The following is a 72,089-nucleotide window of genomic DNA, read 5'->3' as shown; positions in this document are numbered from 1 at the left end:
TAGAAGTCAGACGTTCTGAGGATGATGCTGATAAAACAATTGTGCGTTGTGCAGTGAAAAAAGCAGCATTCAGTGGTCATGTTGCTATCGTTTTTACTTACTTACTCTTACTCCTTAGAGGATATAAATTTGCTGGTCTTGCTGATTGCATTAGCTTCACTTGAGCAAGAAATTTTCTTCTTCGAACAAAAAAATGTAGCCTAAAGTTAAAGTTATTCCTACGTTGGATTACAGAAATGTGACGATGAATTGAATGAAACTTTGCATTTGCCAGAATCATATTCTTCATTCACGGGTTTAGTGGGTGTGATACCTTCTCGTCCTTTTACAGAAAAGGCAAGTCATTATTTTGAAAATAGTCTCGATACCATCACCAACGTATTTTACCAACTTCGGCCCAAAAGGAAGTCTCGATAGCCAGCGAGTGGATGATCCTAGTGATGTTCAAAACCCGAGCAAAATATCTGGGCAGACACCGATACATCGCATTCATCAAATCCACCACTAGGCTGAAGCACAGAAAACGTACTACTATAAGTTATAAAACGGTTACTATAATGGCATTTTTTTGTTTTATTTGACTGGGCTTTTGCATCATGATATAAAACGAATTACTATAACAACGATATAATAACTAGGGTTGGCAATTGCATGCTGTCGGTTGTTCGTTAAACAATACATTCCAGCATGAGACTTTAGAGGCAGAGTTGCACGTGTAATTCGCTAATAACCGGAACAATTTGCTCGTGCACAAACTCAAATCTGACCCTCCGTTACGACAAACAGCCTTGGGACGGAGGAGCTTATTTAGCCAGTTACGATTAATAATCAGTTTTCCAATATTAGTCACAGACCACGAGCCAGGGGCAAGCCGTTGTCTCAACTTAAATAGCTTCCGGAACTGTTCAACTCCTAACCGCTTAATAAACCAACCTCGTCCGAATCAATAGTAATATCTTCTTTTATGTATTGATTTCTGTTCCAAAGTTGAAACTTGTTGAGAAGTCGTGTAATCGCTGCCAAATCCCCTATACCCTGCGGTGATTTAGAGGCCAAACGCAACATAATTATGATTTGGACATAGAAAAATATAAGGATTGAATTAAAGAAACGTATATAATATGAAAGGAGCTATAAACCTTTCGGAAACTACAACTATAATGATGTGTGGTGTGGAACAGTTGTTCTATAATGATGTTCTGTAATGGACAATGAATATTTTTCTGCTGTCAAATTCTTAACACGCGATGGAGTCGTAAATCATTGTTTTCGTTTTTATTAGAGATATAATATATTATATAACAATAATATATTATTTATATTAAGGGATCGAGAAAGATTTCTTCCAACTCTGTACATGGTATATATACAATACGGTTAAATATTTGTTTATGCCTTGTATACATTCCAGTCAGATAAGAAAAAACACATAAATTAATGTTATATTGTTTCACAAATATGTAATAAAACGCTTCTGATATTTACGAATTGCACACATTGAAAATTGCAGTTTTACTGGCGTGAAGTTCCAATATTTATTTCGCTACAAAGAGAAAAATACATTTTGATCAGAATGAACCAGTCATTATTTGTAATTTTATAATAATTAATTGGTACTCGGAATTTATATTTTTGAGACTCGTGTCTGAAGCGGACTATGCTAGTTAGTTGTTCCATACTTTGAAGTTAAATACTAAAGTATTGTTTATAATTAGCTTGACATTCAAAAGTGGAAATAATTGGTTTCAGTTGCGAAAAGGATGTTGTTTGGGACATAGAGACAAAACAGACTTTTAATTGCATAAACATTCGGGCTTATTGTTTGCATAACAGTTTTATTAATTTATGAATTAATTCATTTTTAGTTTTTACCCTATTTTGGTCTTATAAAATCTATCGTTAAATTCTATAAATCCCGTTACTTTTAAGCTTGACATGATCTTTATTAAACCTTTTGGTTAGTCTATAGAACGAGTTCCTTAAATGTTATACAATTCTTTTATTTATTATTACCATATTATACCTTTTAAAACAGCTTAAACGAATGTCCTCTTACGAAAGGACATCATATAATATTTGGCTATAAGAGAATGACGATGCATTTATCTGTAATCTCTTTACGTTTATGTGGTTATAAGTTATAAACATGATTTGATTTTATTATATCCCACCTTTTAGTGTGATCACAGAAATGCTATTTAATGCATAGTGGATATTTCCAAAGCGATAATATGTTAATAAAATAATTTAGAGAAAACTTTATTAGCAGCAAGTACGTTGTTGACTAGGCCTAGCTACAATCAATTGTTAAATATTCAAGTAAGTATTTTTATTTAATATTAAAATAAAGTTATAATGTAGGGTAAAAAATTAGATTATTATATCACTGAGTAAAAGCTTACTATTGGCGATTATAATTAGTATTGAAGGAATAAACACTCGCAATGTAAAACCCCCACTTGATTCAATCCAAGCTTTTAACAGATGGATAAGATTCTTTTGAGCCAAAGCCAGACTTGGTAAGGTCCAAGCTCTGAAAAACTAATTAGAAATTTAAATTAACCCTCTTTCTCACTCTCTAATTAAATTTGGGCTATAGATAAAATCTTTAGAGATTACAAAAATTGTTATCTTTTCAACATATTATCCGTAGATTTAGCCCATGATAAAAGCCTCTCTTTTTAACAGTATGTGTCGCAATTTCGCAAAGCTCCCAGTTCAATAATGAAGATGGAACATGTCAGCAATAATCCTTTAAACAACCCTAACTGTCGTTTTTACATATTATTATATGAAAATCTAATTTATTTGTAATGAAATGGTTTTTGTAGGAATATTTTTTAATCTGTTGTGTTGAACTTTTCATAGAAATGAAATAGTTCTAATTTGATTTTATGTCGGACAAAAATACTATGCAATTATAAATATGTGTTTCCAATTAAATTGGATTCACAATAAGACTTATAAAGCTTTGAATATCCTTAAAGCCTGTATCCTTTAGACTTGTAACTGTTTAGTGTGTGTTTAAACTAAAAAAAATACATTATTAATTAAATTACTACTTGATAATCAATAACATTTACATAGTGGTTGGGAAGGCAAATGCGTTTGATAAACTAAAGTAATCGTATTTATAACAGTTCCGCCCTTGTTAAATCAGGGTATACAATAAATAAATAGCATTCATTTCCTTACCGCCAATGTATACTAACTAACTGGATACATCCCATTCATATTTATAGACTCGAGTTGTATCTATGTAAATGAACTTAATCACAGCCTTTGCTAAGATACCAGCAGTTGCCAGTATCTTATCGACCCTAATCAGCTTACCAATATTGACCAAGGATCCCTTTGCTTCACAGACAGCTTTTGACTAACTTAAATAGCGTACAAGGCTATCGATATCCGTGTACAAATACAGTTTATTGGAGACCAATATAGAATACCTACCAATTTAGAAAATAAATCTTAAGAAAATGAATTTATACTTGTCTTTTGAAGAGTTCAAACCGATTTTAAAAGCGATTCATACTGTGACATAGCATTGCTTGATATACACAACAAACGTAAACACTTAGTATTAAACATAAGTAACATAATGACACGGTGAAGTCATTCTCGCTGTGGTTAATCGTTATAGTATATTTAAAATTACCGAAAACACCCGGTTTTGCTAACAATAAGTTTATTATTTCTCACCAAAATTATTTAAAATCTTTACTACTATTATGTGTGCATATTCGCCATCAGCATTCCAGTAACGATATAGCTTGTAATTGAACCAGCGACCTTCATATCTCAAGGCTAGAACTATTACCACTAGGCTAACCAGACAGTTTTATAATGTTTGTTACATAGCTATTGTAGACATAATATGTATCGCTATTACAATTTATTATTCACCAAACAAAACGATTCAGCTCAACACCTCAAGTAACATGAGGAGCAGAGTTAAGGGCGATTAACAAGTGAAAACCACTTAATGGAGTTTGCTACAGCTCGGGGCTCTGTGGCTTGTGTCTACTGCTGCTCGCAACCTCCGACCACTTCCTATCTAGTTTTACTGTAGGTTCGGTTTGGCGGACTCATTGTCTCTTGCTGTGCAGTATTGTGTCTGCATTGTCCGGTCGTCTCAAACAATCGACTAATCTAAAACAATTGGGCATCTCATAATTGCTGAGAACCATTTCATTATGTTGAAGAAGATTGATTTATATTAGATGTATTTACATCTGAATCATTAGCTGGGTATTTACATCATTAGCTGAAGTGAGGTCTATGTAGTCTATTGTTTTTGGAAATGAAACTTATTATTATGTCCTGATATGTACAGTAGTTTAAAAATATTTTAATGCTTTAGTAATAAAAAAAAACAATTATCACCAGGGAAATAATATATCTAGTATTTTAATCGTAAAAGATGGGTTTTATAATAATTATCTATAGAATCAAATTGTATTGTTTAGTATAAAAAATTTTAGAAATGTAATTTTGTTTTAATATCAAACGGACACCCATATAATTATTTCCCAGTAGTATTTCACCTTAATTGTTTCAAGACTCGAGCGATCAATGCCGATTATTTTATTTGGGTGCATTATTATCTAAAATAACACGACTGTTTTAAAAAGTAACTAAGGTATATATTATTACTAGCAGAGTACCTGTCCTTTGACGGGGGTGGGCGCATAATTATAGAAGGCTTATTGCAGTTATGCTCGTGTCCTGCGTTTAATAGGGGTGGACATGGTTTGAGAAAATTTTTGTCTTTAAATTTAAGGTATGCTGATATTTATAACCCATCCAATATAGCAACAATGTTTTATCACTGCACCTGAACAATGGAAAAAAGTAAATGATCAAACATTAGCACAATATCATAAATTATTTATTACATTAAAAATGTAAAAACTACACACACACACACACACAAACATACTACTATAAACTACATACACATACATACTACTACTATAAGCATAAACACTTGGATGAACATAACTGTAAACAATCCTCCCTTTGGCGGTCTCATTGTGTATTACAGCTTTTTGATGCTGCTTAGTTTTAATTTAAATTAGCTGTTGTCATAAATGAAAAAAAATAATAGTGCTGCAACCTGTTGGTAAACCTTGTAACTTTTTAATACCATTAAATATCATAGAACCAACTTGTTTAGTTGAAACAGCTGACAAAATGCTTTAATTCCTTTTAAACTTAGTTTAATACTCATAAGAATGACTTGGGAAATTTAAAACCCTGTGGGGCATAGCCCTATAGGATTTTCACAACTTAAAAATGCCTATACGTTTCTCAAGACTGCCAAGTACCTCTCTGCAAAATGTCAGCTCAATCGGTCCAGTAATTTTCACGTGATGGAACTTTAGAGTTACACACAAGCATACATAGGTAATTTCACATTTATAATATTAGTACGATTTATATATATCGATCCAAATCGCCGAACTATCATTTAATATCTGCAATAATACCATGGTTCAACTAGCTGCACAGCCATATATTAAATGATTCGTTACAATAAAGTTATAAATGTTGCCTACGCAACTTTTTGTTAGTTCTGTTTAGCATAGCTATGTGCAGCAATATGGTACAAGTGACGTTATGGATTCGCCACATCGGCTTTTCTTGTTGTGTAGCGAGAACATAGTGTATGTATATAAGAGCACACCACCACGCTGACAACATGGTCGGTTGTATGTACAGTATATGTGAGCACACACACACCACACCACCACACTGACAACACGGTCGGTTGTATGTACAGTATATGTGAGCACACACACACCACACCACCACACTGACAACACGGTCGGGTTTACTTCAGCACGGTTGTCTCACCAGCTGCTGATTCAGCCCAGCTTTTATTGTCCATTGATAAGACGTACGGCTTGCCTTACAATACCCATGTTATATTTATATGCCTACCCTTCCTTTTGTTCGGAAGGGTGTGTTAGAAATTTGTGCAACCCGTTTTACGAAAACGCTTCCAGTTAGTTGTTTAAATTTCGTAGAACATTGGTTGGATATATCATCAATTTTACCACCGATTTTTGGTTTTATCTTTTATATTTCGCACTAAGAAACTGGGTAAATAAAGATTTAACAGTGTAAACAAAAATAAACACGACCGGCTCACGTAACTACAATCCACAGTCATACAGTGTAAACAAAACAGAGACACCACTAGATCACGTAACTACAATCCACAGTCATACAGTGTAAACAAAACGTAAACACCACTACGTCACGTAACTACAATCCACAGTCATACAGTGTAAACAAAACATAAACACCGCTAGGTCACGTAACTAAAAGTCATATTGTTAAATAGCGTTAATGTCTAATCCAAATTGGAAACTAGGTAACGTGAATGATGTCACCCAGAAACTAACATCAAAAATAAAATGGATCATATATTAACTAACGTTAACATAATTAATAATAATAACATTTCTAAATTTAGATTTATCGATCTTGTAATTTTTAATAAAAATAAAGTATTGTTAAGTAAATTAACCTAATCACATATTTTGATAAAACATATGAAGTCAAATCATAATAATTTTACTGAAACAAACTTGCACTCACATTTGTATACGTGTTAACTAGTTTTAGATTTGACACGGAACAATTTAGAGAGTTCGTTATTGATGATTATTTCGAATTTGTAAAATAAATTACCATAATTATTTAATGGGGGCATAATCATTATTTTTAAAAGCGTTGTCAGTCAGTCTCGATAAAAGGCCGAACTTCAAGTTTTATTATTCATGAATTCCTCTGCTAAAAACTAATGAGATATTTTAATTAATTTTGCTCAAATTCAATTAATTTTGGAAACAATAAACTCTTGAAGCAAACACGGTTATTTATTATTTCTCTAATCGAATAACCTTATTTTCTTTTAGATTCTAGCCTTTGTGTAGAATAGATTTTGTTACGTTATCGATAACGAGTTTGTCTACCAACATAAAGTTCATTGTGTTGAGTGTAATTTAATGGTAAAATAATTAATGTATTTATTTTTTGTGAATATGTACCTATATGAACTGCACACGACTTTCGGAATTTGTTTCCAAAAAGGTCCAAGAATTTAGAACACCTGTAAATTGGTTTTGGGACAAAATTCTTGCCGTGTTCTGTTTACCATTATAGTTAAATTAAATGAATAAACCTTATTACCACGGAATAAATTTCTGACATAATTTTGCTTCTTGTAGCCAACTTAACTTAACATTAATATTTATAATCATTATAACACAGATACGAAGACATTATCAAATTAATTTGATAAAAAAGGATTTTACAACTGAACGTATGCATTTATGTGACCAACAGAGTTATGATGTATAACAAATAAGTATCGTAAAAGAACGTTTACGGATTGATAACCATAAACAATTGTTTTAAAATAAAAAATATTGGTTTTACAATTTTAATAACGAAATTGAAGATTTTGTTCAAGGCATGACAAGACAATCACTCGTTTGTTGGTTATTATAAGTGCTATGAGCAATGGGAAACAGCAATTAAAAGTATATCTAATAAAAATTTCTAATATAAACAAAAACAAATTCACTATTTCGTAAAATAAATTTTATCTTAAGTAGCTTTGCTTTTTATGCACACATTTTTATAATACTAGCAAACTTAATTGACTGTTTACAATTAACCTATGCTCTTCTTCTCACTTTTGATTTCTGACAACAGCTGGAGTTTCATAACAATTTTTGTTTCCCATGTTAATCTTATGGAGAAATAAGAAACTTTAAAGGGCTCCAGGGCCTCACTCTCTCATTATTTCCCTAAAAAGAAAGTTTCCTGCACAACTTCACGCTACGCTCTTTCCAATGACACCAAAAACCCAATCGGTTCAGTAGTTTCGGAGGAGTAATTGTCACAAAAGATCTGCTTGCGTATTAAATAAGTATAGAATTAGTTTACTGTAGTAGGCTGTTGATGGGTTCTTGATGTTTTAGAAACTGTTCATTCAGAGTGTATTCACCGGTAATACTAAGTTTTACTTCATGACTAGAGCACGTAATCCCTAGCTGTTTATGTGGAGATAAGCGCGAGCCCAAGATACATAGGGTGTTAGGCTACGTCAGCGGTATACATGTTAGTAAATCCCTTCAATACACATCACTACAATCTCACTGACTTTGACAGAATGGTACAACACTGTACACCACTGTTCTTTTACACTATAAACAACATAATTATTTTCCTCGCATTCACACAACAGTAGGAAACTACACTACTTTCTTGCTAGTTTTCACAAAATGGTAAAACACCACACTATACTTTTGTTTGTTTTTACACAATGGTAAATCACCACACTGCACTTTTGCTTGTTTTTTAACAATAGTAAAACACGCCACCATACTTTTACTTGTTTTAAACATTGGTTAACACCACATTATTGAGCGGAGCGAAGCGAAGCTCTTATACTAAACTCCTGCTTTAGTTTTACAAATACTCCTCCTGAACGGCTGAAGCGAACTGCACGAAATTAAGTTCAGTCATAGTAAACAACCATGGGAATGTATAAATATGAAATGGTACAAATCGGACCACAGGGCTTTTCACTACATGAAATTAAAACTTTTGGGAATTTAACATTGGCCTTATGGGTTAATTGGTTGCCATGGCATTATTTACGAGATAATAAAAAGTTAAACAAGAGTCGCAACATATGTTAATCAACGAATATTAGCCTACATTACAAATTCCGTACCGAGAAAAAGGGAAGAACAATCGGATTAGTATCATAGAGCATAATTTACTACAAAATGAATTACCAATAACTTAATTAGTGTCGCCGGAATACGGGGCTGATGCACCATTGACTTTAATCCGAATAGCCATTCCATTTACGTGAACCAAATATAGGCCTACAATTGAGTTTGTATACTGCAAGTAGACTTTCCATTTATGCGAACTAGACGTACCATTCAGTAATGCTGGCTTTGAATAGATACTGCAATTAGGAATTCCATTAATGTAAACCAAGGATGACACTGAGTTTGGATACTGCAAGTAGACATTCCATTGTCGTGAATCAGACGTGCCATTGACTTTGGATATAGCTTTAGACTTTTGATATATTAGGCTCTCAATTTATGTGAATCAAATGAACCATTGCTTTGGATCCTGCAAGTAGAGATTTCATTTAAGTGAACCAAAAGTACCATTGATTTTGGATACTGTAAATGCAGCTGTAAATGGGCATTTTATTTATGCTTATCAAATGTCCAAATTGTGCTGAACCAAATGGACTATTGACTTTGAATACTTCAAGTAGATTTCTCATATATGTGAAGCAGGTACCATTGATTTTGGATACTGGAAGATGACAATTTACGTGAAACAAATTTACCACTAAGTTTAGATACTGCTAGTACACTATTCGTTTACGTGAACCAGACGTACCATTTGCTTTAGAGCCTGCAAATACTAAATAAGCATTTTATTTATGCGAACCAAATGTATCATTGACATTGGATACTGCAAGTATACATGTAATATATGAGAACCAGATGAAACATAGACTTAAGTTCCTGCAAGTAGTCATTTACGTGAACCAGACTTATAATTGACTTTAAATACTGCAAATAGTCATTCCATTTATGTGAACCAAATATACCATTGACATTAGATACTGCAAGTATTCAATATCATGTACGAGGAACAGATATACCATTGACTTTAGAAAAGTATTGGATTAATATGCTAGCTCCGCTCAATAATGCAAGCAAGCAGACAAATGCATTGTACACCTACTAGTACTTTTGCTTGTTTTCATACAATGGCAAAACACCACACTGCAGTTTTGGTTAGTTTTACTTAATGGTAAAACACCAAACTGGACTTTTGCTTGTTTTTACTCAATGGTAAAACACTACACTGCACTTTTGCTTGTTTTTACACAATGGTAAAACACCCCACTACACATTTGCTTGTTTTTACACAATAATAAAACACCACACTATAATTTTGCTTGTTTTACACAATGGTAAAACACCACACTATACTTTGGCTTGATTTTACACAGGGGTAAAACACCCCACTACACTTTTGCTTATTTTTACACAATGGTAAAACACCCCACTACACATTTGCTTGTTTTTACACAATAATAAAACACCACACTATAATTTTGCTTGTTTTACACAATGGTAAAACACCACACTATACTTTGGCTTGATTTTACACAGGGGTAAAACACCCCACTACACTTTTGCTTATTTTTACACAGTGCTAAAACACCACACTATACTTTTGCTTGTTTTTACACAATGGTAAAACACCACACTATACTTTTGCTTGTTTTTACACAATGGTAAAACACCACACTACTTTTGCTTGATTTTACACAATGGTAAAACACTTTTGCTTGTTTTAGACAATGGTAAAACACTTTTGCTTGTTTTAGACAATGGTAAAACACCATACTGCACATTTGCTGACGCACTTAACTGTCTCCACATCTCTACACCATACTCTAGCCTCACTAATAATACCAGAACACTACATCGCTGACTATGCATCACTTTTATTGTCAATTGTCAAGAGACACGGTCCTCCTCTTACTTTCTGCTGATTCTTGACTTTTGCTGAAGTAATCGGTTGGACCTGCATTATTTTCAACAGTCGTTTATTTCTTCTCTTTGTGAATCCTGTTTTCTTTATGATTTAGTGTACTGGGTTTTCTAATATTCAAATGGATATCATATTTTTAGATTTTGATGTGATATAGTTATCAAGATTTTAATAATACTTGCATTTTAAACCTTTTTAAAAGGAGAATATATATATTGTAAAATATTGAACAATAACACTTTTTGTATTATTTATATTCATTTTTTAATTATTAAATACAAATTATTATTTACATTTTGAATGGTAACGTTTTTGTATAGTTTATAATACTCATCGATAACATTTTTCGTTCTTTAATCGCATATTTATATTCTAATATACTCTCACTAGAAGCTAAGTTTAATTAATGACTTTAACAGGCCTTTAATTGATAGAAAACAATAACTCTACGATTACGGAAAGATGGGTACAATTTAAGGTTTGTTGTTTTCGAAACAAATTCCGTGTTAAATTTATTTAACAAAGAAAATGTATTAATCTATAATATTGTTTTTGCTTTGTGTGCTAAAGGCATAGAGCTGTCATTAGTATTGTACAATATTATTTAATATTATTTTTAAATGATTATTTAGATGATAACGTTAAATTTTTAAATCATGATTAAAGTCTTCGGTCGCATTTTTTCAACAAAAAAACTCTGCATATATTATAACAGTATATGTATTTGATGAGAAGAAATAGTGCAAACAAGCAAGAAATAGAGTGGTACCATCTTGTAATTTGATGCGCAGTGGAAATATATTAGATAAATAATAGTGTAGTGACAAACAGGAGGATTTGTTATTGAAAGATTGAACACTTGGTATACTATTTTTAATGAGGTTAGAATGGCTGATTATCGTTGAGAGATACTGTAGCTGTCCACGTGCACGTGACATGTGTGCAGAGTATCTTCGTCGAGTAAGGTTTCCATTCATGTATTGATACGTATGATTGCACTGCGTTATAATGTTTCCCAACTCAATAGGCTGAGATTGGATCCACGCGAGTGTAATGGAGAAGTACGATCCTGTAAAACCTGCAATTTGACTTTGCCGACGTGTCACAGATTATAACACGTTCTTTAGAAAATTATAAATGATTTTCAAAATCTGGTAGCGATTTTTTATGATGAAAATGTCAATGTGTATTTTAATAAAAGTCTGCTGACATCTGATGATACACTTTGAAATCAAATGAGAAATAAACTCTTTAAATTTTCTGTAAAAAGTATTTTTTATATAAACCACTGGTTACCCATAGTGTAATGTCAAGAAAACCTAGCAGGTTACCATCAACATTTTTTCTTTACAGAAACCTCACGAATCTTTTATAATATTAGTATGTTAGTCCCAAACCGGCTTCAACCATAAATAACTAAACTTGTCTTGCAAGTCATGCAATGTAATAATCGGAAGGAAATAAGCTGTATTGTACATACTTTGTTATATCAGTGTATTCCACTGTTTCTTTTTAGTAACCTTATTTTTTATTTGTGATTTGATTTGTGTTATGGAAATCAATTATCAAAATGGTGTTAGTTGAAAATATAACTTATTTGGATGAAATGTGTTTTTGCGAAAGCACACTATTTTCTGACTATGTTTAGGAGATTTAGGAGTATTGTATATTTACTAACTAAAAACGCCGGCCGCGTACTGAGAAGTATATCCATAGTAATTATACAAGTTTACACGATAACGCGATAACGATTTGCCAAACTAAGTTATTTTGAATCAACTACTGTACTACAATCGAATAAACATTTCAGAGCCTCATTAGCATGCTGGTGCTAAAACAACAAAACACTGATCCGGGCGAATGCATTGTTATCACTTAAAGCTGTGACAATTTTTAGATACTTTTTTTTCTATTGTTAAGGCACTTCGTTCGACTATAGAGCAACAATGATAAGGGATGATCAATATTTGGAATAATTATACATTAAATATTTCTTTTTAAATTAGTAACTGAATACTATCCATATAATATACTTGCACATTTTTAATTACGGAAAAAACATCAATTTACAAAACTTAGTATACTAAAAATATTTAAAGAGAAACACAAGCATTTGATGGAATTCAATTTAAAACATCTAGCAAAATGATACATAATAATATGTTATATTAGTGTGACTCTGATAAATATATTATCCTTTTTGTGCGTATAATGTATAAGGTTATATATATATATATGCTATATATGTATATAAGTCTAATGATAATGAGAATCTGGATTTTGTAAACAGCTCATATAAAAAAAAATATTGCTAAGGATTTGTTCAACTCTTCCGTTTTATACGTAGCGACCAAACTAAAACTAATCTTATTTAATAATTATCGTTAATTTATCTCTTATTATATTAACAATAATAACATGGTAACAATAATTAATTAGGAGTTAATCCTTTCCGTAAATGTACACTTTTTGGAAATTGCGTACATAAAGGATTCATTGTGTAGCGCTCTGGAAATGAAACGATTATAATGACTATTGCAACGTAAAATCAATTCATTACGTATTGACTTTAAACAATTATACAGCAATATTTCAGAGTGTTGTACCAAATAAATTATCCATAGCTCACTGAGTACATGGAAAGGCTACAAAATGTTGCTTCCAACCTTGTTAGTTACAGTACTATTTTTATTAACTAGTATATTTTTATCAAAGTAATTTTTTATGTAATAAATTAACTTTTTAAAATTGTTCGATACATTGTTATTTAATATTCTGCTTGATTTTAAAATTATAAATAACTTTACATTATCATCTAAGTAAAAAAAAAAATCTACCATATCATCCTGAGAAAGGTTTTCATGTTAGGTTAGGGTAGTACCCTAGATGATTATAAAGATTTACCAAAATATGAAACATCTTTTCTTAATGTTTGACTACTACTACGTTTGGCATACAAGCAGTGTTAATTAACGTAGACTGATTGGCATCTAAATTAACCAAACTTAAATACATATAAGTAAAATTTGTATACATTAGTTCAAATAACTTTTTTCTTATGTGTTATACAATTAATACCAGTAAATGAAAATTATTAAAGGATAATTTCAAATGGCACGCTATGGAACAGGTCAGGCATTGACTTTTAAAGTCACAGACAAGAAGTGTAAGGGATGAATCACGATTAGGTTGTGATGTGAAATGAGGTCAAGTAGCTTATCTGAGATCGTGCTGCAGGTACAGGTCAGGTATAGACTTTAAAGTCACAGACTTAAGGTGTAAGGGATGAATCACGATTAGGTTGTGATGTGAAATGAGGTCAAGTAGCTTATCTGAGATCGTGCTGCAGGTACAGGTCAGGTATAGACTGTAAAGTCACAGACTTAAGGTGTAAGGGATGAATCACGATTAGGTTGTGATGTGAAATGAGGTCAAGTAGCTTATCTGAGATCGTGCTGCAGGTACAGGTCAGGTATAGACTGTAAAGTCACAGACTTAAGGTGTAAGGGATGAATCACGATTAGGTTGTGATGTGAAATGAGGTCAAGTAGCTTATCTGAGATCGTGCTGCAGGTACAGGTCAGGTATAGACTGTAAAGTCACAGACTTAAGGTGTAAGGGATGAATCATGATTAGGTTGTGATGTGAAATGAGGTCAAGTAGCTTGATCGTGCTGCAGGAACAGGTCAGGCATTGACTTTTAAAGTCACAGACAAGAAGTGTAAGGGATGAATCACGATTAGGTTGTGATGTGAAATGAGGTCAAGTAGCTTATCTGAGATCGTGCTGCAGGTACAGGTCAGGTATAGACTTTAAAGTCACAGACTTAAGGTGTAAGGGATGAATCACGATTAGGTTGTGATGTGAAATGAGGTCAAGTAGCTTATCTGAGATCGTGCTGCAGGTACAGGTCAGGTATAGACTGTAAAGTCACAGACTTAAGGTGTAAGGGATGAATCACGATTAGGTTGTGATGTGAAATGAGGTCAAGTAGCTTATCTGAGATCGTGCTGCAGGTACAGGTCAGGTATAGACTGTAAAGTCACAGACTTAAGGTGTAAGGGATGAATCACGATTAGGTTGTGATGTGAAATGAGGTCAAGTAGCTTATCTGAGATCGTGCTGCAGGTACAGGTCAGGTATAGACTGTAAAGTCACAGACTTAAGGTGTAAGGGATGAATCATGATTAGGTTGTGATGTGAAATGAGGTCAAGTAGCTTGATCGTGCTGCAGGAACAGGTCAGGCATTGACTTTTAAAGTCACAGACAAGAAGTGTAAGGGATGAATCACGATTAGGTTGTGATGTGAAATGAGGTCAAGTAGCTTATCTGAGATCGTGCTGCAGGTACAGGTCAGGTATAGACTGTAAAGTCACAGACTTAAGGTGTAAGGGATGAATCACGATTAGGTTGTGATGTGAAATGAGGTCAAGTAGCTTATCTGAGATCGTGCTGCAGGTACAGGTCAGGTATAGACTGTAAAGTCACAGACTTAAGGTGTAAGGGATGAATCACGATTAGGTTGTGATGTGAAATGAGGTCAAGTAGCTTATCTGAGATCGTGCTGCAGGTACAGGTCAGGTATAGACTGTAAAGTCACAGACTTAAGGTGTAAGGGATGAATCACGATTAGGTTGTGATGTGAAATGAGGTCAAGTAGCTTATCTGAGATCGTGCTGCAGGTACAGGTCAGGTATAGACTGTAAAGTCACAGACTTAAGGTGTAAGGGATGAATCATGATTAGGTTGTGATGTGAAATGAGGTCAAGTAGCTTGATCGTGCTGCAGGTACAGGTCAGGTATAGACTTTAAAGTCACAGACTTAAGGTGTAAGGGATGAATCATGATTAGGTTGTGATGTGAAATGAGGTCAAGTAGCTTATCTGAGATCGTGCTGCAGGTACAGGTCAGGTATAGACTTTAAAGTCACAGACTTAAGGTGTAAGGGATGAATCATGATTAGGTTGTGATGTGAAATGAGGTCAAGTAGCTTATCTGAGATCGTGCTGCAGGTACAGGTCAGGTATAGACTTTAAAGTCACAGACTTAAGGTGTAAGGGATGAATCATGATTAGGTTGTGATGTGAAATGAGGTCAAGTAGCTTGATCGTGCTGCAGGTACAGGTCAGGTATAGACTGTAAAGTCACAGACTTAAGGTGTAAGGGATGAATCACGATTAGGTTGTGATGTGAAATGAGGTCAAGTAGCTTATCTGAGATCGTGCTGCAGGTACAGGTCAGGTATAGACTGTAAAGTCACAGACTTAAGGTGTAAGGGATGAATCATGATTAGGTTGTGATGTGAAATGAGGTCAAGTAGCTTGATCGTGCTGCAGGTACAGGTCAGGTATAGACTTTAAAGTCACAGACTTAAGGTGTAAGGGATGAATCATGATTAGGTTGTGATGTGAAATGAGGTCAAGTAGCTTATCTGAGATCGTGCTGCAGGTACAGGTCAGGTATAGACTTTAAAGTCACAGACTTAAGGTGTAAGGGATGAATCATGATTAGGTTGTGATGTGAAATGAGGTCAAGTAGCTTATCTGAGATCGTGCTGCAGGTACAGGTCAGGTATAGACTTTAAAGTCACAGACTTAAGGTGTAAGGGATGAATCATGATTAGGTTGTGATGTGAAATGAGGTCAAGTAGCTTGATCGTGCTGCAGGTACAGGTCAGGTATAGACTGTAAAGTCACAGACTTAAGGTGTAAGGGATGAATCACGATTAGGTTGTGATGTGAAATGAGGTCAAGTAGCTTATCTGAGATCGTGCTGCAGGTACAGGTCAGGTATAGACTTTAAAGTCACAGACTTAAGGTGTAAGGGATGAATCATGATTAGGTTGTGATGTGAAATGAGGTCAAGTAGCTTGATCGTGCTGCAGGTACAGCTCAGGTATAGACTTTAAAGTCACAGACTTAAGGTGTAAGGGATGAATCATGATTAGGTTGTGATGTGAAATGAGGTCAAGTAGCTTATCTGAGATCGTGCTGCAGGTACAGGTCAGGTATAGACTGTAAAGTCACAGACTTAAGGTGTAAGGGATGAATCATGATTAGGTTGTGAGATGAAATAAGGTCAACGAGCTTATCTGAGGTCGTGCTGCAGAACAGGTCTGATACGGACTATAAAGTCACAGACTTGAAGTGTAAGGGATGAATCATGCTGAGGTTGTAAGGTGAAATCGTGCTGCAGGATGAGGCCAGGTATTAACTGTATGGCCACAGACTTGAGGGTACTATTTGGGTTTTTAAACCCTTGATTAGCCTACTTAAATATTAAATTACAATTTCTATATTTTACGCATCATTTGCACTAAAATCACTGAAAAATTCTTCTTCTACACCCATCTTCTTTTGTTTTACACTACAGTTTAGATGAGACAACCCAAGACTCAACAAACCCTCATAATAAAAAATGTATTACAAAAATACATTAACTTCCTGGAGCACGTAGAGCCAGTTATATAGTCAGTTATAAAGCGTACTTGCAGAGGTAGAACGAACTGAACGTCCCAAGACAATCGCACAACACTCGATCGCCAAAACTGCCCAAACTTTGTTACTTGTAGCCCTCGGGGCCTCCCTCCTGTTCCGGTGATACGATTTTCTGGAAGCATTTAATCTCGTCTTCTATATCTCATCAGAACTCCTATTCCTCTATCGTCATCACTTTTATTTTTCAGTTCAATAAAAAAAGTAAGAGTACATATCTTAAAGAGTATTTTATCTTAAGGCTATAAACAGATGGCGTGTACAGATATAATAATTAATAATGGATTTATTTGCACAATTTAAAAAGCTAAGCAATTATTGATGTCTTCTTTTTGAAAGTTGCCTTCTACAAGGTGCCATATTTTCCTTTAGTACGTTATGAAACATAGTTAGGCCCTAGTGTAAGGAATAGCTTTTGGCCATACACCAAGCCATCCACCTAACTCAACTACTCTTTTTAAACATGATTTAATTGAACAGTGTCCTAAATAATTCGTTGCCACTATACTATGTTTTGTAGCCAGGAAAAAACTATACTTGCAATAACCATGTTCTAATTTCACACAGTGAGCCATATTACAGTTGTATTTGCTAGGTAAAGGTCTATGTTATCATATCCTACATCTAAATATTGTCATTGTCACTTTTTATAGACCAGCTAGTTCTAAGAAAGCAGGGTCTATTTTGTTATTACCCTGTTTGTGTGACAAATCTTGGCTGTGTGCCATGTCAAGCTATTCCATCTATCATATAAATATTGTCATCATCATTAAGTGCGGAATAGCTTCGCCAAAAAAGAAAAGGTCTTTACTGCGGTAAAGTTATTTTGTGTAACAACGTTTGGCTGTGTGCCACGTCGAGCTATTCCATCTATCATCTAAATATTGTCATCATCATTGTTTACGGAATAGCTTCGCCTTAGAAGAAAAGGTCTGTACTGCGGTGAAGCTATTTATATAACAACTCTTGGCTGTGTGCCACGTCGAGCTATTCCATCTATCATCTAAATTTTGTCATCATCATTGTTTACGGAATAGCTTCGCCTTAGAAGAAAAGGTCTGTACTGCGGTGAAGCTATTTATATAACAACTCTTGGCTGTGTGCCACGTCGAGCTATTCCATCTATCATCTAAATTTTGTCATCATCATTGTTTACGGAATAGCTTCGCCTTAGAAGAAAAGGTCTGTACTGCGGTGAAGCTATTTATATAACAACTCTTGGCTGTGTGCCACGTCGAGCTATTCCATCTATCATCTAAATTTTGTCATCATCATTGTTTACGGAATAGCTTCGCCTTAGAAGAAAAGGTCTGTACTGCGGTGAAGCTATTTATATAACAACTCTTGGCTGTGTGCCACGTCGAGCTATTCCATCTATCATCTAAATTTTGTCATCATCATTGTGTGCGGAATAGCTTGTCCCTAGAAGGTGCAGATTATGTTGTGGCAAAACTAGTAGTATGGATGTGTGCCAGGTCAAAGAATTGTATCAGCTACGCAAAATATTGTCACATTTTACTAAACATTGATGTTACTTATTTTTATAATTTAATTAATGATTAGTTCTAATTATCGTGAGTGTTGTTACATAAGCTTCACAACTCGTTTATTTTCTAATATCTGATAATGCTTTAAAACATAGGCATGTTTTACCGTTTCTCTTTATGGTACCATTACTTTCAGATTACCTTCCCTCGAAGTGTCTCTTGTTAATTCAAAAGCATAATTAATCCCATGTTCTCGGTTTAATTGCACCCCTCGTCGAGAAATTAAAAGGCGGAATAGCCTCAAAGTAAAGTGGTTTACCGGGGTTGAATATATTTACATAAGAAACAGTTTCTTTCTGACGAGGGTTGACGTTTTTCACAAAGACTGGTTGGTCTCCCTTTATTCAAATAGCGACCGTGTCACCGGCAGTCAAGGGATCATATATAACCAAGAATGTTCACTCCGATACAGATTGTGGCCAAATCATCCCCGCATATCGGTGGACGCCGACTAGTGGCGTGCTGTCCCTCTATACACCCCTGGGTGGCGCACCACCCCCGTGAGCCACCCTCTCTGTCGGTGGCAGTGGCGCGCCGACAGCACGGCCGGGCACCTACCGTGTAGTGCGACACACGCTCTCTGCTAACGGGCCCAGTGTTTGGTGCGCTGTTATTGCTGTGAACCATATAACAATCTAAATACTCAAGTGTACTATTGTGCCGGTCAACTTTCTGGACTACCTACGGCTTAGTGATGCATGCCATGTACAGATGTTAGGTTAATATGCCCGCTTGACGGTATAAGCAAACAGCTTGATACGTTTAGTTAATAATATGGTTTGATTGTTATTCGTCCAGTCCTAATTTTGTGTAGATTCAGGCCATTTATATGATGCCTTACTTGTTTACCTGTTGACGTTTTTTTGGCGTAGGATGTCAATAATATTCACACCTTTAGGCCCTACTTTTAGAAAGTAAATAAAACTCTACATATGTAAAGATATATCTTTTCGCTATCCACGTAAAAAAATATAAAAAACTATAAAATTATAAAGTTAAATTGGTAAATATTCAAAAAATTATCGACGTAAAGTATTGGATTAAATTAATTTATCAATGGTACTAGCGCTACGAGGAGGTCATACATGACTTTTCCTAATTGTCTGTAGTTCCTCTAAAATGACAAAAATTAGTTCAATCTGAATCCATTTGTGTATACATTTTGTACATGTAATGAATCTTGACTTAGTGATCATGATTACATTGTAACATTGTACTTATCGATTTCTTAACACCATGCGACTTTGTTAAGAATTTTCATCAATCTGTGATAGTGAAAATCTATATATTCATCATGTTTCAGGTAAAACATCGTAATTATTAAATTCAGCATTATTTACGTAAACCTATAAAAAACTAACAGCATATAAATTACAAATCTGGTATGTTTTTAGACTATCGTTTATGTTATTAACCAAAGAAAATAGTACAGCATATGTCAGAATCTTGACTTTTCGCCCAAACAAACATAAAAACTATTATTTATATAATCTTACCTGAAATGAACCTCCTTTTTGTCGAGCTGTTTTTTACGAATTTTAATTCATTCTTATATGTGTCTCTTAGTAGTAAATGCTCATGCGTCCAGGCTATTTTTTACAAAATTCTATGAGATTTCGTACTAATTAAGTTGCAACATAACCTGCTTATATTTTGCTACATTTTCAAACAATAATTTAAATTAATTCTCTATTTAATTTTTTATTGAGAAACAAGATTATGTGATGAAAAATACATTAGAAGCTGAAATATGCATTGACGATATTCAGTTTAAATTTAAGTTTAGCTAGGCAAAAGTAAAAGATGCCTTTTAAAACTTATATAGCTTTTATTCAGTGCATTGCAATCATAACATACGGACCAGATAAGTTTTCAATGGTATCTAGGGAGTTAAACACGGGCGTTCACTCTAAAAAATATAATAAAGTTATACATTGTATAATCAATTATAAACCTTAAAATTAGTTTAAAAATAATTTATAAATAAAAAGGTTTTTTAAAACAAAACGTTTTTAAACGCACTAAAAAGTAGAAAATAATTTATAAATATGTGGAGATTATAAATACTTGTAAGATTTAAAACGAAAAACGTGCATGCAATAGATAATTTACAATTACCTTCACCTATGTATTATTATCAATTGCATGCACCCCACGTTTTTCGTTTTAAATCTTACAAGTACTTATAATCTCCACATATTTATAAATTATTTTCTACTTTTTAGTGCGTTTAAAAACGTTTTGTTTTAAAAAAACTTTTTTATTTATAAATTATTTTCTACTTTTTAGTTTTTAATGTGTGTGGATGTTAAAACTATTTCAAGCATCTATATCAGATTAAGACAGAGGCATGTGGGAAATCTAAGGTTTATTTGAGTTTCTTTTCATATAAATTTATGTATTAGATTGAATTTATGGCCTACCTACTAACTATAAATATATCAATCTATTTAATGTATTGTTTACTTTATAGAATACTAAATAAATAACAATTGCCATTATTAACAAACACATTTATATATACAATTAGATTGTTTATATTTATTTTGAAATGTTTGTTTGTATAAAGAATCTCTTGGGAGCATAACCTGTACCTCTTAACCTCTGCTCTTCGAACTGTCAAATTTAAGTATTTACAGCTGACTTAAATTAATTGATATATTTACATTTTTTCAAAATGTAAACATGGAAAATATCTATGCCCATGGGGCGTAGCCCAAGGGAAATATGAAAATTGAATGATATAACATTGCATTGTCATCCATTTGTGAGCTATATTTCAAATTTCAAGTCTCTAGCTCATCGGGAACTTCGTTTAGAATTTATATCAAAATTTGTAGGAAAGCGAGCTAATAAAAAACAAGCCATGGGGCGTAGCCCAAGGGAAATATGAAAATAAAAATTATATAATATGGCATGGTCATCCATTTGTGAGCTATGTTTCAAGTTTCAAGTCTCTAGCTCATCGGGAAGTATCAAAATTTGCAAGAAAGCGAATTAATAAAACAAGCCCATGGGGCGTAGCCCAAGGGAAATTTGAAAATTAAATTATATAATATTGCATTGTCTTCCATTTGTGAGCTATGTTTCAAGTTTCAAGTTTCTAGCTCATCGGGAAGTTAGTATAAAATTGATTGCAAAATTTGTATCGGACAAGAAAGCGAGCTAATAAAAACGTTTTAAAAAGTAACCATTGCCTTTTACATAAATAATTATATCAATGGCATCCCATAATAGATATACCTATCTTGGAAATGGTGCTAACAACACGTGTTTTTACAAGGAACTGTTATAAAACGTGACAAACGCAAATGCAAAAACATAAACACATACAGGGTGTTTTTTTAAAAACTTGCATCTTTATTTATGTAAAAACCGCAATAGATAGAAATATGCAGTTTGCGGGAATCATCTATTGACGTAAGGGGCCCAATTGTTTTGAATTCACCGTTACATTCACATTCCCCCCCTTTCACCCCCTGCCCCCAACTTATTTTTTTTAATAGCAAGGTACCCCTTGTGACATATCAAATGAAAGACCATGAAAAAAAAAATTGTTTGATGAAAAAAAATTGAAAATCGGTTCATAAATTTGCTATATATTTCCCCTCCCCCTCCCCGGAACTTAATTTTTTTTAATAGCAAGGTACCCCTTGTGACATATCAAATGAAAGAGCATGACAAAAGAACATGTTTGGTGAAATTTATTTTCATTTGATATGTCACAAGGGCGGGTACCTTGCTATTAAAAAACAAGTTATGGGTAGGGGGAAAGGGGGGGATTATCTCACAAATTCATGAGCCGATTTTAATTTTTTTTTTACCAAATATTTTCTTTTTTCATGCTCTTTCATTTGATATGTCACAAGGGGTACCTTGCTATTAAAAAAAATTAAGTTCCGGGGGGGAGGGGGGGAATATCTCTCACATTTATGAACCGATTTTCAATTTTTTTTCATCAAACATTTTCTTTTTTTATGCTCTTTTATTTGATATGTCACAAGGGGTACCTTGCTATTTAAAAAAATTAAGTTGGGGGCAGGGGGGGAAAGGGGGGAATGTGAATGTAACGTTGAATTCAAAAATATTGTGCCCCCTACGTCAATAGATGATTACCGCCAACTGCATATTTCTATCTATTGCGGTTTTTACATAAATAAAGATGCAAGTTTTTAAAAAAACACCCTGTATATATTTTAGTGTTGTAATGGTACAATACCTAGATAAGGTTTCATTCATGAATTTCAATATGTTTATTGATAATTTTCTGTACCATCCTTTCACTTAATTCTTCCCAAATAATTTGGCAAAAAACATCCTAATTGATTAAATTTGGTGAATACGTTTGAATGAATGAATGAATGAATATAGTTTATTCCAAAAAAACATTGGCTACAAACAGTGATTATAAACTAAATAAAGAATATTAGACACATACGTCTATACGTTTAGAATATTGAACATACGGTTATTCGAACTAGTTCGCAAACCAGCACGATCTGTCTATGAGAACGGGGTTTTATGGGTGGGGGGGTTATGGGATAACAAATTGGTGTTTCCCATTCCTTACCCCTCAAAGCATAGTTAAGTACCTAGCCTAACATGCCTAGGTCTACTACAGATTTCTCACAGAAACACGTTAGACGCATGAACACGCAAGGTTTTCTTAAAACTAATTCACAATGCTCCGTGCTGTATTAAATATTTTCAGTTAAGAACTAGTAGTAAAGTAAAAATTTCTGGAGGATTAAAATCAAACAAGTATTGATAACATAATGGTTAACTGTACAATGAGAATATACTTAAGGCTAAATGTAACAGATGATGTCCCTAATTTATTTCGGTGTACATATTATATACCTACTACCTACATTTACCTAAAAGGTAGTCCAGAAAATGACAGATTGCATAAAGATTTAGGTCGAGTATTTAGGTGTGTTGCAATCAAACAAGGTTTAATACTAAACACGGCACCTCAGTGATGTCGTCTTGACCTGATATGCCAAATATTGCTGGTTCCAGATTGGTGTTGTTTGTTCTATCATATCACTAAGCTCATCATATCACTGGCGTACCTACTTATTTGTAACTATATTTTAATGTTTTTAGACTACCTCACAGACTATCAGGTTCATAGTACTGGATAAACTTTAGCTAACTACCTAGCCCCATAGAAATTTTAACAGTATTAAATGAAGTTTGTTGCAAACTTGTTTTACATGTTAAGTTGTAGCCACGTTAGTTTTCAAGAATTTTCTTATTTGAAACACCTAATTACCTCCAAAATAAAAGAAAGAAGGAACTTTTAAAGTAGAGAAGTTGGTAGTAACGCTAACTACTTCCCTTGTTTCTTAACTGGAAAGCTACAATGGCTTGATTACAAAGAAAAAAGTATGTTACGAATAAAGTTACGGATAGAGTTCTTTTGAATCTATTTTACTTTATTTTTTAAAACATTTTACCAGAAATTAGACAATATACCGATTTGCGAAAAAACTTTGGCTGATTAGAGTTGTTGTGTTTCAGAGTTTATAAACTCTACAGTGTAAAATATTTAACCTCTGTATTTGAAGATAAATCGTAATTTTTGTTCCCTTAACTCGGTTGTCCACATCTGGCGAGCGACGCAAATCATAATATGTCAATTTTGAAATTTGTGTGTCATGCTCTTTTCAAAGAGGTCTTTTGATATAGAATGTCAAAATACAATTTCATCTGTTCATTGCATAGAATCGTGAAATTTTAGTGAATTTCCCATATAGGAAATGAGCTATTACCTCAGATCTGAACCTTCGCCCGGGACCGAATTACTTTCGTTTTGATGCTCATAGATGCCAAAAACTCCAGCGTGTTGACTTTGTACCAAACACAATACTGTATATGTAGTAGTATTAAAAGTCTCTCCTTGACTGCGTCACACATTTCAGACTGACATAATTGACATGGTTTGTTTTTCAAAATATGTTTGTTGGAAGTTAATATTTCACGAAGTAACCAATAATCCAATCAAACTTGATGAGTATGTTTAATTTTTCATTTGTGACGAAACGTAACACTATGGTAATACGTGTATAATTACAGTGATCTAGTATTCCAAGGCTTGCGTACAATATCCAGGCAATTAATTGCGACTCGACAGTAAAGTTGTCGATCCGTGCCGTTTGGACGCCGGTAATGGAGCTGTTAACTAATCAAACACATGATAAAGGCATAGATCAACATCATCTCTCTCTCTATCTGTCACAGCAACGAACAGTCATTGCCAAACCGCGTATCGAACTGCCACACGGTTTCCCCTCCTTTCTCACACTTATAGTTCTACACCACAACATATCTATCACACAATAAACGACAAACATTCCCCACAACCGTGCGTGAGACTACCACAAGATTTTACCATACCCCCCCATCATCTACACATATATAGTTCTAAACCACAATACACATATAGTTCTACACCACAACATATCTATCACAATAAACGACAAACATTCCCCACAACCGTGCGTCAGACTACCACAATATTTTACCATACCCCCCCCCCTCATCTACACATATATAGTTCTACTCCACAATACACATATAGTTCTACACCACAACATATCTATCACAATAAACGACAAACATTCCCCACAACCGTGCGTCAGACTACCACAATATTTTACCATACCCCCCCCCCTCATCTACACATATATAGTTCTACTCCACAATACACATATCGTTTTAAACCACAACATATCTTTCACAATAAACTACAAACATTCCCCACAACCGTGCGTCAGACTGCCACACGGTTACACCAAACCCCCCTCCCCTCCTCAACATCCACACTCATTTACGTCTGTCGTCTACACCACAATATATATACTGTATTGTTATTAGTAAGCCGATCTTTATTTTCTTTATGCCAATCGGTTTCGTCAAGACCTTTAAAGTGATACCAAACTTGTCTATAGGCCTTCTTCCCATTTAAAAATGTTGAGCCAACCCATGCTCCCACTACCACAGAGCAAAATTTTCAAAATCAACCATCATCATTGTGGCCTCGTCATATCTAAGAAGGTCGCTGCACACTAATTACAAATATCTCAAATGGTTAAAAGTTAAGGCGGAGGGGGTTATTGAAGATTGGAGCCGTTTTATTCGAAAACTATGAGAGATATCAAAAAAAGTTAAATGGTAAGTGCCTTGGATTGTTTATTAAAAAATTTTAATCAAGTCAAAAAAAATTATTTTAGCCGCAATTTTTCCAATATGGCCGCCAACATTGATTTTTCTTATGGAACCTCCTGTATTTTATGATGTATTTTGGTAGGAAATGTAATTTTAAGACGATTTTATTCTTGTGATTTTTTCATAAACCTAACCGTTTCAAAGATAATAATGTTTGAAGTTTTGAAATTTTGGCATGAGAAAGAGTTTCGATAAAGGCCTAAGCAAGCATTCCAGCTGTTTTATTTGAAGACTATTCGAAATTTCACAACTTAAACCATTATTATCTTTGAAACGGTTAGGTTTATGAAAATAATTACAAGAATAAAATCGTCTTAAAATTACATTTTCTACCGGAATACATCATAAAATATATGGTGTTCCATAAGAAAAATCAAAGGTGGCGGCCATATTGGAAAAATGGTGGCCAAAATATTTTTTTCGTCTTTACTAAATTTTTTAAAATAAAAAATCCAAGGCACTTACCTTTTAACTTTTTTTTTATATCACTTATGGTTTTCGAATAAAACGGCTGGCACACTTATATCAATCACCCTGTATAAGATAATTTTTACAGGAAGTTTTATTGCTTGGTTGTTGTTTATTTTTGTTTGTAGTTTGTAAACACATTTATGTAAATACTGATGAGGGTTATACGTCTATGTTCAAAGGAAAGTAATAACTACTTCAGTACTGCTAATACACAGTTAACATAGTTATCCCACTGTGTATGCAAAATGACTACATTGGTGATAACTATACTTACGATTGGAAATCATAAAAACATAATTAAATTTATTTAAGATCAAATGGGATTTTCGCAGTATAATTAAAACCCTGTTATCTGCCAAACCAATACCTTTTAATTGGCCAGTAACACTATCTCCGTAATTTGCAACGGATTAAAACACCGCTGGATGTGATTTGTCAATAGCACATTGTTGGGAAATTGTTAAATCGAGCTCGTTTATTAAACTTGTCCGTGCGTAATGCTGTATTAAACAGATTAATATTCAAAGTTTATTACGGACAAACTTTGTTTATTGATGAAGATTAATTATTCGCTCACCGGTTTTTTATGACATTTTATGTTATGATTTATCTTATTAATTACGTTATTATTTTACTAACCTTATTATTTGAAAAGTGGAATATATTATAGGTTACTGTTAATACTGGAACATTATTCTTTACAGCTTCGTTTGTAAGGATTCAATCGTCTAGTATTAAAAATATCTCAGAAGAATAAAAGTTTTGTAAAAACCCTGATATGTGATACATAACATTTGAGTCGTCAAAGTAGCACAGAGACAAGGAAACCTCTTTCCCTTCAAGATTCCTGTCTCTTCAGGCAATATATCAGAGAAGATCTTGTTACATTCACACATTCTTTTTGAAGCCGCTAAATTACAGCATTTGTCGACGTGAAAACATGTTCGGTATAATATACGACGGCTATCACATACATTTATAACCAAAGTCCTCCCCTCACGCCCTAGGACACTAGGTTCTACCCGGAACCGTCGTATCCATATAGTTGGACTAACTTTAGATGTTCGGCATTACTAAATAGTTAGGACCACTATTGATTGGTGGGATTCAAACCAGGGTCCTCGGAGACCGAAGCTCCCACCACTACCTCTAGACCAGCTTGCTTCTCGCATTTTTACTATATTTAATATCTAGGTATTTCATGTAGATGGTACTTTTGTACTGAAGCCCTAATGCACCCCCATATCCCTATTTGAATCCTGGCAAGGATACCTGAACAGTTTTAATACATTACCAATCCCTGAAGTACAGGGGGTCGGGGTTAGAGCCAAGCTAATCTTGTCCACGTAAAATACTCGGTTATTTATTCAAGCTAACACTCACTTTGAAGGAATCGATTGCAACTGGATCCGCGATACCGAATAGCTTTGTCTCGTTATTCGAATGAGGATTATTTTGTTTCGTGATGTTTTGAGAGAATTTTCATATTTTACAGTTGTATGATTTCATTTTTGGGTAATCATAATTAGAAGCCAAATTAACTATGAACGGAGTGATACCTAGTTCATAACATGTTCTACCAAAATACACGACGATGCAATTATTGTTTCAAAATTAGTTTTTATAACTAATATTGTACATTGCATTTTGACCCTGACAACGCCGGGTTTCACTGCTATCCTACGTTTATACAAGTATATCTATCTGTTTAATAATGAAATTCAAGGAAATGAAAAAGTGTGTTTATCTTCCATTAATATTGACGACGCATATAATAAAAAAAAAAATAAGGACGATATAAAACATTTTAGTATTTTTCTGGGTTTTCAAATTAGATCCGTATTTTGTATACTTTTAAAACATAATAATATACTAACACTCACTCCGGTCTAGTTATAGCAAGTCAGAAATTATCGTTATACTAAAGTTCCAAGGAAGGAAACGTTGTAGAAATGAAACTCGATCATTCCTCAATCTTTGCAAAACGAAATGAGTAAGAAGTGTGAAAACAAGTTGGTGTCGAAGGTAATCTACAACAGTTAGCAGTACAGCAGTTGCCGCTACCGACTTGGCAATCGATAGACTAGTGTATCTCTTCCCACATGTCTGACTTAATTAATTTAACTGGAGGCTCTTCTCTGCTCTCACTCCCTTGTCTTTTGTAACATCTTGCAATTAATTATCTCTCTCAAATAGGACCGCTTTACTTTGTAACTTCCCAGTACTTCAGTAATAGTTTCTATACGACTCAGATTATCATTACATTAGTTATGTTATAACAGATGGATGGTTAGTAATCATGAATTTGTGTGGTAATTATTTATTCGTTTAAATTACCATATTATTATACATCCCTTATTCTTAAACTAGTTTGTTTAATCACTTTGTCGAGCCGGCAAACGTTCAATTACGTTCTTTATTGCTACATATTTTGAAACATTATTTAGAATTATAAAATTATACACCATGGCCTAAGGGTAGGATTAATCGTACTTATAAATTGAAGAGATATTGAAGCTTAGAATTTGAGTTTTAAACGTATTTTATTACTATTAAATGGATAAACACTGAGCATACGTATTATTTTATTAATTCGTGGTAACGTATGTACTCAGTGGAAGTGCCAATAACACAAATGCTTCATAAGTTAAACTAATGAACCAATAACCTCTCCAACAATAACTACGAAGAATAAACCGACCCAATATCTGGAGAAATCGGAGGGCGAACGACTAAGTAATTCGGCAACACCATTCCAATGTTATTGCAGAAACGTATTTTACCTTAATAATGTCTCTCTCGAGGAAAATAAGGCAGCAAATAAAGACTGAGGGCAGAGTTTTTATATCCTCAGCGTTCTGTAATCATTGTGTCGTAATTGGACGTTGTATAACGAGATCTCGGCGTCGTAAAAGGTACATTTGTTTGTCAGCCTCTTCTTTCTATTGACTTATACTTTTTGTCTACCGAGAAACGCATTTTTGGTTCACCACCCTCATTAAATTTGAATAAAACATATGACTTAAAAACACGGTCAAATGAAATTAATATTTTTTCCCTACAGTTACCTGACAATGCAGGACCCCTTGAACTAATTAAAGCACGCAAAGTAACTAATACTGTTGCTGCATTTACTTATTTTGCTGCACTCCAGTATTCCAACCAAACCACACAAAACAGTGTGCTAAACGTAATACGTGAACTCTTGGAAATAATTTGACAACACTTAGAGATATCTAACTATTTTTTACGTTAATTTACAATCGACTGGTGCAGTGTTTCGCAGAATTTTGAATTTTGATACTAAGCTACTACTTATTGTTCCGTCTTAACATTATATTTTCGTTCAACGGTAGGATTTAACCTAGCCTGAAACGCGATGTTTAGAGTTTGAATGACTAATTGCTTATTTGCTTTATAGTAACTGTCGGAAAAATATAATGTGTAATGCGAGCACGAAGTGCCACTTCGCACACTAGCTTCATAAATAATTATTGTCTTAAGAACCAGTTAATCTTACTACATACATATTTTCGGGAATTTCCAACTACTAGCTAAATACAACACAATTTCATCGAGTATTTTAAAACTTTTTTTATATAAAAAGTCCTTTTATCATTGATGTTTGATTTCATTAAAAAATGTATGTCAATTTTAAAAATGTATGCCTATATTTGTTTAGCCCGCTTTATACAAACCGTTAAATGTATTGCGTAAAATCAATCATTTTAAATTATACTTATTTTAAATGAGAACGCAAGTTATTACTTATTTATTACCGTTCCAGAAATGAATTGTGCCACTGACATTAATGTTCTCTGCCTATGAGGACTCCTTGTTCCTGTGTGCGATTGTGATTGTTGAGGCGTGTCTTAGTGAACCAGTGATCATGTCCATTAGTAGTGTGAGTGTGACCCGTTGACACTTGTATTGTATTGTAGAGGAGACTGTGTATGGCGGTCAGCTAGCTAGCCACTGGCATGTCGTTTCTCCCGCGCCGCCTAGAACAGCTGTTTAAATGTACGCATGGCGATGTACTTCTTCGCCAGTCGGCTCTCGTCGGCTGTCTGTTACCGGTGGGAGGAGAAGGACTCGCCTCGGTCCTCCCTGGAGTGCGTCCATCGTCGACAGCCCCAGGAGCCTCTCAGACCGCCAGTCCCGTCGTCGTCCTCTCCAGTGCCTTCCACGTCAACGTCCACGGCCGTCTGTATCGTCGAGCCCGCCCCCTACTCCACCATCCGTGCCGGGGTGGGATCCTGCTGTCGTCGTCCACAGCCGGTGCCGCCTCCTAGAGTGCCGACCCTGCAGACCGTCTCCCAAGTCGTCTCCGACGCCACCTCCACCTCCGCCTCCGTCGTCGCCGCCGCCGTGCCTTCAGCGCCCGATGCGTCTCGACATCGTGTTAGGTTCGCCAATACCTTCCCTAGGGCCGCCAGAAAGAAGGTGGGTAAGTGTTACTTTTTTACTGACGCGTTTAGATGTTGTCATCTCTTCTGAACCCACAGCATAACAAACCCTTCAACGATGTCCTGAGCAAAGTTTTCACCGCAAAGTGTATGTAAGTACCTAGAATATTAAGCATATTAGTCTTCGGAATGAAAACAATTGGCGAGATATTGCACGTTTTTGGTTTGCAAAACAACGGGTGAACACCGCCTGGCTCCATTCCAGGCCATAACTCCTGTCGGAAAATACTGCCTCTTCCGGTGACTATTTATGTCATGTACTTCTTGGCTTGTAAACACGTCCCATCGCATTGTTTCCACCATACTACAATAACGCTTGTATATATACATTTGGTTTTGCCAATTTCATAGGGTCATAATAGAGCGTCAGGGTACATTTTACAAAAAAGGGGGTTTTTTTGGGGGAGTTTATGGTATTTTGTAATAATTTTATTTTTGTTTTTCATTTATTGAGGGCAGTTTACACCATTTTACAAGTAATAAAACTACATTGTTACTTGTTGTAAATGGTGGTGGATGTATATTTATATTACGATAGTATGAAATTTATCTGATTAAATAATGAATGTGGTTTAAGTTCAACGTTGAAGTATTGTTATGAACTGAGGTGTTATAACATCGGTAATTGACATTTTATTAGTTTTTTAGAGATTCAAAATACATTATAGTAAAATGTTATCATCAAGTACTATAGTTGTATTCAGTATGATTAGTGAGGAGTGGTGTGTATGTTACATTGTTCTTTGTATGCTCATCCTCAAAATATTAAAAGTGGCGAGATAAATCCATGCGAGATTTTTATCTTTTGAATACTTAAAATGTGTTCATGTTACCCAGTATTTAATTAATACGATCTTCGTTATTTTGTTACATGCATTATATGTATAACGGTTTAAGAACGGATTGAAACATTTTCCCTCCAAACGACGCAAGTAAAATAATATAGAGTGAATACAAGAGAACTATTGTCTGGAAGAAGGACGATGCCGTTCATCAAGCAGATAAGATCATTTGCAACATCGGCTGTTAAGCGCTCACCTGTCATATTGTACCATTGTAGCAGCTTTATTGCGTTGCTGATGGCTGCTTTTGGAACCCATTCATTCCTCGACACATTAAATCACTCATTCTTCCCTTACTATTCTTACAGTTCTTCCCAAACACTTGATATGAATCCAAATAAAATAAGCTCTTTACTCTTTCAAAATATTGTTCAACCTAACAAGTCATTATTGTTTGCTTTTACTTTTTCAATTTCGTAAAATATCAAATAAATTAGGATAGATACACACGAGATATGAAGAGACAACTGAAATAAGGATCATCTTTAAAATTAAATCTTAGGCCTACAAAATAACAGAGCAATCAATATTGGTTAAGTTTTGGCGTTTATCCGCGTTGAAATTAGTCAAGATTAGTTATTACAGAATAACATAAGTATGAAAATCAATACTGTCTGGCTAAAATCTACTTTCATACATCAGCCACGATAAGAGTGAATTTTACCTATTGTCTATAAGAATAAAAATTAATTTTTAATCGTCGATTTCCAATTTGAAAGAAAATTATTCAATAGGTCAGGGCTACTTTTTTTTAATACACATTACTACAATTTTGAATATTGGTGCCAAATATTTTTTTTGTTACACCACAGCAATTGGAATCAACTCAACATGAACGAAGACATGGTATAAATGTCGCCAATCAAACCCAACCACAGTCGGACGTAAGACGCAGACGCCCCGTGGCTCGATGAGCTATGGACCCATTTATCATGAAGATAGCATCATTTGCAATAGCAGCGCTACCTGCCATATCACTGCCATTGTTACCCTTATCTCGACGATTTAGTTTACATTTACTGAAATAAGCTCTCAGTTGTTTTATGTGTTTAAAATATGATATAAACGAAATCAAATATGTCAACGCCACAGCACATAGAGTGGACAAATAAAAAAATGTTTTTATTAAAAATGCTAGTTCTGTGGGCTGTGTGTTCTTTGCATTAAATTGTGTATTAGCTATTGGATGCTCAATCCTTTGATATTTTTGTTTGTGTTGCAGCATTTACCCCGGACAACGGGGCCATGCAGTAACTTATATCTGTATTGTGTGATGTTCAATTATGTAACATCATTTGTGTGGTATTCCCAGTTTCAACACTGATTAATTGATCTAATTGTTTGTTTCACAGAGTTTGCCCCAGACAACAGTGCAGGGCTGTATATAGTCTTTATTGTAGGATCTTCAATGTCGTGATATCACTGTTTGTGTTGTAGAGTTTGTCCCAGACAACAGTGCAGGGCTGTATATAGTCTTTATTGTGTGATGTTCAATGTCGTGATATCACTGTTTGTGTTGTAGAGTTTGCCCCATACGACGGTGCAGGGCTGTATTTAGTCTTTATTGTGTGATGTTCAATGTCGTGATATCACTGTTTGTGCTGCAGAGTTTGTCCCAGACGACGATGGAGGGCAGTATATAGTCTTTATTGTGTGATGTTCAATGTCATGATATCACTGTTTGTGCTGCAGTGTTTGTCCCAGACGACGATGGAGGGCAGTATATAGTCTTTATTGTGTTATGTTCAATGTCGTGATATCACTGTTTGTGTTGCAGAGTTGGTCCCAAACGACGATGGAGGGCAGTATATAGTCTTTATTGTGTTATGTTCAATGTCGTGATATCACTGTTTGTGTTGCAGAGTTTGTCCCAAACGACGATGGAGGGCAGTATATAGTCTTTATTGTGTTATGTTCAATGTCGTGATATCACTGTTTGTGCTGCAGAGTTTGTCCCAGACAACGGTGCAGGGCAGTATATAGTCTTTATTGTGTTATGTTCAATGTCGTGATATCACTGTTTGTGTTGCAGAGTTTGTCCCAAACGACGATGGAGGGCAGTATATAGTCTTTATTGTGTTATGTTCAATGTCGTGATATTACTGTTTGTGTTGCAGAGTTTGCCCCAGACAACAGTGCAGGGCGGCGTGACGAACGGAGGGTCCGCGGACCTCGACCCCAACCCTGAGCCCGCGGCCGATCCTGACAATGTGAGTATTCTACTAAAAACTACTGTTGTATAAGATTCCTACGGTTGTTTGTATTCATTACAGCATTTTGGGGGGACCCTCTTCATGCTTTGGAATTTATTTAAATTACGCTTTATTTGTAGTTTCTTAAAAAATAATAGTTGTCCACAATAGGTCGTACTGTACAACGTTTATGTTTAAAAGAATTTCCGATGTTTTAAACCATTTAATCTGTTTTGTGAATCGAAATAACTATTATATTATAGTGGTAGCAAAACGGGAGTGCCGATGGAGACCTGTAGGGATGCGTGCGTTTGAAGGGATTTGACCTGGTCTCCATCGGCACTCCCGTTTTGCTAACACTGTAATTAATACCATCTTATTAACTTTATTATGCTCAAGAGATGGCGGGTGCATTTTTCTTTGTTGGAACTACATAATAGTATCCCTTTGTTTTATCAGTCAAATACAGTACATCATGATAGTTAAATCTTTAAGGGAAGGAGGTGATAAAGTTCAGCCATGTTTACTTGTATTACGACCTAAAATTGCTGTGTAAAAAATCAACGGCCACTAAGCCAGGGTTGGTAGGCTACTGTTCAATCCTTATTGCATATTATAAAACTTCCCCCAAAAGTCGGATTTTGTCTTTTTTCATGTTAGCAAATATACCATCGTACTGAGGACTCTTATTCTGCCTACATAATCGTAATCAATTAATAATCTAAATCATAGGTTGACTGACGTCATTTAAATATAAGCATGTTCATAATAAAATGAAGTCAAGAAAATTAAAACTGCTTTAGATTTTCGTAATTATTTATGTATTGCAACAAGTTATAAAAGTAAATTGTATATATTAAAACAAAACTCTCCAAACAAATAATATAACCATTCTAGACAACTTTGTTGGTTTTTTAATATCTTTGTTTTAATATAAGTTAGGTGACATTATTTAGCCAGTGTTATAGTGGTTGTGATATTGTCGTGTTTGGTAGCATTAGGGCGATGTAGCCACTGGTGGTAATGTGTGCTCCTGCTGAGCTGCACACTGTGTGATCATAGATTTTACTCATACGAGCCCCAGATCCTAGCTCTCGGCCTTCTGCTCATAGAAGAAAACCACTTATTTTATAGACTTCCTCTACTTAAAGTCTTCCGGATGTAACAAATTATAATTATTTCCTATTGTAAGACTATTGAATTTACCACCGAATTAAGTATATATTATTTAGTTACCTAAATAATGTTACGCTAACCAAATGTCCTATTCCAATAGATTGTCTCTGCCTTTGCCTACAATCCCTCGGTGCTTTGGTGTATGACTGTTGTCTAAGATTAGAGTAAACTTTCCATTTCCTCGTTAAAGTTGGAGACATTATAAGAACAGAAATTGAAGTGGTAAAATTGAGCTTACCTCGTATTATGCTGACTATACAGATTATTAACAACTTTGAACTACTCCAAACTAAAAGGCAAATTGATGTGGGACCTCTTGTGTTATAAGTCTCACTATCCATCTCATTAAACCTGTAGTTTGGGCTTCAGCATACTCTGTGCGAGGCCTTTATTTTTATTTTGACCAATGATTTGTTATATCAAGTTTATATGGAATGTTTATTCATGTACCGTATTCAAAAGTGGATGGTGTAACTATACAATTGTTTACAGGCCCTGGTATATCGTGATGGCAACCTAGTCTCCGGCTCTCTAGATGCCCTCATCCAACACATGGTTCCCACCACAGACTATTACCCTGACAGAGCCTACCTCTTCGCCTTCCTTCTCAGCTCCCGTCTCTTCATCAAACCCCATGAGCTGCTTGGCAGAGTCATTGCCTTGTGTGACTCCCAGCAGAAACTCTCCGATAAACCCTGCCCTTCCAAGGTAATACATAGTGTTGGTATTCATAGCTATCCATTGCTATGTTACAAGTTTATAGGTTTGGCAAATCGTCACTGGCAAACACGAACTACAAACCGAATAGGTGTTTTCTTATTTATGATTTACAACAAGTACAAATCTACCACAAAGAACTTAACTTGTTTTGGAAATGTGGTTCCAATGTATTTTGTTGTATCTAAAAATCCACATTAAGCTTTAAGTAAGACTTTTTGTTCTTATACTGCAAAATTTAGCTTACTGTTGTCTTTGCATGGTAGTTTTCACGTACATCGTTGTGAGGTCAGTCAGAGGTAGTAATCTTGTATATGAAATAGCAAGGCCAATATGGAAAACAGGGAATACAAACTTTAAACCATCCAACTAAACTTGCCATTGAGGTTGGCACGTATGATAAAATTGTTGGTTGTTAATTTAAATAAATGAAAATACCTATTTAAAAAAAATATAGAAGTTTAAGTAACTAATCAACATTTTTTCTTCTTTAAAACTTTATCTTTCATTAGGAGTTCATTTGTATCTGATATTTTTGTGTAATTAATTTTTCCTAGTTTTTAATTAATACCAATCAATGATTGAATGTAAATGCTTATCGTTTTACAAAGAGTTTTATAATCAGTATAATGTATTTATATGCCATGCCAGTGAAGTATTACAATGTATCAACCAGCACTACACAGAGGTCAAAGCAGGCCCTGCGGTTAATTACCATTCTCCTCGCATCTGTTTAATTTGATCTGCCCGTTTTATTGCCAACTCTTGATTAACACGGCTTTCATCAGACAGCAAGTTTGTCAGCTGCTGTTACTGCTCTTTGCATCAATCCCGTTGACTTTTTACCGCATTATTGAGTAAACAAGAACACCAAAACACTAGCTGAACTATTGGGGCGGAAAGTTTGGCATTGCTGTATTTTTATCGGAGTTTCCTAAGCGAGTATTCAGCCAACCGCAGTTTTATAGGAGTTCATACAGTATTACTCCAGTTTATGGTAACCTAAATCAGGTTAATGCATTGCTTTTTAAGTTTTATTTCAAAATAAGTTGTATATAGGTCCATAAAATTCAACTCACTGAAAACATATTGTACAAATAACTTGCTGTATTTCTGCATCGTTAAACATAAAATGTACTCATAAAACCGTTGATTTTAGCATATTTAAACGGTTAAAAAACTAATAATTCATAGTTTCACTAAATAATGAAGTGTATCTCTAGATAAGTACACTTAATCTAAATATTAAATTAATATAGTTTCAGCCATTGTGTATTTGTATAATATGCAGACCGTTATCAGACTAAAATGTAATTATTCTTATTATTCTTGTTTCCCGTGGAGGAGTGGATAATGATCTTGAACCTGCAAAGTATTTAGAAACTTACTCTGATATACAGTATAGCATTATCTACCAATATAATGATAAATACCAATTATCTCACAAATACTCCGTCTCGTTTTTCAATTTTTATTACCGACACTGAACTAACTGAGTTTTCATTAGACACGCAGTTTGTCAGCCCGTATAATGTTCCACTCCACAAATTGTTCTCCATTACTCTGTTTTGTTCCTCGGCGCGCAGCTGCAGTTGGAATTTCATTTTAAAGCTGTTTTACTGACAGAGAAAAATAGAGGGAGATTTTACAACACTTGGATACTTTGCAGAAGAGATTTAAAGTATTACAGAAAAAAAATCAACAAGTATTACAACGTTAGATAAATTATTCTGCTCCTACATTCATTTACACCAGACAATCTTATAAATAACTCATCTCTGTTTCTCAATGTTATTTTACATTCTTGATGAAAGGGTTTTGTATGTGGAATTGCTCTGTTTCTTTTGAGTATGTAAAGAGCTGCAAACCCAGAGAGACGGTAATAGCTAATAACAAATACTGTACCTATATACAGGGATGGTTTATATTAAAATAAAAGGAAAACAAGAAGAGTTTTATGTTAAAACCAACATACTAAAAAACTTAAGATATAATCCGGGTGAAGGCATATTTTGCCTAAGTTTAAGTTTTCAGGTGCCATTATAGATCCTTAGTATCAAAAGTTATATAAGCTTATATAACTATTTTAAGAGTGCCTAAAATTTAAGCTATTTCAAAATATACTTTATTTTGATCAACAATTATGAAGTCCAAAGTTTGTGTACAAGGAAGTATTGGAAAGTTTATGGTAAACCCAACCTGTTAAAGCTGTTATATATGCACAACCTTACTTCTTACACTGAGTACCTGTTGTGGTGCGTCTGTTGCAGGATCGACTGAGCAGGTTCATCCCTCGCCTTGTCCAGCTGATGGCTGAGTGGAGTGAGACGTTTCCCTATGACTTCCGTGATGAACGTGTGATGGCACATGTCCGCAGCATCACGCAGAGCTGTGTGAGTGTAGCAGGAGCTGCGGGGGAGGCCAGGGTCCGTCATGAAGTCTCCACACTCCTCCAGAACTTACTGCATAGGTTAGTTAGTCAAGCATGCACTCGTTTTAATTTAATAATAAATCAATAAATAGCTTGAGTTTTCCTATTTTGCCAATAACAACACTATGTAATAATCTCAAATGCAAGTAATCTTTGAAAGGCTGCTATTTTAGGATCAGTTGACTGTTGCAGTATGGGTTTGCAACATTGAATTATACTTCTAAATACAATTTAAAGAGAACAGAATTTAATAATAAATAAACACATCTGCCTAAAAAAATAATGTTGCATATGTAACAGAAATGCACTTGAATACCGCATTGAATAATTACAGCTAAAAAACTGATTAAATTTTATGTTTACTATATCGATGATCTCATTATAGTTAATGAACCTCTCGATGTTTCACGTACCTCTATGATAATTTTCAAAAAGAACCTGCTCAAATCATTTTGTGTCCAAAAGTAATAAAACATTATTACCCTCCTCTTTATTAGTATGGTTATGTCCCTCTAGAACCAATAAGCAATGACTAAATGGTACAAATACCATTTTCTTAAAAATTACTGTTCAAACGTTATTGAAACTTATATTATTTTACCATTAAAAAACCATAAAGTAACAAAAAATCTGATTAAAAAAACCTGTTTTAAATTAAAATTAGTATGTTATGCTCCTTTATTCTGAGCAAAATGGTACAAATACATTTTTTTTTTTATTCGGCCCAAAAGTCATTGTAACTTATGTTATTTTCCCATAAAATATTTTAAAAATCAGATTTTAAGAAAAAAGCCGGTTTTGATTAAAATAATTGTGTTGTGGTCCTCATAATTCTAAACAAAATAGTTCAACCGTCCATTGACGAAACAGTTACGGTTCAAAAGTTGTTGCAACTTTTGTGATTTTCCTTATAAAATAGCATAGTTACTCTCAATGCTTGCCCATGATAAAGGTTTTTTACAAGCCAATGGGAGAAAGTATGTGTCAGATTGCTGATTCCGTTTATTTTAAATATGTAACAATCCCAGGGCATTTTTGTCACTCTTTTTTGTTACAAAGATTATGATAAGTTATTAAGTTTTAGATTTTCAATGGGTATTTTATTCACCACTGCTATATTCTATAGTAGTATATAAGATGTACTGCAACCATAACTAATGCTGAGATTACAATATTTACTATTACTTTTTGTCATATAAATACTTTGGTTATTTTTTCCTGTTTATTGTAGGAAAGCTATCATATAATTTTGTCATCAGACAGAAACAATTCAATTTGCTTGTGTCTAAAAAATGTATGTTGTAGATAGTGGTATAATTGAGCTCCTTTGATAAAAAAAAAATATAAATGTTCGTTTATTTCAATTATATCTTTACTTTTGTTTAATATGATTTGTATACTTTTCAGGCTCACAGCTCTGGAGAAGTATGAAGAGTTCCTGCAGAGGGTAAATGCTGAGAGTACAACAAGTAACGCGGAGGCTCTGAATATGGTCAGTTGTGGCTCCATTAAATTCCTGTCCAACATATAGAGAAAAATAATTCCATTTTGAGTTTTTTTCACAAATTTACATTCTAATAAAAACCTATTTTTAATATTAACCCCTATCAACCTAATAATAATTCAGAAGCCGTTAGACTGTATTTGACCATAGAAAATCTTATCCAGTTTAACTCATTGTTACATTATTTTTCTCTAGCAGAGCTGTTGTTTAATGCTTTATTTATTTGTTGCTCTGACTTATAACTATAGGTTGGTTCTAAGTCATGAGTGTTCTGGAATTTGTTTGTAGATAAAGGTTGTTGCATTTTTAGAGAATGATAGAGGATATTATTCTTCCTTAGATGCTTGTTAAAAAGGTATTCTAAAAGGATCGTATTTTAAAAAATTGAATGTATTTTTTATTTATTTGGCATCTGTTTAAAACTCTTCTCCTTTCATAGACGGACGTGATAGACGTTTGTCCGGCTGCTGCACTGTTAGCTCAACATCTGACCCACATAGAACTGGAGCGTCTCTCCTTCATTGGACCAGAGGAGTTTGTTCAGGCATTCGCCAAAGACAACCCACACGTCGAGACCTCCTTCAAAGACATGAAGAAGACCCGCAACCTGGAGTCCTACGTGTCATGGTTCAACAGGCTCAGCTATTTTGTTGCTACAGAGGTTGTTAAGGTGAGTAGTCAAGTAACTAGTCTACCTTTTGGGCTTATAATCCTTCTAAGTGAAGTTTTAATTAATATTCAACTTTATAAACATATAAAAATGTTCCACGCCATACAATTTAATATCCAAATTTAAATAAAAATTATTTATTAAGGGTCCAAGTGGTATATGTTTGTCAGTTTTGTTTTCATGCATATATATTTTTACCTTCGAGTTAAAATAACCTGTGCCCGGTGGTTTTCATGGTTAAACATTCAGATAAAAGTTCCCAACACAGTACCCATTTGGGATTTGTCATAATGTAAACGCACCTTGAAACATTAAAGTTCACTTTTGTTTTTGTTGTTACGTGGTCTGCATTATCTAAAAAGCTCTATTAACAATTAATTGTACTTACTGTATTTCTGCCGAAGTTTTGCTGTTTACTTACACCATTGGACATGTATTGAGTCCTATTCACTAACTAAGAAGATGTTATTATATTTATCTATATAATACCTATATTTATCATCTATAAAATTAGAAACAATACTAGGCAGTTATTGTTTTCCCATAGCACGCTAAGAAAAAGCAAAGGGTCCGAGTTGTGGAGTTCTGGATTGAGACAGCAAGAGAGTGCTTCAACATTGGAAACTTCAATTCCCTGATGGCAATCATTGCTGGTCTGAACATGTCCCCCATCTCAAGGCTCAAGAAGACGGTTAGTATGACACATTTAATTAATTATATAAACTAATACAACCTACACAAATCAAATACACAACTTATCAATACAAAGGATAAATGTGATTTAGCCTGATATTAACATAATAACCATTGAGTGTTAATCCTAAAACTGTGTTCTTTAACTTACATTAGTTAATACTGTATTTAATATCAAACTAACTAAATCTATTTAAGGCTACAAACATTATAACTAATGGATATTTATCACCAAATTATATACCTCACACTCTCAACAACTGAGTAATCCTCCCAACAAGTAATCTAGATGATAAGCTTTCACAGTCACAGCAGAGGCTGACGGCTGAACAGCATTACAGCTATCCATCTTCAGGGTTAACTACACTATTCAACTCTAGTGAGTTGAACGGTAGTTTGCTCCGAAGGTGGATAGCTGTAACGTATCTGAAACGTCGCCTCAGGTCTTAATCATTCAACAACACGGTCGTCACCCGAAGACCTTAATTTGACAATCTCCCAACAAGTAGTATCAACTCACACTTCCAGCGGTAGTCAAGTAGTCCTCTCTTTAAGTCTCGCCTCCAGCTTCTAACTAGCAAGTAATCTTCCATCTAAGTATCACCTCTCACTTCTAACCATCTAGTATCACATTACACTCCCAAACACGCAATCACCTGCACTCCCAAACCCCATAGAATCTTTCCAACAAGTCCCAGTCTCTGTTTCATGAGTTATTTGTATCTTTACAGTGGAACAAAGTGCAGAGTGCCAAGTTCTCTGTGTTGGAACACCAGATGGACCCTTCATCCAACTTCTGCAACTACAGGTCCACCCTGAAGGCTGCCATGTGGAGGTCAGCAGGAGCCACGGACCAGAGCCAGCGCATTGTCATACCCTTCTTCTCCCTCCTGGTCAAGGATCTTTACTTCCTTAACGAGGGCTGCTCTAACAAGTAAATATCGCTTACATCAATATTCTAGATTAGAAGCAACAGAAAGGAATTTGTAGTCAATGCTGTTTGGGGACCGAAGAATCTATGAAAATGAAATTGTTTGGTAGTTGCTGTAAATAATGTAATAAATAGAGAAAATTATTACTTAGGTCACATAAAATATAAAAACTCAAAACAACAGCATGCATCGTCATAACATTTTTTTAATTGCATTTACATACAAAGTGGAAATATATTTTTATAGTGGTATACATATAAAGACCAGACAATGTCATGTATCTGTGATAGTAAGCTTTGCTTTAGTTGAAATCTATATTTCAATTGACTCATGATAGTAGTGTATTGATTTTTAAGTTGTAAATTTGTAAACAATTCAGACTAGATGTTGACACTGTTATAGACGTAATAATTCATCTACGCTATGTAAAATGTACATGTAAACAAGTTCACAACTGTCTTGAATTTTATTTAATCCCAATTATATTTTAGGAAAACAGTTTTTTTTTGTGGATTTGCGAAAAGTAATCTTTAACCCTAAACAAACTTCTGTTTAGGTTAAAAATGAACACATAAATACAAGTGGTGTAATTTTTCAGGTTACCAAATGGCCACATAAACTTTGAGAAGTTCTGGCAGTTAGCAAAACAGGTGACAGAGTTCATAACATGGAAACAAGTCACTTGTCCATTCGAGAAGAACCCCAAAGTCATTACATTCCTGCAAGCAAGCCCTGTACTTACAGAAAATGGTAAATACTTAATTAGTTACATTTTTAAATAGATATAATTTTTTAAGTATCACTTTTAAAATTTAAATAGGATAAAATGACTGGGTAAAATAGTATACATTAAGATTTAAGAGTAACTGCATTGCTTAAGTTGTCTGACTACATAAAAAATATTATTGTTACTCTAAGATTTTCAAAGAAGGACCTTTGCTAGAAATACATCAAATGGAATATTTTAAAAACAAGTTTAAGAGGATTTTTAGTGCAAAAACTGGCATTTATTTTATCCATTTAAGTTATAGAAAGTAAATAAAGAAACGTCTTATAACACTTAAAAGACGGTAAATATACAAAAAAGATGGTAAGTGGTGATCAATTTCAATTGGACACTCCAATCATCATCAGACCCAATATTGGGGTGTGACTTGTAGTTTTCTCAAAAGTTCATTACTTCAGTACTTCAATACTTCAGTACTTCAGTACTTTCAGTACGTTTAGTACTTTGGTATTTATATGGACTAGCAGATACTCGACGCGCATTGCTACACAAACAACTATTATTTTAAATAGTAATTCGTTCTTTACAATAAATAATAAAAATGTATACTAAAATCAAACAAAAATAGAATATTTATTTTACTTTGTTGCCAGTGGATAAGGTTTTTTTTTTCAGGTGTATAAATATATAAGTTTTTAGGTGTACCTACCACCACATGGACACGCAATATACAGCTGTCCGTGTGAAAACCATGTATTTTCAAATTTTAAACCAGTCATAGTCAGGGATTGCCCTTGTGCATTATAAAGGTGATTGTGAAAGCATGACGCAAAGGAAATTGTAGTCGCTTGAATTCAAAGGGTAATTCAGATTAAATCATCGGTATTTTTGGGATTAAGACTATATCGTCCTTTAAACTGATGATTGTTGCTTCGATCAAGTTTGGTGTCATTTTTTTAATCTTCAGTCTGGTTTGGTTGCACAGCTTTGTGGATTTGAGTTTCACATTAGTATTATTGGAGTTCCTTCTTTTAATGACAGTAATGTGGTGGGTTAATGACAAATTGGGAGGCATTTGAATACCTGAGATAGCATACACGATTGATTATTATTAACTTAATAATTTATGTTAGATTGTGTGGGTATAGAACAAAAGATAAAAATATTAAGGCATTGCCATCCCTTTTTAATCCTACTAATATTATAAATGAGAAAGTTTGGATGTATGGATGTATGGATGGATGTATGGATGTATGGATGTATGTTTGTGACAAGTGAACGCGAAAAATACTGGACGGATTGGGCTGAAATTTGGCATGATGATAGCTCACATTCCCGATTAACATATTCTTATTTCAAAAATCCTTTCGGGCTCCGCCCCAGTGGCTCTGGAGTTTCCCATGTTAACCTTATGAGAAATGGAATTATTGAATCTTAACAGCTGTTTCAATTAAACAAGTTGGTTCTGTTCTATGATGTTCAATAGCATTAAAGTTACAAGGATTACTAAATCGGTGCAGCACTATTATTTCTTTTACATTTATGAAAACAGCTAATTCGCAACCAAAAGGTGAGTGAGCGTAGCGAACGAACTTCAACCTGGAGGGGAGTTAGCGTAGCGAACGAGATAACCTGAAGGCAAGTGAGCGCAGCGAACGAGCTCCAACCTAAAGGTGAGTGAGCGTAGCGAACGAGCTCCAACCTAAAGGTGAGTGAGCGTAGCGAACAAACTTCAACCAGGACGTGATTGAGCCATAAAACGAGATAATCTTGAAAATTAAGAAGTTAAACGGGGCAAAGCCCGCGGGTTACAGCTAGTTGTTTATAATACTTTGATAAAGGTTTTCATTATTTATGTTTACATTTAGTAGTGGAGAATTTAAACGTTGTTGAGTGCACAGGTGTGCTGTGATTGGGGTTTGATATATTTGGACTTAACCAAAAGTAAAATTGTTTTCTGTGCTGCATTCTGTGGAAATAGTGTGGCACTATTTCAAATCATGACTGATACAGAATGTTTTGATTATTCAAACCTCCAAGAGATTTGGTGAAAGTAAGCATCTGCTTTTAAATTATGTTTATTTGTAAACATTGTAGTTCCAAAAGTCTGACATTGGACCACTTAAAATTCTCTGGGGCGGAGCCCTTTTGACGGATCTGCACCAAACTTCAGACGAACAGTCCTTGAATAATGCCCTAAAGTTTCATTACAATTTGTCGAGCGGTTTCAGAGTCCATAGGGTACATACATACATACTTCCTCAAGCTTCCTCTTTTAAGATATAGATTGTCTCTGTTGAAATCTCAAGTTAGTTTTCATGTGAACCTTTGGCAGTCAGGGAAACTTTGACATTATTTTAAATTTTTTTTCATTTGTTGCAATTACATTTTACATTATTTTTTCCAGCACTGGCACTAGCATCATTCGAGTGTGAACCACCTGAAAATAGTGTTGAAAAAGAGAGGTGCAAAGCACTCAAGTAAGTGGAACCACAGTTAACATGTTTCTTATATTAAAAATTGGCGGAAACTTATCAGTTTTCAAATTTAATTAGTCAATAAATTAAATATGAATCCTGTACAAAATAGCTAATATATGTAAAATATTTTATACTTCTAATTGTGTGCTTCGCTTAAAAACATCTGCATGAGGTGTGCTTGTTATTTTATCTGTACTTTTCAACTGTATTTAAATTATTCATGTTTTATATTAACCGGAACGGTATAATCCTTTATCGGATTTGTTTGAGTGATAATATTTATAACTGTTAATTGAAGTAATTTCAGTATAAAAATTATTTACATCTTTGCTACCTTCATTATTTATATTGTTTTATTTATTCATAATCATTACATTTTCATGTTAATTTTCTTTCTGCCTTAGTTTTGAAGTTAGTCTTAAGACATTTTCTTATATAAGTCAAAAACTACTTTTACCTCAAGCTGTAACCAATAATATTTTTTTTTTATTTCAATAAATTGGCTGACTATTTGTCATCTTAACATGCATGACAAAGGGAAAAAAGCAAGCTTACAAAGAATACTTTTTTAAATGTGACATACGAGAATATTCTATACCAGACAATTATGTTTCCTGTCTGCATTTCTTTTTTTAATTTTGCTTTAATAATTCAAGCATGGTTAAGTCAGTGGCTGTTGGTGCTGTAAGTTAAAAATATCATGTACATGTTTTACCCAATCTCTTTCTTTATGTTTTTCTGCTATTGGTTGTTTCTGCTTCTGTTATAAATGGATTAAAAATTCTTGTGATGCATTAAATTTTATTTTAAATATTGAAATGTTTAGCAATACTTTATTGCTTTGTTACTTTATGTTGTAGTGTAGGCCTACTTATGGAATAGAGATACAAATATTTTATTAGCTCTTAAACAACATGCTATAAACTTGTTTTCTTTTTTAATTTTTAGTTGGGCATACGTGAGCACGTATAATTGTTTTAACTATGTTGAGGCTTTTGAAATAAATATACCCCTAAATCTTCCCATACACAAACATAAAGATACTTTTTAAGTAATGAAGATAAAGTTTCTCCCCAAAATAGCCAATTTTACCACTAAAAAAAACTTAAGATCTTCATTGTATATTATGTAAACAGTTTTACGCATACTTTTAACAATACAAATTTTAGTTTTAATCACTCTTGCATCTGAGATCATAAAAATCTTATTTTACTTTGTCTCTTGACAGGGACATTAACTAAAAACATAACCCTCATGCTCAAAATGATACATTTAGCTATGTAAATTTAGAATATATATAATATGCTAAGCAAAAATAAGAGACATGTTTATAAGAGTGCACCCAAAGCAAGTCTTACTCATTAAAGTCTTTTACTGAAAATAGTGACACTATTCATCTTGTATCTACTACGTAAGATTTCATTTACATCCTACTTTTAATTTCTTTTCTGATTTCCACATATCATCATTTATTTCATTATCTCTTCTAATTTATCGCCACTACCCTTTCCATCGCTGACTGCTACATTCAACTGCATTGAAGCAATACCATCTTGAAAATGTAGATAGTAAAAAAATGGAAACCGTTCCGGTTAGTGGAGCTGTGGAGATGGAGACTTACTTGTTTCTGTTTGGTCGAGAACTTGGTACGCAGAGACGAACTGCCGGTTCTGTCAGCTCGAGGCGTACAAGCGTCGCAAACAGTTGTGTTCTAAAGTGCGACAGGAGCCACTAAACACCGCGATGGCCATGTGCAATGACGTGCTGTTCCAATTCAATATCTTGCACTCTCAAGCGGGGGGTGACACAGCCCCTCCCCCTTCACTCGTCGAGCATACCCCCTCCCTGCCCGCATTCGGCCCCACCGACTTCTTTAGCATTTTGTGAGTCATACTATTTCATATTGTTTTCGTAAGTTTTTTCATTACCACTGTTATTATATCTATGGCATTATCGTCATTTGTGTAAAATATTGTCCTTTTAGTTTATGTTTAACTCTTTAAACACGTTAATGTTTCTTTAACATGACTTTCCATTTTAATAACATGAGCATGAGGACCTAAAATTGTATAAATGGTTTTGTTTACACTTTCTTTTAAATAATCAAATATAACATATAAAATAACAGTTTCAAAATATAACAATATTGTTATTAAAATTACTACTGTATACACAAACTTGATACAAAAACAACCCTAAAAGCATCATAATTACCAAAACAATTTAACTTATAAAACACAAATAATAGAATAACACTACCAACTCAAAAAAAGTATTTAATTTTATAAAAAATTACATTGTTTTGGGAAAACTCAGAACATGAACACAATAAAAATATTAGAAGCAAATGCATGCTTAGATGTTGCTTATTATTATTATTAACATATCCTAAATGTAGAGGGTTACATTCAAATAATGAATTTAAGTATTATTTTTTTGTTTCAACGTATGAAAAATTTAATTATTATTGTTATAATGTAATGTATTATGATGTTTTATAATGTATTGAAGCAAAAATGGCCCAACATAAAGTGCAACTGTTGATTCTGTTTCGCTCATGACTTCAAACTTTAATGTAGTGAACGTGTCTTTTAAAAATTGTATTGCATGTAAAGTTTTTTTTTTTTATACTGAAGAATGCATGCATACAACAAATATGTAGTGTTTTTCAAAATACTGGTATGCCGCTTAAAACAGTACTTTTGTTTGCATTGCAGACAACCATTTAACAGTTTACTGTTCTTGTTACAGAGCGGAGATGACTTCGTAAGACTGAATCACTACAGATTATTGACTACAGCTACAGTCTAGTGTCGTGTGTTTTGTACATGAGCTCATTGTGGACTCAAATAGTCATGTGTTCCTTGCCCTACAACCTGTTTGTACTCTACTATAAGTGGACCATCACTCAACAATTCCTTTGTTTTAAGACATTCCTGTGAATATTTCTTTTGTAACTTTTATTTATATGTTTATAAGAAATAAGCGTGTAATTTAATTATTTTGTTTACTTAAACTAATTTTTGTAGAGTACAAATGTAACTATATATTAAAATATTAAATGGTACTCTTTTCGTTTTTGTCTTAATTATTTCCAATGTTGACCTTAATCATAATTTTTAGCACCATCCTTATGTAATGTTTCATTTTCAGTTATTTATGTGACCTCGTAACATTGAAGGAGAGGTCGTAATGGTGGTGGAGTAACTTGTTTGTTTAGAGAAGCCTCTCGCCTAAAGCATCTCTACAGTTTGAAATTCTAGTTATTTCTGAGCGTAGACATAGATGTGAAAAGTAAACACAATTAGTGACAACAATTAATAATATTTTAGTTAATTTTTGTCACTAATTCTATTTTTACTATGTACTCAGAGCTATATGGGGAAAAATAATTATAAAGTAAACTTATTAAGTACCTGATAAGGAGAAGTCTGGAGTAGGTGTGCTCTAGTCATAACTAGTGCAAAGTAATATTATGTAAAAAATGTTTAGCTAATTTAAACATTTAAAATAGGAAAATCTCTTGAGAATTGGCAAACAAAACATAGATTATCATACACACCTATACTATTCATGTTAGTTAAATTGCATTATTTACGGATCGCCCTACATTGGAGAGTATTTATATTAATATCAACAAATTATAATTACCATCACCTTTTGTAAAAATGATATTGTATCAGAGTTGTAGGAGAGGGTTTTAAACTCAATTTACAAGCCAGGGGAGAGGTTTGAGTGCTTTTAGAATTCTCACCCGCATATTAACAAAGTTTTGGCACATCTAACTCTTGTAAGGAGATTGTGGTTGAAACTCCATCTAAATAGACATTGAATATCAGGTTTCTATTTCACCACTAAACAATCCAAAATTATTCAATTGTTTTCCGTAAGCAACATTTGCAAAGTAGTTAACATGTTGCATTGTTTTAGTACAATATCACCTTCCTATTGAGAGAGGATTACTTCGTATAAAGGGTTTCAAAAGCAAATTATGCCTTATCTTGCCATCATTAAAAGTAACTACAATAAGAAATTAATCACACTAAACGAAATCAAGGGAGGTTAAGCAATTAAAGTAGTAGATTCTAACTGTGATGAATTGTTTAAAAATAGCTTATAAAATATTTAAAAGCTTCCTAGTTTCCATAAAATGTCAAATAGTTAAATATATAACTGCACAAATGATATTTAAAATAAACCATTGATCAGACTGAATGGCACATCATGGGCCTACACCATTTTTACATTTAGTAAGTGCATTTCAGGAAACATATTGAACGAGTTAATAATTTCCCCCATATTTTCTCATTAAGCTCTGCCACTCAAGTATGCGGTTGATGAGTGTCAAACTTATTAATTTCTCTGAGGCTCCTGATTCATTTGACTTAACTATCACAAGACTGTGCCTCATAAAAAATAACCTGTTAGAAGAACGTTGAGCCTCTATCTGATATATTTTACTAGTCATTTGAAAACAACAAGGTGTTAACATGATCTATAATACTCATGCAGTTTGTAGAATCCCATTTAAATACCGGCTTGCAATATCATAATGAGGCACTGTGCTATTAGGGGTTTTGTTACCTTTTAAAAAAAAAGCGCAGGTTCTGTTTGAAATAGTGTGTCAGTTACAAAGTCAATTACAATAAAGAAATTGCCAGATTTTACCTGTAACAATAGGTTGAAATATATCTTCAACAAATTATAATGGAGATAATCATTTTCAAAGTGTAAGGTGGTTTAACTTGAAAAAAAACTACTATTTCATCTACTTGAAAATGCATTTTAAATCACTGTTCTACAAAAGTAATCTTTTACAAAAACACTTGTAAACCATATTAAGTCGTGATTTGAACTGTTTCATCTATACTATCATATAAAAATCTAATGGTGTCTCTCTGTATGTGTGTTACTAATAGGTGCAAAAACTACTAAACCAACTGGGCTTAAATTTTACAATAATAAGTTACCATACCAATGACCATTATAGTACTATTCACATTTCAATACTGACCGTAGGCTTTGCCCCTTTGGCTTTAAAAGTTCTGAGGTGAACACTTTAAAAGTAAATATTGATTGGTCTCCATGGCTGCGATGAGGTCACTAACAATGTTTGTTTACATTTGCTTTGACATTTAAATGTAAACAAGAAGAACTGCTAAACTGCATATTTCGCAATTTCAGACAGCTGATAGACCTACAAAGAAATTTAATATATTTTCCATAAGGTAGGTTTATTTTAATCTAACCTTTTATCATAGATTATTTATTCTAAAAATATGTCAATGATTATAGGAAAAAAGATTCTATAACCGTTGCTGTATCAACTCCAGGTCTGCTTTGGATTTTTTAAAGCGTCTAAGTTATGAAAATAATGTTATTGATATGTTTTCATGGAAACAGTATGAAAATTACAATGTATAGATGTTTTGTATGAATTTTGAGGCTACTTTAAATAAATTCTAACTGCTTAACATGTGTTAGATTAACCATAACTTGCACATCACATTGTTTTTTTGTATGTATATTTAGGTAAATTAAGTTATTGTGTTTTGCTAAACCTATGCTTAATTAAATCAAACTAAAGAATATCATCAATAACTAAATTGCACATCGTTGATTTTCTAAAATCTGTTGTATATGTGTACCTATATATAATTATCAAATGCTAATACAAAATACTCTTATTTTATCTTACATTTCAGTTCACATTTACATTATTTTATACATTTATTATTTGTGTTTTGCCACATCACTTATAAAATTAAGCCAAGGAAAATATCATAAAACTAAGCAGTACACAGTGTTCTCTTATGTTTCTAAAATCAATTAAATATCTGTTACTATGTTTACTTAAGTGTGAAAATGTAAAGGCAATGGACAATGGAACTGATAAAAAGAACTGGTTTGTGTATTAAGTTGTTTGTTTATATTTTTGTAGAGTAGAATCAGAGATGCAATGAAACATATACTGTATTTGATATTACATTTTTTAGTCCCTGATGCTTTGATAATCATATTAGTTTTGTATGCTGTTTATATTTTTGTAGAGTAGAATCAGAGATGCAATGAAACATATACTGTATTTGATATTACATTTTTTAGTCCCTGATGCTTTGATAATCATATTAGTTTTGTATGCTGTATTTAATGCTAAATTTTTATCCAAGACCCTTTTCCAAACATGCAGTAATGTAACAGAAATATCAAATCTTCACTCAAGGAAAAAAAGAAAATAACTTTTTAACTGTTTATTTAAAAACTCGCTTATTTTTTTAGTGCCACAAAATTTATGAAAGGTTTTAATATTGGCCAGGCAAGCCACACGATTACTATGCCAGACATTGAAAAGTAAAATAATTAAGCTTTTTTAAAGATATGTAGTAAAAATGCTCGATTTATAAATCCCTCGGAAACATAACAAAAGTCGGATTATTGCAAATATTTTTTTTTTTTAACTTATGCGGTATGGTATGTAACAAAATAAATACCATGTTATACAAATTTAGATCGTAAAAAGTTGAAATATGTTATTCTAAACAAAATAATAGCGTCAGTTCCAATATAAGATTGGAAGCTAAAGCCCATTATAGCTTACATCAAATTGGAACGTTTATGGTTATATCCTTATATTAATGTTACTTAATTTTATGTACTGAAGTTACTTCAGTTTAAACGTACCGACGACTGCAGTGAAGTATGTAAGCAATTTGGCCGCAATCCAGATATCATGATAATATACACTGATTATGATCAGATTAAGAGATGTCTGAACCAACGTGATCTGATCATGTTTCGTAGGCTATCATAAACTTTTTTTAATTAAAAATCTACAAAATTAATTTAAAACCTTGTATGTCAAAAGGTTTGCTGTGTCAGATAAAAGTAAATAAATCAGAAATCTCTTGATTTATCTGTAAAGAGGAAACCATTTTATTAAATAAAAGAAATATTTACCGTATATTCCAAATTGATTTAAGGTTTTAAAGTACTGTATTTAATTATAGAGGCTGCAATAAACAATTTTTTAATATTTCAGTAATGCAGAATTGTATTAGGTATTCACTCAAAGCAAATTCCTTGCAAGTATTGATTTACAAAACAGGCGGTCGTTATACACACCTACTAAATATTACTTTTACATTTTTTATTATAATTAAGTCAAGAAACAAATTGATTTGATTTTAATACGTATTTCATTTGAACCACATGATTTATACTACAGTTAAACAATGTTTATTCATACACAAAAATTGAAACTGGCATTTTTCCTATATATTATTAATTAATTATAAAATATGTTGAGAGTAAAATAAAAGAATGAAAAGTACACAACAAATCTTGGTGAGTTGAATGCTCTAATACACTTAAACTCAAACGACACGTAATGAAACACTTGTATTATAATAATCATCATATTAATATTAATTAATTCATCGTGTAATATAAATCTTAAGTCTAAGTCTATAACCAAATCACGTTATAAGATCTTGATACAAATTCTTACTACTCCTGATAAATTAACGTAATGGATTGATATCATCATCTAAACTAATAAATATTGAGTACTCAAGGATGAAGTTGATCGCTGTCAAATCTTTCAATTTCTCTAAAGCTTCTGGTTCTTTTGACTTTACTTCAGTATGTACAACTTGCTAGAAAAATGCCAAGCCTCTTGTTGACACATACTACTAGGCATTTTAGAACAATAAATGCTAAAATCCTAATCACGATCCTCGCTTTATTGAAGTGATAAATGAATATAATTTATTGAAAATTTGTTTAGATGATGATATTTACCCATAGTTTCAGGCACTCTCTAGGTTTACTTTTGTTTAGACAAATTAATATATTGAGCAGGTTTTTGTCGGAAGTGTGTATGTGGGGATATCTTCGAGTTACTTTTTTGGCTTATCTTATGTTTTGAACAGATATTAAATTCAATAAAACCCAAAAATGATTCACATCAACAAAAAACATTTTCTTCTGTATTACGACATAAAGGTAAAACAATTTTATAATTATTGTTACTAAATAAAACGATTATGTAAATAAAGGTCGAATAATTACAATTTTCAGGTATGTCTAATGAAACTAGATTGAAGTTAATATAATTGACCGACTTAAGTTGTATAAACAAAATATATAAAACAATCATGTTAGTTATGAGCAATTGGGAACATAGATGAATTCTAAACAGCATAGTTACTGTTTTATAATGCTCAGTTTAATCATCCAGGCTTGTAAATTCCCCTCCCCTCAAATTAGTTTCGGCAAATTATTTCAATAATTATTGTTTATACAGTACTAGGTATAGTTCAACTGGTTCACTTATTTCTAATCTTACGAAAAGACGGAAATGTAATCTCTGCGGTAAAGTAAACATAACGCTATGTTTATTTGATTACATTGATACAAACTAAACCTGACGAGAACCGATTCGATCTCATCTCTTGTACAATCTGAGCTCAGTCGAGAGTTCTCCAGGAGTTGAAGAGCTGCTTGACTGAACGAGATCATGAATGGACAACTCTCACCTCGTCTGTTGGAATCAGAAATGCACGCAGTTATTTACGTGAGTAATCGTTACAAATACTTGCCCAAGCTTAGGTTTCCTACTCTTATACTGAGCTTTGTTCTATACAGGATGAGTTTCTACTGACCGTGTTAACTTCGCCAGTGGGTTCTACTCACTAAAAGGAACAAAAATGTTCCTATAAACCCATGTCCGATTTTCGACCGTTTGGCTGTTTTGGGGGATTTTGTGTTTTTCTTATTTTATTAGACTTTGCTGCACAATTTATGTAATAAAAATTTAACCAATTACTTTAGAGAGTTATAGTTAAAATCATTGGAAAGAAAATTAAATTTGCTATAATCAAAGGTTTCATTCAACAATTATACCATTACATAGTCCACGTTATAACCAAAATAAAGTAAAAATGTCATTAAATTAATTAATTACGATAATTTTCATGGGCCTCCTTTGATACATATACCTGCATTTATGCAATGTTGAAATGCATAAAAAACTTGGCATTTTAACAATCTTTTAAATGATATGCTATTCAATACTATTATTGATATAAACCAGTGAGAAATTACTAATAAACTACAATAAAACACGGTTTACAGATTTTGTTTTTGCACAGTTTTACTGTTAATAATAATTACTGTATACTCCATGATGTATTTTATTGAACTATCTGATAAAATTTGTACATTATTTTAACTTTTAAATATTTATTAAAATTATCTTAATTAATAAAATGTATAAACTCAAGGTTTTTAACATTTTTAAAGATGTAGTGTGTTTGATTCTTAAATGCTGTGTAATTAGTTTTACCTTGTGCTTGATTAAGTCAGCTTTTATTGATTTGTCATCTATAGCTAGATAACTCAGCTGCTTGAACATACCTTGTTGAGTAATTTGCTGTTTTAACTTTCCAAGTCAATTAAGAGTTTTTCAACATTTATTAAAATATGGAGCCTTTTACCAATCAAGATTATGCCAACATGATGAATACAGTAATTATTATTAACAGTAAAACTGTGCAAAAACAAAATCTGTAAACCGTGTTTTATTGTAGTTTATTAGTAATTCCTCACTGGTTTATATCAATAATAGTATTGAATAGCATATCATTTGAAAGATTATTAAAATGCCAAGTTTTTTATGCATTTCAACATTGCATAAATGCAGGTTTATGTATCAAAGGAGGCCCATGAAAATTATCGTAATTAATTAATTTAATGACATTTTTACTTTATTTTGGTTATAACGTGGACTATGTAATGGTATAGTTGTTGAATGAAACCTTTGATTTATAGCAAATTTAATGTTCTTTTCAATGATTTTAACTATAACTCTCTAAAGTAATTGGTTAAGTTTTTATTACATAAATTGTGGAGCAAAGTCTAATAAAATAAGAAAAACACAAAATCCCCCAAAACAGCCAAACGGTCGAAAATCGAACATGGGTTTATAGGAACTTTTTTGTTCCTTTTAGTGAGTAGAACCCACTGGCGAAGTTAACACGGTCAGTAGAATCTCACCCTGTATATTCTTAGCTACAATAGAAAGCTATCTCACAAACCGTTATGAAACAATTCACAATAGTTCCACAGCAAACTATTTAATTACCAAATGAGAAAACTTTATAATATTTATCGATTAAACACTAACACCATTATCTTTTTTTTACTACATTAATTTGTATATAATTTTTAAAATGTTTACCATTTCTTAAAACTGTTAGAACAATACATATTTCATACTAGTTCGTTTACCAAAAACTAAAGCAATAAGTCAATAAGTTTGAAGGCCATATTGGATCATGTTCCTTGTCTTCATAGCTGAAGGTAGCCGGTTCGATCCCATTCGGGGGACGACCCAGATGGCATTTTGTCTTAGAGTTATTAATAAATGATACTATGCAACAAAAGATTAATGCTAGATGGAAACTAGGCCAGGGATTGGATCGTTTACTAACAAAAGAACCTAAAAATATTTTGGCGTAGAAATCCACAAACCGCTTTTTAGGCATTGCAGCGAAAAAAAAAGGAATAATTTCAATTGAATTGGTCTATAAATACGCTTAATCTACATAATGGACTAATTATAAGGATAAACATTTGATTATTTATTTGTTTTTCTCCCTTCGAAAATATATATTATTTCCATACTCAGCATGTTTTGTTTAAAAGTAAAAGTACTAAAAGCAGGAAACTAACGCACATTCTTTAGATCTGAAAACAAAAGAATTGAGTCTTATAACAATAAAGAACTATTTTATCATTTCCTTTCATTTATTCTACACTGGTAATGGATATAGAATACCAGAACCGGCTAATCTACAATCATGATGAACAATGCAGTAACAATAAAGTAAGCAATCGCTGAATATATCGCACGGTAATGTTAATGTTGCTATACCTTTGATTAGGCTACATTACGTATCGTCCATAAACTACGTTCGCCAAGTCTATTTTAATGTTCATGAATTATTATGCTTTTGTTTATGTGGCTGTTAGCGTATGAAACAAACAGTCGGTTAACTGCTGCACTATGTGTGTTATCGATAAATGCTTTATTAACTTAAATAAGGACCAAACGTTGGGTACTTCATTGCAGGCTGCAACTATCAAATCATTATTGTGGTTTTTATGCAGACTGGTTGTATACCAATTAGGTTAATGAGACAAAATGTCCTTTACATAATCTACAGAGCGGCCAACGGGAACTGGACGTTTTTTATCTGATAGTATACGCCTGGCAGTCACTGTCTCGAGTCGAGAGGGGTGTCACTTCTAGCTGAATGCTATGCCATTTTACTAGCCATGGAGTGTGGGATGGTAACACCGTATGTTTGCCAATAAGTATGTGCGAAATGGCGAACCTATCATGGCAGCGCAGCAAATTTTCTCAGTCTTATCTTACACGATATGGTAAGTAGGTTCTCAAGTGGATTATACATTTTGTATGGGATCTATCTGAAAAAGAAGCCGCTTAGTTGAAAATAACTGTTAGGACGCTGTAGATGTTGAAAAAATTAGTCAAGCTTTGATTATATACCATGAATCCAACTTTTATTTAATTTTGACTTAGCCAATACAACTTGTATATTGTTAATTCTGGCTAAATAAATGATTCGATTTGATTTGATTTGATTCGTAAGTGTTGATATACTCAAGCACTTTTTTAGGTCAAAGGCGAGACAGTAAATTTAACGCATACACTGATCAAGGTTCAATAGTCGTGGAGTGTATTACGTTACTGTATTTCAAGTAGGGATATTCTGTAGCCCCAAGGGTGCCAGATTTGAGCTTGTGTGATTTTTTTTTTATTTAGAGCGTCTACACCCTACGCTCACAACCCTATTAAATGAAACCTTGACTAGAATGGAGCTCAGTGAACCAATTAACCAGGAAATGGTAACAGTTAATTGTGGCCGTGGAATGCTGAGACGTGTAATAGAAGCATTTAAGTCAAGGATTAAAACCTTGTACATGAAAGTGGGCTTCACCTGACTGACAACGCTTTCTATAATCAAAGTGAATCTGACAAATGTAGCCAGCTATGTTAAGTAAATACTTAAAAGTGTATTTCCTTAATGACAAAACTTAACAAACATCTTAATGTAATTCAAGTTATGATTGACACAAAAACGTACAAGTAATGATTATTTTGAAAACGTCTAGTTTTTTTCGCTACCCTTCATAACAAGACTTTTACAATTCTTTTTAGAAATTTTTGAAAGCATAAATTATTCTCTAAAAATGATATAATACAATATTAAATACAGAAGTAGAAGGTTTAGACGGTGGTAGAAGGTTAGAAGTACATGTTCTAAAACATCATGCAATATTAATAGCATGCAGCCTATATCAAATAAAATTTCCGAGTGAATCTTGTTCAGTCAAACCACAAGGTTACAGAATTAGCAAAATAGGTAGTGAATCCAAGCTAATAGAAGAAAAAATTTTTTAAAAAATAAATTCCCCTTCGCAGGATAATTACCTGCAGACTAAGGAAATTGCCGTTATTGCCTGATTATATTTTCACTAAAATGTTTCCTTTTACATGTTAGATATGAGATTGTATAAGGACTTAGGTTTGCTGAAGCAGCGACAGGAAAAGTGTTTTTGTCAAATATTATTAGTAGATGATGAAATAAATCAATGAAACATTCTAAACACAAAAGTTAAAACTTTTGCCAAATTTATTTATGCTATAAGAGTTTTATTATTTTCCATAGGTATAAGACATTGCTTTAAACGTACAGTTTTTTTAAATTTATTTAATAAATTTTTATTGTCACTGTAACCTCCAACCAAACAACAATGCTTCAATATACACTATCTACCTGATAACTGTAATGTAAATAAAAAATTCTTTTGTTTTAAGGCAAAAAATTAAAAAAATTACAAATTTTCTAAATTTCTTAACCTGATAACTATTAATAGTTCCTATTACCTGATCCTGTTGGTTCAAGAACTCATTCAATTTTATGCCTTCCTACAAAATCGTGCATAATGTAATTGTAATCGGACCAAAACTAGTTGATTTATCGTGCTCACAGACACACACATATACTATATATATATATATATATATATATATATATATATGAATCTTTCACGAATAGGGTTTTTTTACCTCTAGCGACATCAAAATTAAAAATTAATTTGGCCCTTGGTCTAGGTATTACCGTGATACCTACGGTAATATAGGACTTCTCTATGTAAAAATTCGTTGAAAAGGTAAGAAATCTAACGCGTCTAAGAAGATATTTTGGTAAATATGCAATCAGGCAATGGAAATTCGCTTAGTCTGCAGGCTTGTTTCGGCGGGGGTATTTTATTGTTTGCTTCAGATAGGTACGTTAATTAGTTATTAATAACAGTTTTGTGTAAGAGCTAACAATCCAGTTCAAAACAACCACAACGCACGTGACAAATATATTCAATACAACAAACACTTGTTCGATATGTCGTACACAGTGTTATAGCTCGGAGCAGCGAGGAAACTTTATTGCTCATCGACACAAACATTACCCGACAAAGTTTCCACCTGTTTCCCAGGACGTTACTTGCCAGCTGGTCGTTAAACATTTACTGATCCACATGTACTACTTTGTTATTTATAACCTATTCAACTATACAGTACAACATTAACATAATAACCAAATTACATTAAATTATTAAAGTAAGAAAAGACTTAAAGCGCTCTGAGAATACAAACTGCGAACTTCGTTATTTAATTGACCCTCTATTTAGAGGAATGATCTATTATTTAAACTACTCTATTATTTAATAGAGTAAGCTGATACAAAACAAAAAGTTGATAAATTAATAACAGAAAGAATGTTAATTATGCTCCATTAACGCATTCGCTAACTTATAATTAATTTTACCTTATTCTTTTAAGATTTTATCGTGTTTTATCATTTGCCACTATGCAGTAGTAACCTTTTTTGTTCATTAATAAAATACATAAATTTGTTATATATATATGGTTTAAGAACATTTTATTTATATTGTTAGGCCTACGTTGTTTTCCAAGCCTTCTAAAATAACTGTCCATAGTTTTAGGCTATAAACCTAACTATGTAAATCGGGTGTTTCCTGTATGAACAAACAACAAGGTGGTATATGTTTAATTTAAAGTATGAACGTACAAACTGGAAAATGCATTTAAATCGTAAAATATATAAGTATAATGGTAATCATACTACGTATAGTTATTATAGAAGTTGTAGCTTACATTACAGCATGTTTTAGAGTTTCAGAAAATTCAAGTGGTAAAGCACACCTCAGGGAACTCACAGATTATTTGCACAACATTTGCAAACTCTGTTCCGACTTTGTTTTGGGCTTCTAGATACCACAATACTTTTTCACGTTCTTGACTGTAATGCGATGTTGTGGTATTCATACTAATATTATAAAAATGTGAAAGTATGTCTGTTTATTGTTTGCTTGTTTGTTTGTTAGTGTGTTTGTTTTAATTTCAATCACGCATTAACTACTGGTCGGATTGGGTTGAAATTTGGTATGATGATAGCTAACATTCCCAATTAATATATAGACATATTATTTTCTCAAAAATCCCTTCGGGTTCAGCCCCAGTGGCTCTAGGGTTTTCCATATTAACCTTATGAGTTTTCATATTTAAAAGTAATTAAAGCATATTTTCAGCTGTTTCAACTACACAAGTTGGTTTAATGATCTAATAGTCAATTCAATAGAAGAAGAAGAAAAAGTGTTTATTGAAATAAAATAAAATTTTACTTAAACACAAAGAACAATGGTCAAAGGCCGTCTGTTTTGTGGTTGACATACTTATTTAACATTATTTTACAACACTTTAACTTTGAAAGAGTCCATGAATCGCATACAATAATTCATCAAGTGATGATATTCAATAGCATCAAAGAGTTACAAGGTTTAGCAACAGGTTGCAGCATTATTGATTTTTTTGCATTTGCCATAACAGCTAATTTGAACCTAGCAGCAACAAAAAGCTGTGATACCCAAAAATAACTTTTTTCTATTGTTTAGATGCAGTGGTAGAACATTATGGCTATGGTAGATGTGCTACTATGGTATACTGTAAAAGAACCGAATTTTCTTAAAACTTGTCCTCTCCCATTGCAAACTAAAATTACGAGTATAACTGAAATAAGCATTTTATACTTATACGCCAACTCCGTACGAAGGACGAGTACTCTGCTAGTGTATTATATACTGATGGTACGAGTATCGTCATACCACAAGAAGTGTACGCACAAAAATTAATTTTCCACTAATATGTCCAAACGTTATTAGTGGCGTCAAATCCCGATGACGCTAAATTAGACCTTTTAACTAAAATTGGCGTATCATTTAAGGACACTATTGCTACATGCTAGTGTTAACCTAACTTAACAAATACAGTACCTATATTTATGTTAATGTTAATGCTATAAATATACAACACATCTACCCATAATTTGACACAGTACAGGAGTACGGACCGAGCCACAGACATAAACAGTCTTTTGCGACTAGACCGAAGACATTTACCATTAACTGACTTTAAGAGGGAAATCACCTAGCGGCTTTGTCCACACGGAAGCAGTGGCGAGCGCGACCTCTGCACCCAAGCCGCACTTCCTGACTGGGGCCCGAAGAAAGTGGTCCCTGACGACGTACCAAAGAGTCCCATCAGCAATGCGAGGCACAAATCAGCCCCCCTTCCCAGGAAGGCCACTTCCAAGGCTCAATAGTGCACGCCAGTCGGAAATGTTGAAGGCAAAACCCCAAAACAGGATTGAAGAAAGAAGAATAAAAGCAAGGACAAAGATTTTGAGGGCCAAGCCGCCGATGGGAACCTGGCCCAGGGAAATTAGGGAGCATAAAGAGAAGGGTATCCCACCCTCTGTCAGTTGTCTGTTGCGAAAACCCGGGGAGGCTGCGGTGAAAACCCGTGAAACCTCTGCTACTTCTTCGTGCTGTACTTCTAGTTATTAATCATCTCAGTTTTAGTATTTATCTAGAGATGTGGCTGCAAAACTTTGTTACAGTTCTTACTAAAAATGTAGCAGCGGTATGAGTTAGCCACTTGACCTGTCCACTAAAACCATTATAATTTACAGCACGGTGGTCACGCAAGTAATCCCAGTTTACGACCGAGACTCATGTTACACTTATTGATTATCGGACCCTTTACTGGGAAATGCACCAACCTTTGATGTAAAATGTTTCGGAAGGAATATTCTTTAAAAAATATGCTATCGTGAAAGATTCTCTAATGTTCCTTCCTCTGCATAGTTAAAATTAACTTCATTATCGACTCGACGAGGAGTAGGCCTACTTGGCCTAGCCCCTCATTACTGTATCAAAATATTAATTAAAAATCTTAAAACATGTAAAGTTAGGAATATTTAATATTTTTATGTTTTCGGCCTACGGGAAACATCCAAAAGAAGTTTAAAATTGATTGTTATTATGGACATTATGTACGGAACTTTACAATAGATTAGGAATGCATTGATTTATTCTTTGTAAACTAGAAACTGTCTCTTAAATATTAATATGCAACCAACATGTTAATACTGTAGTAGAGCCTTGTCATCTTTTAGAGTTAAGATAAAAGAAGAACGGAGATGGTTAATTATTGTTATTTATATTGTCTTGTTTCTGTTTTGTTATCAATTGTTCAATTTATTTGTTTGTTGGATTAATTATTGTTAATGACGAAAGTTGTTCTGAAAAGCAGTTGTACTGAGAAATGCTTTAGAAAAAAACCTTATTTATTTATTAATTTATGGCGTTCTCTTTCGGTTGATATTTCTTAATGGGTCAAGATCATATAGCAAAAATGCTAACTGCCTGCTGTTACAGTGTCACTTGTTCACCGGGGATGTGTTCACAGTGTTATAGTATCTTTTACTGGTGATTTGCATCGAAGTTAAAACCTGGATATCATAGGTCCATAAAACCGCCAATAACAGCCAATATTACCGAATTTTAACATTTGAAATATTTTCTGTAATTATTTATGGCGTTGTAAAATGTATAAACTTTCCATTTAGTTTTAGACAATTTTTACACATATAAGTGTTTAATTGCCAGTTTGCCAGAGTAATTAAAACGTATTTAAACTTTTCAACTTACTAACTTTTCTATTTCAAACTAATGGAAACCAATCGAAAAAATCTGACGTTTTATCTTAATGATCAGTAGTTAAACCTATTGATACTCATTAGGAACAGTGCTTCTTTTTTAATGCACTGCGGGATAGTATCCTACGAAAACCTATATGTCCAAAAACTACTTCACAAAAGTCACTACAATACACCCTGTAATATATACTATGTTTGCTTTATGTGAACCCTCAAGGTTAATGACAGTTTGTTGACACCTTTCAGCTGCCACAACTATTACAGACGATTTGCAAACCAAAACTTCACACCAGCCGTTGTAGTTTACATGGCCACGCCATGAATATGCATAAGACAGAGTTACACGATAACACCACACAACTTTTGGCATAAAATGCTACAATAAAATTCACTTCTTCACATTAATAGGCTACTCGTATAACCGGGTTTTGTTTGAACAAAAAACATGGGTTACTCTTAGTTTGTATCTTATCATATTATGTTTTTTTTTCTGAGACGTTAGGCACGAGCCGGGGATTTTTTTCTATTACTTCTGGCTAGACCTAGGGGCTGAGCATTATCACTTGGATAAAATCCATAGTTGTTTTGGTGGGATTCGAGCCCACATTATTCAGGGACCGAAGTCCCGCGCTCTTACCACTAGACCAGATCACTCTTCTCAATCATATAAATTCCAATGCAAATTATTGTTTCAAAATGTGATTTGTAGAAGTATATTCTGTTGAAAGCAATATAAATATTGCAATGTTTTCCAAAATAATATACAAACGTTCAGCATTATTAACCAAGCATCAAAATTGATTGTGAGTTATAACGATGAGTTTTAAATCTTTTCTTATGTATTGTCCAGAAGCAATAATACCTGTACAATTATATTCAATTCCTTCAGATACGTTTTCCTATCATTGGTTAAGTACATACAGTAATACCGCAGTATTTGAGGCTCAAATCTCTTACGTGTCATTATGACTATTTATTTTCAACAAATGATTAGAACTTTTGATTCAAAAAGTAAATACAGTATTGATCTACATAATAAAATCACCACCCTATGTTAATTTTCAATAATTAACACACCTAGTAAACTACATGTTTATACCTAGTAAACTATAGGCCATACAAATTCATCATCACTCACCTGAGCAAGAAGTTGGGTCTAATTGCTGTGTTGTCAGGGCGAGGTTTTGTGTATTATCACCACGGGGATAGCGCAGACCGACCTTAATTAATATAAGCTGTAGAACAATAATAACTTTAACTGAGTCTGCGGTTGTCTGGGTAGACGAATCGTTAGTGCTAACCTTCAAATCTGTACAGCTGGTACGATACCAAGCTTGATGACACTGTTCATCGAACTAATAATCAATGATGTTATCTAACAAAATAAACTTTAAAAATGGAAATAAATAAACGATAATGACCCTCTCTTACACGGAAATACTTCTATTATTTCATTAATTCATTAATAGGTAGTTAAATTATGCTATGGTTCTGATACAATTCTCTAGTCATGATCAACTGACTAACGCTACCAATATTATCAAATATGGCACTATGAGATAGTTAGGAAGTGTAATCAAGTTAATCCTTCATATTTATTAATTAAAGTCGGGACCACATAAGTTTGCAGTTGAGGGAGGAGCTTTATTACCATATGGTTCTGAATGAACCAATGAGAACAGCGCGGTATTGCCAAATCTAATAATACCAGCTGATTTGAAAATATTGCATTGTATATTTTAATTTTTGTTGTAATTGGCGATGTGGCAACGTCGCACTAGCCTTGTCTTGTGATTGGCTGCCACCAACTGCAAACTTTTTGGTCCCGACTGTAAGTTATTAGTTCAAATTCAATTTTAAGCTTTACAATTTGAAATTAAACTAAAGAACTCTGTTGTTTTATTTTTTTCACATGTTAAATAACGAAGTGAAAAAATTAAATGGCTAAGTTAAAATATATACATTTACGTATAATCTACAGATTGATTGATACACTGTATGGTCTGGTAGTAATACCCCTTGTCTGAACAAAAACAATGTAGAGGTTAGTAGGAAATGACGTCATTGTAACCATCGTCATTGTACGTTCTGGTAGCGGGTATTGGCTATCAGAATGCTATCCACGAATGCTAACGTTATTTGGAATATTAATCACACGGTGTTAGTAAATTAATGTGTGAATCTTTAACTGCCCAACATGTTCTTATATATATAATATTTACGAATATATTCCAAATTAAAATAAAGAGTATTACTTGTAGCCTTTTCTATAAGTATACGACCTAAAAACAAATTTAATTTGATTATGTCGTAATCCTAAAATTAAAAGCAAGAACATATATTTATTTATTTATATATATTTATAATAATCATAAATCCCAAGTTGAAAAATAATCCAAATTAAAAATCAACAGGTTACTATGAATTTAAAGTATTAGGATTTTAGTTTTGATCATGATTTTTTTCTATAGATGAAAAACTAAAAATAAAAAAAATATTTACTATACGAAAAATGTATTATTGCTAACTAATAAATAAACAATACAACTAGAACAGTGCTTTAACGACAATACTTATTAATCACAATATGTTAATGTTGTACATGATTCTGCATATGTATTTGCATATGTAATTTACACAGCACTACTAGGCCTATAACAATAAGCGATATAAAAAATTGATAAAAAGCTTGGATTGAATTTATACTCAAAAATCTCGGCAAAGAAATATGAAATAATAATATTTAAATAGTATTTTCGTTCAAAATCCAAATGAGTGATGGTTTTGAAACATACAATTAAAAAATATACATACATGTAATTGAATACTTACAAGATGACAGGTTTCTTAATAATTATATATATTCTTTGTGTATTGATAGATGTAAAACATCACTTCGGTCAAAAAACATGATTATAAAAAAAGTGTCACGTGGCTTAAGTATTAAGATTGAAATATAATTATAGTGAAATCAAATATGTTGATTGCAAGCGTCATTTGATTTTCAACCCTGGCAGTTCACACCAAAATGTCATCATTTTTATATTTACTTTTAATAGTTTCCTAGAATCTAAAGCAAACATAAAATATCAAAGGGCTCTTGGAGAATCTCTAATGATAGACTTTGATCTCTATGGATAACGTTCACAATCATCAAAGTTTGAGTCCTACCTGTGACAAATGTCAAACAGCAAAACCTTCAAAGTACCTCTTTCTAAAGAATTATTTTTAATGTTCACAACTTGATTCGTTTGAAATTATTCTCTTTAATAAATTAAGTATCATTTTCCATTGAAAGTTCAAAGTCCTATAAACATATAAAATTCAATATTTTGTGTGTGTTTTTTTTTTACAAAAACGCGAACCGCGTTAATTCAATGAAAATGAATAGGCCTTAGTTTCCCCATTCTATCAAGTCTAGCCTTGGGTGTAAGAATAATTGTCTCCGCACAACAGAAACCAAAAGTGTACAACTTAAAAAACACAAATTAAAATTCATTACTCTCTTAAATATTGCATTTTAGGGGTTTGTATGTTTCAACTTGAGAACTGTGCTCGTGGGAGCTCATGGAATATCTGAACAAAACAAGACTACGCATATTGCACGTATTTATCTTCAACCTTCTTCATTGAGAATTAAAGTAGAATACGTATACCTCACGGAAAAGAGATGACTTCTGCATTAAAGTAAGTTTACGTTTTTGTAATGTTTATTTCGTTAAACTAGTATCACCGTAAAAAAACGATATACACTGATTTCAAAAACCAAAACAGAATACGATACAGGAATATGTTTTAGAAATAATCAAAACCAAAACAAATTATGACGTCACTTATGTATATTGTTTTTCTTGAAAAATGAATGTTCCTACAATCTGCGTGGAAGGCTAAACATAGACATTAAGCTATATGATACGTTTCTTTTTCAATAGTTGCTTCATCTATACTATATGATAGTTTGTAAAAGTAATCTACAGACGTTCCAATTAATTGTTTCTGGTTCATAGATTCATGTCACAGAACAAATCAATAAAATAATAAAGGATTATTCTTTCAAACAAATGCTCGTATATAAATTGTTATAACAATAGGTCTAATTAAAGACCAATCCTTGAAGAGATTATTTTAAAATGGTATAAAACATCTGGGAGCAATGAATTATCTCTTTGTTCCAGTCAAATCCATTTCGGTCCAATAAATTTTAAGACAAAACAACATTAGTTAAATAATCAGGGTAAAGTATGAAAGGACTATTGTCTAGAAGAAGAATTGCGCCGTTTGTCAAGCAGTTAAGATCATTTTCACTGAAAATAGTGGGCTTTGATTGCTGCAGATTAATTCTATACTGCAAGTCTTCTACCAAAACATATTTTATATTTCACTATCATATATTTACATTACATTTTTGGCATTGATTCATAAACCTGTTTTTTTTATATATTAAGTACCTCATGTAATTTGCCAATGCTTAGAAGTAGTTTTATTAAATACAACAGATTCAGGGAAATATTGTATATTATTTTAATATCCTTTACAACATAAGACGATAGGCTCTAAAACGATTTACACATTACTTCAGCCTAGGCCTAAAACGTCTGACAAAACATTAGTGACTGCCGGGATTTGAGCCTGGGACCACACTAACTTATTAAAATGGCAAAGGTTCAGTCAGTGTATAAGGCACCCTTCCGTAAACGGTTTTCAAACATTAAAATATATTCTTTTTTTATATATGTAGCTTTGTTAAAATATAGCTACATATTAACCACAAAATATGGCAGTAGTCTTTTTTTTACCAAAGAGGTTTACTAACAATTGGTTATATGCACACTCGTGGAATAATTGAAGCGGGTATTTAGAACCAGCTGCAAAGCAAAGGTTATTTTTAGTGAGAAGTATAAAGTATTGTGTTTTTAATTTCCGCTCACAAACAGTCCGTACACTTCAGGTATCAACCACGGAGCATCTGCAGACCACTGTGAGCTCAGGATTCTTTCTCAGTTCACCCAAAACACACATTTTAGCTATTTTAATTGCGCAGAAATCTACTCTGAATATGAAAAATGTAACTGTTTTTTCCATTCGATAAATATATATCTCAATAATAGATGTCAAAATGTTTATGTCTTTTGCATGGTAGGAAGCTTTGCATAGCTTTTCTATTATTACATATCTAATTTATAATTCGTATAGAGTCGGAACCATCAAGAATGATGGATCTTCTTCAACCCGATGTCAATCATTAATCTACTTCGTACACACTGACTTATCCAAATCAAACTGACAGGACGGCAGGCCTACTCATCAAACTGACACGGTTTTGACCGTTTGCAATCAACCTGGTCAGCGGTAATCCCACGTTCTTGTATTGTTGTTTTATTTTTGTTTAGTACAACTCGAAACTAAATGCAGTGATCACTACAATCTGTTTTAATTGTTATTATCATTATTATTTTCTTTTATTATACCATGAATATATGCCTACGGTTCATTGGATAGAATTATCGTTTCGGCAGCTGCAGGGAAGTGCGGCGCTGACTTGAGTTATGGTTTACCGGGTGAGGATTGTAAATATTTTACATCAACATGTTTAATCGTTCGCTGACTTTGGTGTATGACTCATGCTCAACCACGGTATATCCTGTAAATTATTGATTGTCCATGTCCTAATACTGTTTTCAAATACTCTTACACGACTATTATTTGAGTTATTATGTTCATTTTAAAACGTTACTTATAACCTAAAAAAATAGTTTGTGAAATATATGATCTTATAACCCTTTTGAGAATAAAATCTGGTAACCACGATATAACGTTTAAAATAAATACAAAAAAATTGTAACCAAGAATAATGTGTAAGAATAAATTTAAATTGTATATTATATTTCATCACTAGCAATATAATTATCGAACCTTTATATTGTTGAGAACTAATGTCCTTTACATTTTTTGAACAATTGTTTATCATTTAAAAAAGATTCTCTATACGGTATGTTTCTTTCTGTTTTATATCTTAATCTTTTCACATTATGGTATTAGATTCCCGTATATAGAGTAGTATAAAATAACTAGGTAACATACTACCTAACCACTACATTATGTGGAAGTTTGCTAAAACAGCTATGTCATGAGTTGTGGTTATTAGAATGTTTGTGATATAGATACTTGCATATTGGCATGGATAAACATTTACTACATAGCGGTAGGTTACACAAAAGTTTGAAGTGATTATCAACTAAAAACCTGTTGAAAATAAAAATACTCATTGACATTATTGTGAAAAAGTGCGAACTTTATTTACATGTATTTCATTGTTTTAAACTTTAACCAATATTAGCGGCTAGTTTGTAATTTGTTACAAGAGTTCAATAACTAACTTATAATTAGAGTACAGTATTTGTAAGCAATATTATTCGGTTAAAATAGAAAATTAAGTCTGAAAAGAGAAAAACATTTTGATTTGTTCGTGAACGATGTTGTGATCGAATTGTGATGTACTGTTGATAAGCTTTCGGATATTGGGGGTTACTATCATCACCAAAAGCTTATCATTGTTCTTCAATATGAAATATTACGTTTGATAACGCCAACAAAATATTGTTTGTCATAACACTATTTTTACAGGTACCGAACGTTTTTGCGACACATTTTTAACTCGATTGAAAAAATTAAATAAATGAATAAAACACTAATATGTTATAATCAAAAGAATATAAAACTAAGCACCATAACAATATGTAGCAAATAGTAATTCAAACATGTAAAATCATACTTATGTTTAATACTATCTTTATAAATTGTAGGGGAGAGCAGGGATACTTGAGCCACTTTTTACTTAAACATTTTTATATTTTTTTTTCTGTACTATTTTAAAATGAAAGTTATTGCACTAGAATATTTGGAATGTGATCTTTTTAAAGATGCTATGTAAAAATGTAATTTCATAAGCATAAGTATATATAAAAATTTGTTTTTTTAAATAATGCAAACTGTCTAATGTATCCCCTTGCTAGGGATACTTGAGACAGGGTATAGGGATACTTGAGACAGGTAGTAAAATAGATAAAAACCATGTAATATTTGAACTTATTAGTTTTATTGAACACTACATATATATCAAAAATTATATTTCAGCACGATTTGAGTCTCATTAACAAAATTTTCAATTCTTTTATCTGGTTTATTCTACATTTAACCCGCCGAATCCGATTTTGAAAACAAAACTTGTAACTCGATCATTTTGTAAGATCATTTTAGGTTGTTTAAGGAAGATTTCTATTTGATCTTCATCAATATCTGCTATGTCCTCTTGTAGTGGCCACTTGAATTTAGAACCACTAATTCTTCTTGCGAATTTGACTATAGTTCCTTCACTTGACACATTTTGAACTTTACCAACAAATCTTTTAAAACTCTTTTTCCCAGCAAACTTTACCAAAACCCAATCACCCTCTTTTGGTTTTTTAAATGGAATGTCATCTTCATCACTGCCACTCAAATTCATTGTAGAACTCATACTTTTTGTAGAAAAGTTATCTGAATCACAGCTAGTTTCTGAATCACTTTCTTCTTTTTTATTTTTTTCTTCTCTTGGCTTGTTTTTTGTTGGAAACAGGCTTTTCTTGATAGTTGTTTTACATTTTAATTCTTTTTTGCGTTTTTCTTGACTTTTGATGCTTGTTTCGCCTGTCTTTCTTGCAAAATTTGTTCAAGCCGCTCTTTTTCTGGTGTAGATGTCAATATTGTTGATTTCATCTTAGGCCTGCCCCGATTTGTAGCCCGAGGTAAAGCCTTTGGGTAAGGTCTTATATCTTGTGGAGATACTATTATGCTAGAATCAGGTATGTTTGGGGTACATGAAGGACCAGGTGTACTCACCACATCAATAGATGTAACCCTATTCGTAAACCCTGAACCGGCCGAGATTTCAGACACAGGTTCCTCGAGGTTTTGTCCATCTAATATATGATTTTGTGCACAGCTTGATGCGTTCTTATTTTCTGGGATCTCAAGTGGCCTGTCAGTTACAAAGGAACTTAAAAATTCATCATCAGAAAAAATATTTCTGTTAAAAGGTGCAATACCAGTCACTTCAAAACCTTTTACTATGTTTTTGTTGGTGAACGCAGAAGGATATGCCACTGCAACAATTTCAGCGACATCATAGAGTGAAATTGGTTTTCCTGGGTGTGCTACCATCCATGATTTTGCAGCATCGTTAAAATATGCCTTAAATGGGCCATACACGGTCCGATCAAGGGGCTGTAATTTGTGGCTTGTGTGTGGTGGAAATGTCAAAAGGACAATTCCATTGTCCTTTGCAATATTCAGGGATTCCACCGAAATGTGGCTGTCATGGTTGTCCATGATTAAAAGCACTTTTTTTTCTTTTGAACATTTTGTGTGTTTGATGAAGTGTTTCAAAAACAAAACAAAATTGTCTTTTGTCATCCATCCACTTGGATGGGCCCCACCAGAACATCCATTGGGACCTCCTTAAAAAAAAACATCTTTCATATTTACACGGGGGAAAATTAAAAAAGGAGGGACGGAATTGCCTATTGCATTTACGCAACAGCATGCAGTAACCAATGTTCCTCTTTCAGCTGAAGTAACTTGGCCTACCTGCTTAATTCCCTTTTCAGCTACTACTTTTTTAGGTTTATGGACAGTCGAAACTCCTGTCTCGTCGACATTAAATATCGATTCTGGACCAAACATGTCTTTTTCTAAAACGGTACAGAGGTTATTAAAAAATAGTTCCACATTGGTCCTGTTAAAGCTTGTCGCCCTAGACAAGCTCGTGGCTTGGGGTTCTCTTAGTGATAAAGTTGGATTTCTTTTCATAAATCCTCTGAACCAATCAAACCCTGCTGATTTATTTTGATCCCTAATTGGTGGTACATTTTTATTGTTTGCAGCTGCAAATTCATATGCTAAACTGCAAACTTCCTTTCGGCTAAGTCCGTAATGTAGTTTGGATGCATGAACAATATACTCTTTTAACAGTTTCTCCTCTTCATTTGAAAAAATCTGTCGCTTTTTGAAATTGGGTTTAAAATCCCCGTTTGCATTTGGGTTAGCTTTGAATTTTGCTACATACCGACTAAGTGTTGATCGGTCAATACCAAACTTCATGGCCACACCTCGCAAGGATTGCCTAATATCCACAACTTCTTTGCAGGCTTGTTTAATAATATCTTCGGGAACATAGTTTCTTGCTTTAGCCCCTTCCTTTCGCTTGTAGAATTGCGGCATTCTCCTGAGAAAAAAAAACTGTTGTTATTCTATGTAAGTTTAGTAGGCTTATGAAATTTCAAATATAGGATAATTTTCCAGTAGATTATGTTGCAATTTAAATGAACCTTTCCTTTAAAAGAAAGTTATACCCAATTCATAAGAGATTTGCAATCTCACCAGACACTACACCAGACCTAGGCCTAAGTGGTATTTTTCCTAAATTGTAGGCTAATGTAAAGGCCTAACCTTCATATTTATAGTTAAACTACAATTTGAACCTATAGGCCTACTGGTTTTTAAATGTTCAGCAGTCTATTAGTCTATAGGATTTGTAAGTAGACTACTGCAGTGTGAAAAAACTAAATTATTTTGTTATTGAAGGGATACTTGAGACATGGCTCAAGTATCCCCAATCAGACTGTCTCATGTATCCCTTCTAGCACCATTTTTACATTTCAGTCCATTTGTAGGTTATCTTTAGC

General features: G+C 33.2%; 1 protein-coding gene across 4 annotated transcripts; it reads left to right on the top strand.

Moving 5' to 3' along the window:
• The first annotated feature begins 19,202 nt into the window (after positions 1-19,202).
• On the top strand, positions 19,203-48,261 carry LOC128983323 (ras-GEF domain-containing family member 1B-like). 4 transcript variants are annotated; one of them, XM_054402570.1, is made up of 13 exons: positions 19,203-19,370; positions 30,157-30,816; positions 33,795-33,887; positions 35,538-35,753; positions 38,033-38,232; positions 39,601-39,685; positions 40,137-40,367; positions 40,915-41,058; positions 41,792-41,994; positions 42,591-42,742; positions 45,127-45,199; positions 46,840-47,082; positions 47,951-48,261. In XM_054402570.1, the coding sequence occupies exons 2-13, from the start codon at positions 30,388-30,390 to the stop codon at positions 47,967-47,969; spliced, it is 2,088 nt and encodes a 695-aa protein (XP_054258545.1). In that variant the 5' UTR covers positions 19,203-19,370; positions 30,157-30,387; the 3' UTR covers positions 47,970-48,261. The 4 variants fall into 4 exon arrangements, with proteins under 4 accessions (XP_054258545.1, XP_054258544.1, XP_054258543.1 ...); XM_054402569.1 differs by having other exon boundaries at positions 19,203-19,383; XM_054402568.1 differs by having other exon boundaries at positions 19,203-19,403.
• The last annotated feature ends 23,828 nt before the right edge of the window (positions 48,262-72,089 follow it).

The sequence above is a fragment of the Macrosteles quadrilineatus genome, unplaced genomic scaffold, assembly GCF_028750875.1.
Source record: "Macrosteles quadrilineatus isolate MER2022 unplaced genomic scaffold, UCM_ALF_1.0 Scaffold_1__1_contigs__length_201487025, whole genome shotgun sequence".
In the NCBI taxonomy this organism is placed as follows: domain Eukaryota; kingdom Metazoa; phylum Arthropoda; class Insecta; order Hemiptera; family Cicadellidae; genus Macrosteles; species Macrosteles quadrilineatus.
This window is presented reverse-complemented; position numbering and strand designations above follow the sequence as displayed.

What these genes read in the sequence shown, in the direction of transcription:
- LOC128983323 (XM_054402570.1), top strand. Translation starts at nt 30,388, where the DNA reads ATGTACGCATGGCGATGTACTTCTTCGCCAGTCGGCTCTCGTCGGCTG. An exon ending in TTGCTACAGAGGTTGTTAAG is followed by an intron (nt 40,368 to 40,914) that starts GTGAGTAGTCAA and finishes GTTTTCCCATAG; the next exon opens with CACGCTAAGAAAAAGCAAAG. An exon ending in TCTCAAGGCTCAAGAAGACG is followed by an intron (nt 41,059 to 41,791) that starts GTTAGTATGACA and finishes GTATCTTTACAG; the next exon opens with TGGAACAAAGTGCAGAGTGC.